At 43.5% G+C, this 69,608-nt stretch overlaps 6 protein-coding genes across 8 annotated transcripts; 1 reads left to right on the top strand and 5 right to left on the bottom strand.

Annotated features, from left to right (window-relative positions):
* Positions 1–3,815: 3,815 nt before the first annotated feature.
* cfl1 (cofilin 1) lies at positions 3,816–10,016 on the bottom strand. Its single transcript, XM_018737467.1, has 4 exons — positions 9,877–10,016; positions 5,462–5,772; positions 4,901–4,977; positions 3,816–4,739 (listed from the first exon to the last, which is right to left on the bottom strand). Exons 1-4 carry the CDS (start codon positions 9,877–9,879, stop codon positions 4,627–4,629), a joined length of 504 nt encoding a protein of 167 aa, XP_018592983.1. The 5' UTR covers positions 9,880–10,016; the 3' UTR covers positions 3,816–4,626.
* A 9,389-nt stretch (positions 10,017–19,405) lies between these two features.
* Positions 19,406–34,168, bottom strand: LOC108925491 (atlastin-3-like). The gene is made up of 14 exons (XM_029257591.1): positions 34,067–34,168; positions 32,035–32,269; positions 31,622–31,756; positions 29,982–30,086; positions 29,475–29,525; positions 29,284–29,340; positions 28,737–28,829; positions 26,879–27,017; positions 26,554–26,681; positions 26,351–26,407; positions 25,789–25,860; positions 23,557–23,748; positions 23,020–23,259; positions 19,406–20,843 (listed from the first exon to the last, which is right to left on the bottom strand). Exons 2-14 carry the CDS (start codon positions 32,242–32,244, stop codon positions 20,781–20,783), a joined length of 1,542 nt encoding a protein of 513 aa, XP_029113424.1. The 5' UTR covers positions 32,245–32,269; positions 34,067–34,168; the 3' UTR covers positions 19,406–20,780.
* A 1,183-nt stretch (positions 34,169–35,351) lies between these two features.
* Positions 35,352–39,797, bottom strand: LOC108925362 (forkhead box protein N2-like). Of its 2 annotated transcripts, none has more exons than XM_018737218.2 (5): positions 39,650–39,797; positions 38,378–39,068; positions 37,990–38,111; positions 36,942–36,997; positions 35,352–36,168 (listed from the first exon to the last, which is right to left on the bottom strand). In XM_018737218.2, the coding sequence occupies exons 2-5, from the start codon at positions 39,014–39,016 to the stop codon at positions 35,819–35,821; spliced, it is 1,167 nt and encodes a 388-aa protein (XP_018592734.2). In that variant the 5' UTR covers positions 39,017–39,068; positions 39,650–39,797; the 3' UTR covers positions 35,352–35,818. The 2 variants fall into 2 exon arrangements, with proteins under 2 accessions (XP_018592734.2, XP_018592732.2); XM_018737216.2 differs by lacking the exon at positions 39,650–39,797 and adding an exon at positions 39,329–39,409.
* A 609-nt stretch (positions 39,798–40,406) lies between these two features.
* On the bottom strand, positions 40,407–47,863 carry yif1a (Yip1 interacting factor homolog A (S. cerevisiae)). Of its 2 annotated transcripts, none has more exons than XM_018736997.1 (9): positions 47,789–47,863; positions 47,498–47,540; positions 44,909–45,141; positions 44,653–44,757; positions 43,348–43,426; positions 43,172–43,229; positions 42,918–43,073; positions 41,639–41,732; positions 40,407–41,206 (listed from the first exon to the last, which is right to left on the bottom strand). In XM_018736997.1, exons 2-9 carry the CDS (start codon positions 47,526–47,528, stop codon positions 41,048–41,050), a joined length of 915 nt encoding a protein of 304 aa, XP_018592513.1. In that variant the 5' UTR covers positions 47,529–47,540; positions 47,789–47,863; the 3' UTR covers positions 40,407–41,047. The 2 variants fall into 2 exon arrangements, with proteins under 2 accessions (XP_018592513.1, XP_018592514.1); XM_018736998.1 differs by having other exon boundaries at positions 47,712–47,793.
* A 6,420-nt stretch (positions 47,864–54,283) lies between these two features.
* fosl1a (FOS like 1, AP-1 transcription factor subunit a) lies at positions 54,284–58,566 on the top strand. Its single transcript, XM_018737172.2, has 4 exons — positions 54,284–54,496; positions 55,306–55,557; positions 56,864–56,971; positions 57,215–58,566. The coding sequence occupies exons 1-4, from the start codon at positions 54,398–54,400 to the stop codon at positions 57,800–57,802; spliced, it is 1,047 nt and encodes a 348-aa protein (XP_018592688.2). The 5' UTR covers positions 54,284–54,397; the 3' UTR covers positions 57,803–58,566.
* A 3,932-nt stretch (positions 58,567–62,498) lies between these two features.
* ccdc85b (coiled-coil domain containing 85B) lies at positions 62,499–65,872 on the bottom strand. The gene has a single exon (XM_018737290.2). It carries the CDS (start codon positions 64,740–64,742, stop codon positions 64,140–64,142), a length of 603 nt encoding a protein of 200 aa, XP_018592806.1. The 5' UTR covers positions 64,743–65,872; the 3' UTR covers positions 62,499–64,139.
* Positions 65,873–69,608: the final 3,736 nt, after the last annotated feature.

The following is a 69,608-nucleotide window of genomic DNA, read 5'->3' as shown; positions in this document are numbered from 1 at the left end:
GACAACACCCGCCTCTGCTCCAGCACCTGATTAACCCCTCCCCCTTTAAAAGACCCTCCTCGGCTCCCATACCTTTGCGGAATCTCGTCAGGGACAACCGCCTTTCCCTGTGACTCCTCGCTCATACGCATCTCCAGTTCTCAGTTCACGTTCTCCAGTTTTGACCCCTATCTTTGTTCCTCGACCACGTCGACGGATCTTCGTTTCAACTCCGATCGCCGTTCGACCGACTCTTTGCTTCGTCTCCTGACCTCACCCATGGATTCCCGCTCTGACCCTGACTGCCGACTGACCGACCCTCTGCCTGTCCCCGATACTGAGAACTCGCCTGATCCTGACTCCGGACGAACGACTCCGCACTTGGGTCTTTCCGTTCCGGTTCTCTCGGCCTGACGTGACAATTGGCGCTTAAATTTTTGCAGCATCAGATATTTCACTTTCAAACCACAACTCTGTAACAGTAAGCAGGACTCGAACCCCAGACCCACCAGGGAGTAGCACTAGACCAAGCCCACTGCACCACCACACCCCCCTCTACAAACAAATAAATTTATAATAAATAAAAGCTGGCAAACACGGTGGTATTGGACTAGTTGACTGCATTTTGTGCTTTGGAGAAAAGGATCTGCCAAATGAATAAATGTAAATGTGAATGTACAAGTGTAGCTCAAGGGCTTTTTTGTGCAGCAAGACTAATAGAAGTGGCTCCTCGACTTACAAACACCAGCAGTGTGTTCATAACTCAGTTTGTAACTTTGTCACCGCTTTTATCACTAAGTCACAAATAAAGTAAATTGAGAAAATTCGATTAAATTCAGTTCAATTCAGTTTACTTTTATATAGAGCGCTCTTCTCAGCGGAGTGGTGCAGTATGCTGGACGATAGACGCAAATGGAAACGATTATAATGAATTTCAAAACTGAGCCAGCTGACGACTGAGGAGAAGAAAACAAATAACCCCCACTCATAATACATATACAAACGTAAGACATACATACAAAACCTCAGAAAGAGCTACAGATAAATTACTGGATGAGAAGCCTGTTGTTAAAATGTAAACTCATTGAAATTTACTGAAAATAAACAGGTAATCTAAACAGATTTTGCTCACAAAAGTGAAAAATTCTGTTTGTGTGTTTTATGACATACATATTATAGGCCTACTGTATGAATGATTGTATTTTATGACTGTACAAATACCAGTTGTCAGGGATTTGGGGAAGTCTGGGAAAAGGAGCTGAATGGAGAGACGGAGGAGGAGATGTGAGAAGAAATGTGAAGGAAAGCAAAAAAATTACTGTCTGTAGCAGAGTAAAGGTTATCCTATATATTCCATATTTCCCAGTCATCAAAGAATATTCAGACCAGATTTCTCTCCCTGTGTCAAAAGAGCAATAAGAACATAGTCAGTGTGACAAATTACCTTTGGTCCTGTGTCAAGCTGCAAAGGTACTGGTGAGAAGTCACCCAGAAAATACAGAAAATTGGACATGGGGGGCATGGTGGTGCAGTGGGTTTGGCTGGGTCCTGCTCTCCGGTGGGTCTGGGGTTTGAGACCCGCTTGGGGTGCCTTGTGATGGACTGGCGTTCCGTCCTGGGTGCATCCCCTCCCCCTCCAGCCTTGTGCTCCGTCTCGCCGAGACCCCGCTTGGGACAAGCGGCTTCGGCCAATGTGTGGAACGGACGTGGACCCAGTTTTTTTCTTGCTTGGTTTATCAAATAATTCTGTAATTAATGATGCTAAAAAAAAGGCTTTACAGCTTGCCCAGCGCAAGCACAAATATCCTTTTGCTGAGGATCTCACGTAAGTTACCTACTGTAGAACAGAGGAGTAATATTAGAGTGCAGGATACGCCCCTACACTGTTTAACTTGTCTGTCATCGTGGTAAAGTGCGGGAACTATTCCTGGTACATACCAGCTCATATCAGCTACACTCATAAGAGGAAATATGACCTCATGTAGCAAGTGGTTCTACATCCGAGATGTACACGTGCCTGATTTCGACCCGAATTTATTCTTTCTGAGCTCTCAGTATATTCATTTATTTATTGTCAATCTGGCAGTTTGTGGTTGCTGAAGTTTGTTTTTTAAGCCCAAAATGAAAAAGTATTCATTTCCAAAAAAAGGAAGCTCCCCACGAGATCCTATTCAGTGCGAATAGCTGGGTGATTCATCGCATGAACATGTCCGACGTTCTGTTAACGTTGAAAGTGGTCAGAAGCTGTTTTCCACACGATCAACAATAAGCTTCGTAATATATTTTATTAAGCTTAATAAAACGGACACACCTCGATGTCCTTACGGGTTAAGTTCCGTAAAACTTGGATTTATCTATAGTGAATAAACCTTCAAGACATCTCATTTGAAAATTTCATAAAACGTAAGCAACGTTAAAATCAAAACTAATTTCAAATTATTGAGAATATCCTGTCTCCGCAAACTCCTGTGAAATACCAGTCGACACGACTCTTGCCATCATCACGTTCGGCGTTTGCCAGCACTCAGGAACAGGACACTTGAGCTGCAAACTGCGGACGGAAGCTGAAGTCAGTCAGTCCCGTGACCACGTTCTCCGTGTGCGTTTCGGATCCAGCGATGGGTTGGATAGTACATAGAGTTCATTGCAAGTCTCTTTGGAGAAAAGCGTCTGCTAGGTGAATAAACGTAAATGTCACTCACCGTCATCCAGGGCTCCTCCAAGTCGGGGTCACGGTGGTCAAGAGCCTATCCCGGAAGTGCGGGACACCCTGGACAGCATGCCAGTCCATTGCAGGCTATTGTTACACACTAATTTAGTCAATTTCCCAGCAACAATTTGTCAAACTGCAAAAAAATATGTTTTCTTGAATGAAACTGCTATGTAAAAGTTATTAGAAGTGTGGTTTTGACAGAATTACCTGCTTTATTATAAGAGCTGTAAGCACTGTGGCCACAACAGAAAGAACTGGAGATGATCGTTTTACTCGGTCTTGGATTTTAAGCGATTTTTCTTCATTTGAAATGTCTTGAGAGCAGAACGAGTCACAAGCATTTAGAGGTGTGCCGTTAATTGCCCTCTGTTGCAACAGCTTCTCCAGCCCATGACTTGTACTATGAAAACAGTAACACAAATAGTGAACTTAATTTAATGCTTTCAAATAGGTTTATAAACCATAGCCGGGGGGGGCAGCTAGGTTCCATATTAAACCACACAGTACAAGATATAGGGAGAAGAAAACTAGAAGATTGAGTTGAAAAAGCAAACCATTGTATCCCACTTAGGATGTGAAATGACAATGTGTTCAAGTCACAGGACAAACTGAGCTTTAAAATCTTGCAGGAGCATGTGGTGCAATAGATGCAGTCCAACTGGATGGGCAGGTTCTAATAAAACACCACTCGCTCACTGTCCTTAACTACCTGTCCTTGTTAGGGTCATGGCAGTTCAGAGCCCACGCCAGAATTACTGGGGTACTCCACGGTGACAATCGACCCTATACACGACTGGCACAGTACCTGCTGCACCATCATGCCGCTGCAACAGCATCAATGGTGCCCAAGAATACCAGCATATGCTAGTAGTTAACCTGTAAATTTGGCTTATCTTACACTTTTACCCAAATAAAAGGCAGTTGCACATTCTGCTAGGAAAATCCTACAATTTAGATCTTGGAAACTTCCAGAGTACAAACCTCTGAAGACTACTGTATCATACCATCTCAAAGTTGGGGGGAAACCCTTGCTTACTGCTTCCACACATAGTGCAAACATTCCAAGCCTGGACAAATGAAGGTGCAGACCTGCAAACAGTTTAAATCACAAGAGGCAAACAAGTGGTAGTTTAGTGCTTTTTTTATTAGAGATCAGGAGACGATACAAAACATCCACCAACCATGCACCCGTTTGCCTTCGACACTCTGTACACAGGCTGCCCACCAACTTCGCTAAGCACACCTCCTTCACTCTTTCTCCACCCTTCAAGGCTTATTAACTGGTTACTGTATTTGCAGGTAGAACTTGGTCTCGTGGTATTTATTCCTTCAATGACTTGGTCTAATTTGGTGCAATATCTGCAAACAAAACCTTGAATCGACAAGTTCTGGAATTTATATTGACAAGTTTGTTAAAACAAACTGAAATGTGTTCCCAAAAAGCCGCAGCTTAAAAGCTTGTGCAAGTTTTGTAAAATTCAGTTGTATTACACCTAGGCTCAATTACGCACTAACGGTAAAGAAAAAGGAAACTAGAAGTTTGGCAAAAAGTAAATTAACAGTATTTTAGCAGGATTGAAGTTTGAATTGTAACGGTTGCCCTTCCATCACTTCAGTCTATTGAAAGCCAGAAAAACACTGTCCTGAATCTTACACCATTTTTTAGTTCTATTTGTTTTAATGATCATCATCCTTCAGTATTCTGTTAAATCATTTTTGTATTTGTTTTGTTCATTGTCTGCATGAACTGGAATGACAGCCTACAATTTTGAAATTTAACTGTCAGACATAACCCCCCCACAAAGATATCCCTCCCATCTATTCCCCCCTTAATTTTTTCCCCCACTCCTCCTCCCACCCATATCGGAATGAACAGCCAAACCCTTCAAATATTTTGTTTTCTGGTAGGGCTCAACCGAAGCCCCGAGGTAAATTTATAGAGGGCTCCCTTCGAGAGAAATCACTGATGAGCCTCCAAGCTTTTCGGCAAGGGTGCGTCGGTCCTTGATGTCCTCTATCCCGTTAACTTGCCACTCGTGCTTAATACCTGAAACACAAAAGGTTATTCAATATTCTTGTGATATTAAAAACCTCAGACGACTACACTGAGTGTCTAGTCCGTATTTTTCAGAAGCCAGCCATTTTTGCATAAATTTGTTATATGTACGACAAAGAAGCACTTTGGAAATGGTGTGTTCTATGGATTACCTGTAAATTTCTTCTTAATGGCATCCTTGGAGCTGGCATAGATCATCTTGCTCTTCAGAGGAGCATTTTCTGGGGCCCTGAAATTGGGGAAAGGGGTTAAACTTCAAATCCTGAGGGTCCCACACAGCCCTTTGGGTACTCTGATTCACACACTTGAGGCAATGGCAGCAACTGAACAGGCGACACCCCACTCTGGTATCACAGGGAACAAATGCACACCTTGGTAAGGGTTCCACACATTTCTCAACCCAAAGAACACCTAAAATATCCTCCCAAACCAACCAAGTCCAGTCTGATTGGTGGTACCAATAGGATTTCATTAACCTTTTATCCTTTCATTGGTAGAAAAAGCCAATGAGTTTCACCCACCAATGCAGCACATTAAATTACCTTCCAACATGGGGAGAGATCCTTTAAAGTACATTTGACTGGTGATTTTTTTAACCCATTTCAACTGTACATAATTTCTCAAGCTACAGCAAGGCCTCCTACTGGGACTGGTCTAACTGGAAGATTAGATGCCTGCACTTTGCCATTCATAGACATTGCTTCCATTCTCACCAGAAGATGAAGACAAGGTCCTCCTTCTTGGTCTCCTTCGTCTCATAGGTAGCATCATACAGAGCGTAGCGGCAATCATCTGGAGGCAGCATCTTGACAAAGTGCAGGTAGGGGTCCTTGACACACTCTCCAACATCACCAATCAGGATCTCACGGCCCTCCTCCAGAATGATGTGCTTGTTGTCTTCGCTCAGACAGAAGAGCACTGCCTTCTTCCTCTTCTTCTTCTCGTCCTCGTTGGCTTGTGCTTTGCGCACCTTCATCTCATTGAAGACCGTAATCACATCATCCGTCACTGTCACACCGGAGGCCTGCAGGGCAACAAGAAGAGTCAGTGCCCACAACTGACAAGCACAGCAGCTGCTGGGAGTGCCCTGTTGAAGCACTACTTCTGGAAACACCTACCATAATCAATGACACCTACAGCATGAAAAAAGATCTTGGTGAAAGCTTGTATTTTCAGTTCTAATATGATTACATGGCCCTTCACTAAGATGCAAAGTCACTTGTTCGTCTTGTTTTGTACCTGTGGGTGGACAAGGTGGGGCCCGGAAAGGGCTCACTGCAACCTGCAAGGAAGGGACGTGACACTCAAGGACAGGTGATAAGGGAAACTGATAGGAGGCACAGAGGAGACTGCGCAGCTCCTTACAGTGCAGGACATAAAATATCAGTAGGGCGGGGCAGCGGCTCAATTCACAGCAGTGCCACGGGAGCGCCGCTGGCACGCCGAGGACAGCTGAGCTTCAAACTGCTGCACGCCAAGTTCTGGATGCGCGAGAGACGGCCTGGCTCAGCTAGTTTCAGAGCCACCTACACTTCATGTAAATTAAAAATTCAGGGAGGGGGGAGAAAAAGGCGCAAGAAATAGCACCGCCTCCAAAAAAAGACAAAAGCAGCAATCTAGATTTTAGTTAGCATGGGGGTGAGGAAGAAGCGGCAGCACGATACAACCTCAAAAGCACCATTCCGAAAAAAGGGTGGTGCCAAGTGCCAGCGACCATTTTTACATTAGTGTTCTGCATTACAGCTCCTCCACCCCTTGCTTGAATAGATCCAGTTTGTGACTCAACAAAACAGCTTTTTCCTATAGCAAACTGTACATAGGAATGTTCAACACATTTCAATCCATACAAAAAGGGCATTATGGGTATTGCTGACACATACAAACACTCAACCAAAAACCCAGGTGCTCCAAGGCCACACTAAAATGCTTTCTGACATCAGTACTCGGTGTATTCCAGAAAAAGCATCTCAGACAGTGCAACTATTATAGAGACCATACTGTGTTGCATTTTGGTGTGACGCTGCTTTACATTCTGCGCTGCTAGAGGGGACAATGGATTTTCTGTGAGAATGCAGACCCTACCCTCACCAACAAGCTACGGGCCCCCGATTCTCATTACCAAAGAGGAATGAGAACCAGACAGACAAAGGCAAAAAGGTTGAGTTGAGGGGGACACAAAGGAGCGAATGTCAAGTATTATATACAGGATCCTCCACACAACTCATGGCTCATCCATTCAAGCCTCTTCGTCACGCACTAATGTAACTATATTGAACCGTGATACCATCCATCACCTCCGAGCATGAAGGTGCGAGCGCAAATTCATTTGAAAGAGGGGGGGGGAGTAGATTACTGGTCTTTCAAGAATGACCCAGTCTGGTTAGCAGTCACCAAACGGTTCAATGCTCCACAGAAAGCCGATACACTCAAGTTGTGTGTAAAGGGTACGGACCCTGCATGCGAGTGACATCTGACGCAAGACACCTGAGGTCACCACTGCACTCGGTCACCAAGCAACCCCTTACAGGACAGGAAATTGTTAGACTAAAGCTGGCAAATCCCAGGGGGGAGGGGGGGCACCCTTATTTTTCCTCTGCAGAAAGAATGTCTGGACATGTTACTACAAACCCAAAGGTCCTTCAAAAACTGCAGTGTTCTTTTGTCCTGTGAACAAACTCAGGTGCAAAAATAAACTGCTATTTCTCAAAACTAAACATCACCGCTGAGAGTTAAACAGAGATCCAGAAAAACAGCGTGTCTACCCATTTTTGGTTATAGAACGGGACCGATTCGGTGGGAATCGGTCACTTTCATCACGTGCCGCTGCTTTCGGCACAAATTCCTAAGCGATCCTAGCGCCAAAAAAACATTTGACAGGAGGGAGAACGAAAAAAAAAAAGAAAAAGCTGAGTTTAAAGTAACATCAGCAGAGAAGAAAGAGGGAACGGGTGAAGGCGTCCCAGCCTCGTACCGGGATATGGAGAGAAATGGAAACATGGAAGGCATAGGGAGCAGAACAGCTACGAAGGCACCGTCGTGGACAGTGTGTCATTGAAAGGACACATTCATAATACTTGTGTATTAACTAAAGGGTTGTGTTGGGCCTCCACTGAGGGCACAGAGCACGGGTTCAAACCAGCCTCTCCTACGAGGGGGGAAAAAAAAAAAGGGGTGAAAATTCCTAATTCAGCGTTGTCCTCTAAACTGTCTTCTATTAAGGATAAACGGTTACATGTGACTGATAAAAAAAAAAAAAAAAGCTTTCGCCTCCATTATCGCTGCAATTATTCCTTCCTCATATGTGCGCGTGAACGAATTAGAGCGCCGACTCCCGCCGAACGCGAGACGTGTCGGGAAGAGGCCGCGCGCCGCCTTACGCAACAGCGCTGTTCTCCCTGAAGTGAAGCCGCCTCAGCGCAGTGCTTACAAATGGCCCGCAGTCATGTATTACAGAGGCGCTCCCTCCGCATAGAAAGGCGCTCCATGTTGGACCCGTCCGTGCAGCGGAACGAGACACAGACATGGCTGTAAGGAGGTGCGCGTTCGGGACTACGACTCGACTTAGCTCTGCTCGCGCCATAGCGCGCGCCCACCACGCGCGCGCGCACACCCGGCTGACCGAACCGGTGCACGCGCAGGCCGGAGCGGGTTCGCTCGGACAGCGGGCGCATATATGAGGCGAAAACGGGCTGCAATTCAGCGCCGCTGGAAAACGGAGGCGTCGCGGACAAAGGACGGCTGGTTCAGAACATGGCTTCTTGAGGGTCTCATCGCCGGCCATTTCGGAGCTGCAGACAAAGCCGCTCGAGACATTTTCGCCGCGCCGAAGAGACCCTGCTACGTTCGGAGCTCCGCGACCCATAAAATGGACGGCAGAGGGAGGACGGGGCGGCCGCGGAGGAGCCGAAGACGCGAAGGGGGGGGAGAGAGAGAGAGAGAGGGAAGCCCGCGGACACAGCAACTAGCAAGGGGGAAAGAAGGAAAAAAAAACAAAAAAAAAAAGGGTCGGTCAAACTGCTCACCCGCCGACTCGAAACCACCACCACCACGCCATTTCCTCTCCCGAAACCGACGCCGGATTTTCACCATTTCGTCACACAAACACACACCTCACCCGCAATATCCCGAAATTGAAAACGTTTTCACTTTACCCCGGTGACACAGTAATACTCAAAAAAAAAAAATAAAACAAGCAAGCTGGAATAAAAGGCGCCCCGAGCTGCCTGTAAAATGTAGGGTGGGGCCACAAACGCAGCGTACACCATGTGCTCCATATATGTAGCCGCAGAGCGTTAAAAGCCGGGCAGCGCAGCAGCGCCTCGCTGGAATAAATCACTACATTTCTAATGAATGTAAAGCCCAACGGCTATTATTGCGCCGCTGACAGTGTTTGTTAGCGCAATAAAGCGGAACGCCGGGGCTGCGTTACCCCGCGTTACCAGTCCGTCGTCAGGATGACCAGACAACAAAGGGGCGATGAATGCGCTTATTACACTGGATTCGCCTCCATTGTGCCGCGAGACCCGAACGCATCGCATTCACTGCCAGCTCCCGCTCGGCCACTGAAGCGACGGCACGACCCTCCAAGCACGTTCACGAACCCAAGGCGCCGCTGGAGCAGCGATTCGAGCGCGATGCGGGACCCGGGTGGAGAGACGCCGGGCCCGCAGCCCCTCACATGGACGGAGGACGGAGAAAAGAAATGGCGCCAGTCCTGTTTTTTCTGCTTTTCTCCCGTTTCCGTTACATCCGACACCAGGCAACGAGACACAGGAACACAAACGATTAAAAAAAATACACACTGATTGAGTAGTAAGCCTCATTCAAATATCGCGAAAAATGGGCAGGATAGAAATAAAAGCTTCGACGATATCAGCTTTAAAAAAAAAAAAAAAAAAAAAAAAAAAAAAAAAGCGTTTCGTCAGCGACTGAGGAGCAACGAGTCGATGAGACAGCGATATTTCTGCACGTTTTCCGCCGGACAAACGAACCTGTACGTAACGAACAGTTAAAATTACAAATCCTTCTCGGAAAGAGTACAAACCCAACGCCCAGACCCCGACTATTATGTATGAACGTAGTATTAGCAATTTAGAAAGGGCGCAGAGGTTTGAGAACGCAAACGTACCATGGCTGTATTCTGTATGTGTGTCGGCGTCTGGAATTGAATGAGCTCCAATGCAGCACTCCCGTCTACACTTGCAGTAGCACACGGACGCGCCCCACAGAGCGCGCTTGATGACGAGTGGAGGGAGCGCGCATCCGGGTAACGTATGCTTGTTTCCACCACAAAAGGTGATGGGAGTTGCGGTTCTTTGTCCACACTGCTGTAGTCAATGAAGGCACGAAATGCCGTTCATTAGCCTGATGGATTCCACCTGAATGTTCCTATGAACCTAGTGGATAAGGACATAATAACGTGAAGGCTGTGGTTCAAAGCCCAAGAGTAACAGCACCAGTTATACCCATGAACAATGAACCCCTCCTGATTGTGCCAGTACAATTCCTTCCATCCATCCATCCATCCATCCATCCATCCTCACTAACTGCTAGTCCCAAGCTGGAACACAAAGCTTCTCCTGGAACCCTAGGATGTTCAGTACAGTATGCTCTGGACATGACCCCAGTCTACTGCAGGCCAAACACACACTTATTCACTTACACATACTGAAAAATGGCCATTTGGAGTCACCAATACACCTGAAATATACTTTTTGAATGCGTGAGGAAACCCACGAAGCACAGAGAGAAACTCGACACAAAACAAGCCTAACGTTGACCCATTTCTCCACCGGTGCCACTTTCTGTGCCAGCATGCTGTTGGAGCAGTAAAACATCCTGCTACATAAACAGGTTAATAGATATTATGTTTTTAAGGTATGAACATGACTTGGAGAGTTTTATTAGGGTTATTGAATTTAATAGCATTTGCAATAAAAAACCAGATATGTTAAATGCATTAAGATGAAGTGTAGTGTACACAGAATTTAGTTTTTGTATTATTTTTGTAGTGACCTGCTGGAGTGACTTTGAGCAAGGTACTTACCCTAATTGGTCCAGTAAAAATTACCCAGCTGTACACACACAGTGTCTGAAACCACTTTTCCTGAGTGGGGTCACGGCAAACTGGAGCCTAACCCGGCAACACAGGGCGCAAGGCTGAGGGGGGAGGGGATACACCCCGGACAGGACGCCAGTCCACCACAAGGCACCCCAAGCAGGACTCGAACCCCAGACCCACCCAAACCCACTGTGCCACCACACCCCCTTACCCAGCTGTATGAATGGATATATCCTTTTCAGTAAGTTAACATTGTAAGTCACTTTGTAGAAAAACATCATATATATATATGTGTGTGTGTGTATATGGAGCCATTTAATAAATTTAAATAGACTGAGTCCCTTAATTAAGGTCAGTGATAGTTCTAAACACAGATCAAACACAAGTAAAATATATTACTATATTACATATTATTATAATTATCATTAAAAAATGTTACAACTATTTAAAAGTCCCCGTCCTGGGTGTGTCCCCTCCCCCTCCGGCCTTACGCCCTGTGTTGCCGGGTAGGCTCCGGTTCCCCGTGACCCCATATGGGACAAGCGGTTCTGAAAGTGTGTGTGTGTGTGTGTGTGTGTATTTAAAAGTCATTGATTTGCTAGTTTTATAACTCCTGGCAAATATTTGTCCCAGTGCTAGGTTCTCAAATGACAAAGAAAGAAAAATGTTACTTTACATTGTAAGTGAGTAGTTGGGCCAGACCAAAATATATACCGAAAATCAGGTAATGGTAATTGCAGTCAGTGGCGTAGGAAAAGTGCACATTGGAGCTGGAGGGGAAAATAATGAACACACCATATGAGCAATGACATTAACTTTGGACTGACTCACAAGGTTGTTAAATAGTTGATTCATATTCGGCCGAATACCAATTACCAGTAAGGAACACAAAACAGGTAACAGACTTCAAATGAGGACAACCAGTTGGTGCAGAATGATTTATTGTTGCAGGGTATACAAAATGTCAAAAATCATGACAGCATATGGAAAACAAGGAAAAGAGCGTTGTAATAAAAAGCAGAGCGGAACAAGAGTGGTACTACTGTATAAACACCAAAATGAACGGGGCAATGGAAACAGGAATGAATACATGTACAAACAATTATGTGAAGAAATCGAATTCAAATGCCTCCTCTAGGAGGATGGTCCTACTCCTTATTTATTCCTTGACATTCATATATTTCATGTGTTTATGATTTCGTCTCTGTCTTATGGAACATGGGGTTACTGGCAGCTCATGATGTGTTTCGTGTAAGTTTTCCACATTTCCAAGAAGGTATATATCAAAAAACACATGGAGAGGTCTTTGGGTGAGCAATGTCACTTATAAAAGCAAATGTCATTTTAAAAATATGCTCAGATTGTCAAGCCTGAACAATGCAGGCTCATCAGAAAAGAGATGTAGAAAGCAAGTTTGTGAGACGTAAGGAAACAAGGAGCAGTCAGTTTTAAACGAGGTTAATACGACGTTCTGGCCGGGAAGAGGTCCCAGTTTCGAACATGTCCGTAAGGAGTCCAGAGTATTTATTCAAGATGATCATCATGCGCTGCATTTTCAGCCCCGTTTAACTGCTAATGACTGTAATGAAGGCACATACTCATTCATGTTGCTCACCAGTTAAAAGAGAAATATACCCACGGGCTGACGACGTCTTAAGTGAAATACAGCTATACTATATAGTCTAGTGAAGGAAACAATCAATCGTGTCTCGCAAACGCCGCGTTAAACGGGAATTCAATATCTTGGCACACGGTAATGATTTGTCCTTGGCATCATAATAAAAAGGTCAGATGAGCCTCCAGCTTTGCGACTAATGCTGACATTTTTATTGTAAATGCCTTTCGGCTCATTTATCGTCACACGTCTGCTGGAATCGAGCGACCGGTTGTGCATCGACACCGTTGTGCCTGAACGCGCCATGTCCTCGTCGTCTTCGTCATCGTCGTCGTCTCTCCGGCCACTCTCGTGCTCGCGCTCGCGCTCACTCTCACCCGAACTCGCTTCCAAATAAGGAAGTGAACGGCGGCGACGGCAGCGCGGCCCGGTGCGCGTGCCCCGCTCCGTCTCGCGCGCACCGGACGGCCCGCGGCGTCGATTCCCATATAAGGCAATGAGAGGCATCGCGAGGCTGAAGCGAAATCCACTGACCGTTGAACAGCAGAGAAGAAAAAGACTGGATGGCGGGGGGAGGGGGTTGAGGGGGGCGGTGGAAGCGCTGGAGCGCTGAGCGGGAAAAGGGGCCAACATGGAAAAATCCGTCCGCGTTTGTGTCTCCGCAGCTATTCCTCATCTCTGATAACCTGCACATCTGGCAGTAATAGGCCCTGTTATCAAGAGACGTATCATAATTATATGTGTCCAATATCTAATTATATATTATGTAATGTGGATTTTTCGGGGGAAAATAAAACACACCGCACATTTCAGCAGGGTGTTCAGACTGCAAGGTGCAAGGATACTTGTAAGGATTGATCTTTAAGGGTTGCCGTACTGCAAAGCATGATGCAGCATGATTGTATACATATATAGTAAATGTGTGTGTGAGTGAGAGAGAGAGAGAGAGAGATACATTATAAGGAGTTATCACGTTGGTTGTTGGATGTTGTCTTTTGTCGAAAAAATGTCCACATTTGCCTTATACAAGCTGTGTGGTTGGCAAACTGTACATTTAAAAAACAAACAATATTTCAACTCATTTCCATCGTTTCAAGTTTATTGTCATAGCTACAAGTACTGTTTACAAGTATCATGAAATTCTTCTTGAACGCTTCTCCACAGACTATGAACAAAACAATAGAAATACTGCGCAAAAACAGAACAATAACAATGACAATGAGTGATGCTAAAAAACAAAACAATAACAATAAATAACGGTAGTCAGCCAGAGAACTCAGAACATGAGAATGCTTAAAGTGACAATGTCTACCAATGTGCCTGGAAGGAGCAGTCTAACTTTAATTACTAAAGGTGGAATATTGCTGAGTGTTGTATCCTCTTACAGCAGTCGGGTAAAAGCTGTTCTTGTACCTGGCAGCGTGGGTTCGAATAGACCTGAGCCGCTTTCCAGACAGCAGAAAAGAGAAAAGTGCCCGTGCGGGGTGACTGTGATCTTCCGTGATGCGCATCGTCTCTCTGAGGCAGCGTGTGGTGTAGGTGTCCTGGACTTCTGGTAACTGTGCCGATGATTTCCTGAGCTGTTTTGACCACCCTCTGTAGGGTTTTCCTGTCCTGTATGGAGCAGCTGCCACACCAGGATGTAATACACCCTGTCAGGATGGACTCCACAGCACACCTGTAGAAAGTGGTGAGGACTGTAGTGGACATCCTGTCCTTCATCAGACTCCTAAGGAAGTGGAGGCGTTGATGGGCCTTTTTGATGGTTTATGCTGTGTGCTCAGTCCATGTGAGTGTGAAATACTGAAATAACTGAAAAAATGATGGGGGTGCAGTGGGTTGGACCGGGTCCTGCTCTCTGGTGGGTCTGGGGTTCAAGTCCCGCTTGGGGTGCCTTGCGGTGAACTGGGTGTGTCTCCTCCCCTTCTGGCCGGCTTATGCCCTGAGTTGCCAGGTAGGCTCCGGCTCCCCGCGACCCCGTATGGGACAAGCGGTTCAGAAAGTGTGTGTGTGTATGTGTGAAAAATTGATTCATTGAAATATACATAAAAAAGGAGGGTATATTTATACCTTGTGTTATTAAGATTTGAGTCATGGTTTTTCAAAGATGCGCTCATTTCCAACTTTTATACTCTTGTTAAATGCTTGTCCTTATCAGGGCCATGGTGGTCTGGAGCCTTTCCCCCGATCCACTGGGTGCAAGGCAAGGAGGCGTACATCTTCCTTACGCATTACAAACAATTCAAGATATGTAGAGACTTCCAGGCCCAACTTTGTTCATCAGATGGGGTGCAAGTGCAATGCAAAAGTAAAAAACAGTGTGAAAGTATCGTCACAAACCATGGACGTGGTGAAGCCTCCAGAATTGCTGAATTTCACGGGGGATGTGGACAGCAAATTGAGGACTTTCAAATATTGGATATCCTTTTACCTGAAAGCAGTTTGAGTCAAGAATGGCTGAGCACCGAGCTGCTTTATTGCTGACGGTAGCGGGAGTACAAGCTATTGACATTTTTAACACATTTTTTCTTCTTTTTCTTTTTTTTATTGTTCTTATGCACAGCATAGGATCAAAAAAGCAAATACAGTATGTACACACATAGAGCTAGGGCTCAAGGTCTAAAGGTTACACTTTATCACAAGTATGATTGTGTAGCAGTTTCCAGTACCTTCCAGAAGGCTGTCCACATATTTCAGATCTCACTGGAGTTGTCATGCAAATCAAATGTCAATTTTTCTAGTGGGAGAGATTTAAACGCTTCTGTCAGCCACATGTTTGCAGAGGGAACTTCTGGTGTTGACCACAGCATTAAAATACATTTCTTTGCCAGATATGTAAGAGCGGATAGCCTGCGTACCACAACATCGTAAAGAAAGGAGTCTGAGTTGTGATTTAACAGGAGAACAGTTGGAGAGAAATCAAATTTTTTGTTAAAGCTTATTTAAATTTTCTTGAGATAAATTAGAAGTTGTGCTTGGAAAGTCTGACAAGTGTTTATCTCTAAAGAAACAAACTGTATAAGCGTTGAACTGTATGTTTTTTCTAGTAGCAGGATTTACTAGAATCCTGTTCAACATTTTGATTTATATCTTACATAAACTTGGGGCTAAAAGCACAGCATCGTAACTACTGGGATTTGCAGGTATCTGTGATTGGAGACCAAGTCTTATTTAGCGTGTACAACGAAATGCGGTGTGGCAGGTTTCTAATGCTTGATGGTGCGGTATGTATTTGCAAATCTGGCAAACAGATGGAGAAACATGCTGGAACCTTTGAGAAGGGTCTGCTAGACACTGAGTCATGGGCGCCTGGAGTGACCGCGGACCGTTTGCGTCCAGTAAAGAAAGCACAGAGCACAACGTCAGCTCCAAAATGGAACAAGGAAAGGATTCTGTAAAACAAAATAGTTGCAAACGATGTGGAATGAAACACCCAGTTAAACAGTGTCCTGCTTGTGGGACAGCATAACTGCTTCCTCTGGACTCAGAGGTCACAGGTTCAAATACCACCTTCTGCTATTGTGCTCTTGAGCAAGGTACTTACCCTAAATTGCCTCATGAATAAATATCCATTTGTATAAATGGGTGAATTACTGCAGGTTGCTTAGCATTGTACTTTGCTTTGGAGAAAAATGTGAGGTAAATGAAAAAATGCAAAAATAGATACAGATGGCAAAGCCAATTAATTTACTTGATGACTGAAGAAAAAGGATTAAGAATGAGCAAATGAGATTTACATTTATTTTACATTTACATTTACATTTACATTTATTCATTTAGCAGACGCTTTTCTCCAAAGCAACGTACATCTCAGAGAAAATACAATGTGTGCATTACATTAGCAGAAAGAGAGAATTAGATGCAGATGCACGATTCTAAAGTACAGTTACAGTAGTTTGCTGAAGGTTTATCTGTTGTTCAACAGTTATGATCTCAAAAGTTGTAGTACATGAACATTTACACTCACATGAACTTAAGAGATCATGGGCAAAGTGAGTCTGGAAGAGATGAGTACTGAGACCCTTTTTAAATGTAGACAGAGATTCAGCAGTTTTGAGTGAGAGGGGAAGGCCGTTCCACCGCATCGGAGCCAGAACCGAGAAACTTTGTGCTTCTGGAGCTTTTGTGCGTGGGACCACCAAGAGGGCAGAGGTGGAGGAGCATAGCAATCTGGTTGTGGTGCACTTCTCACACACACACACACTGGCTGAAGCCGCTTGGCCTGAGCGAGGTTGCGGCAAGCTGGAGCCTAACCCCACAACAGAGGGCGTAAACCAGGAGGGGGAGGGGACACACCCAGGACAGGACTCGAACCCCAGACCCACCAGAGAGTGGGACCCAGCCAAACCCGCTGCACCACCGTACCTCCAGCTGGTGCATTACCAGAGTTTTAAATTTTATCTGGGCAACTATCAACCAATGCAGAGAGACAAGGAGGGGAGATATGTGGGAACACTTTGGCAAGTCAAACACAACTCGTGCAGCAGCATTCTGTATCAGCTGCAGAGGTTTGATGGCAGTAGCAGGAAGGCCGCACAGGAGAGAGTTGCAGTAGTCCAGACGGGATGTCATCATGGCCTGGACAAGTAGTTGAAGCAGAGTCAGTTGTGAGGTAAGGAAGGATCTTGCGGATGTTATGCAGGATGTATCTGCAGTTCCGGGTTGTGGCTTCGTTGTGCTGAGAGAAAGACAGATTTGAGTCAATCATCACTCCCAGACTCTTAGCCGAGGAAGTAGGCAAAATGAGTAAGTTGTCCAGCTTGATTGAGAGATCGTGACAGGAAGACAGGCCAACTGGGAGGTGAAGGATCTCTGTTTTGGAGAGGTTGAGTTGTAAGCGATGATCAGACATCCAGGCAGAAATGTCCGATAGGTAGCCAGCGATGCGTGAGGAAATGTCTTGCTCCAGGTGAAAATGAGAGGAAGAGCTGGATATCGTTGGCGTACCAGTGGTAGCTGATTGGCACTAAATGGGTCACTCTATCAGATAGAGCTGCAGTAATAAAGAAAATACAAAACATTTCATTTTGTAGTAGTGACTAACGGCAAAGATTTACTATTGGAGGATGTGGCCAGTGAAGCCATGGAGCTGGTAGAACATGTCTTTGTGGTGGCACAGATTGGCAGTGAGCAGACTGAAGCAACTGAACATTAGGATAAAAAAAATCCAACGAATATTTGGAGGAAGAGGAGTCTCACCTTTCAAATATAGTTTTTGATGCAAAGATTCTGCTTGCTCACTAGTTTATGTTTTATGAGTAAAGGAAATGTATATGGAGTGTGTAATGGCACGTGGATGTAAGGATAGTTATAAGGATTAATCCTTATGGGATGTCAAATCGCACAGCATGATGCACAAAATTATTATGTAAATAGAATTTATGTGTGGATACACTCATCCCTTGCTTAATAGATTGTATTTGTTCTTTGTAACTGCCCTGTTAGGTGAATTCCTCTTGTGGGACATTATTTTTTGACTAAGAAAATTATTACTAATGGCAAAAAGAATCAGTTTCAGACTGAAAATATCACGTGAACTGAATTGGAAAGTGAAAATAAAACATAACTTTATGCATGACGGTTGGAACATCAACATATTTTATATTTGTAACAAAATCTGTTATGTCTTTAATGTCATACTTTCATTCCTTCATTCATTATCGATAACCACTCTTCCAATGCAGCGCTGCGGTATTTCGAAGCATGCCTCGCAAACATAGGATGTGACAAGGTACAGTGCGCAGAGACATCTTGACAGTTTGGCTCGCAGATGTTAATAATACACAGAAATAAAGTTCCCAAGAACATCGTCTATGTCATTCTACAAAAACACACATACTATGCTATTAAAGGTGCACATGTGTGATGATGGTTGTTCTTTCATAGATGTGCCATTTAATTTTTCAGTTTTTCCAAGAAAATAATTTTTTAAAACTTAAATTTTTATTCCAATGGCCCTGCAAGATCTTTTGAATACCATATGTGGTTGTAGTAGCAAAGAGAGGCCTCTATCTAAAAAGCTTTGTCATCGTTCTAAATCTAAGTCTCCCTTCGGAAAAGAGCTAAGAACAATGAATTTTCTTTTTATTTCATAATATTTTGTTTAATGTTTGTTTTTCTTTTGCTTTATAAATAAATACAGATATTAAAGATTGGACTTGATATTTTGTAACCTAGTATTTTTTTTTTATTGGAACCCTTAATGCTGCTGATAGTGTCAGGACCCCCCATGGAGCATACATTCCAGATCTACGGGACAACACAAGCTATTCACAGAAATTTAATTTATGAAGTATTTAGTGTATAGAAAATTTGTCAAAAATTTGAGTAAATATGCTGTGGCTTGAGTAAGATGAAGGTTGAGAGTATGGATACATGGTTCATGTAACGTGTCTCTATGCGACTCAGTCTCTCTGATAGAGTCACATGGTGCTAATTTTCAAATAAGGTCTCAGTGTATCGGCCAGACTGAATGTTGCGAGTCTGGACTGAATGTGGCAGACTGTATAAATGACAATCTGGTCATTGTTAGGTGTTATGATCAATCACCAGGACACGAAGATATAATAAAGTTAATGGGACGACCATCGTAGTTTCAGGTGGGTCGTGAGTCAAGAATTACCTGTGTTACAGAGTAACTAAAGAGAGGAACCTTGCGGTATGACAACTAATGTTAACGAAGTAATTTTGCCAAACGTGGGCGTCAACTTTTGGGCTCAGGAACACAAACATTTTTGCCACTGAATTGAATGGTATTTACATCTTAAATTTCAGAGAATTCACCTTTCAGGATAAAATAACCTTCGTAAGGTTAGGGAAGAGTATTTAGCAGTTTTAAAAAGAAAGGAAAATATGACTTTAAAATGTGAAAATTGTCAAAAAAAAGACAGGTTTACTTTAAACATTCCTGTTTTATTTGGTTTTAAAGCATTTAACATATTTCAGTAATTACAGTACACAATACAATACAGTACTGCCCAAGCAGTGAAATAAATGAAATATGAGTATATAAATTTAAAGCAAAAATATATTTTATTGCTGGAATGAATAATATTTTGGACATTTAACAGTACAAAAAGGGAAGAAAAGTGCAGAAGGTACGAAGAACAAAGTCGGACACTGGAATATCATGTGCTGCGGGATGCAAAGCACAGAATAACAACACGCAATTAGTTTGTAACATTCCAGTAACACGCAGATACAAAGTCTGTTACGCATAAGGACATTTTATGTTAAATCCTTCTTTCCTCAGTCACCAAGACAACTTTTACAGTCAGTTTGTTCTTCCACAAACTAAATCAACAAAAATTTTCAGTGTGCGCATTACCCGAACAACACAGAGACAGAGATCAAAAATTATACATTAAAGACCTGAAACAAAGCTCACTAAACAACGCCGAGTGGAATGTCTTTGGAAGAGGAATGAAGAGACCTGGAGCAGAGACAACTTCAAATACAGGACAATTCAAAAGGACGCTCTGGGCATCATAATGTATGCACGCTGCAAAAGCCATGAAACCATTTACAGAATCTTGGAAGTGGGAAAGATCTAGGAAAAACTGAGTGCGGGCAGAAAAACAAAAATGAAAAGAATTACTAAGGTGACAAAACAATATTAAGCAAAAAAGAAAAATACATACTGCAAAAGCTGTGATATAATAAATGGCAAAAAAAAAAAAAAACTCTCCAGCACCTGATAATTCCCCTGGGGACTCTTACATAATAAAGATTAAGGCACAATGTGTACAATACCAGGGGACCTTAACATAAATACCCTGAAAAAGCATGTAATATGAAATCCACACAGTGGTCTTACCCGGGGGGGGGGTGTGGGGGGAACCTACAGGCTTCATTATAATTCCATATATTTCTCTGACAGACTGTAAAGATTTGTGTGAATAACGAAAGACGAGACAAAAACCCACCCAGCAGGTGGTCCTCACAACGCTAACAGATACATGTTTGGTGCTTCAAAGTGTAACATTCATCCAAACTTTAACTTTTCGGTAAATAAAAGCACGTGATCTGACGAGCAGGAAAGGCTAAAGGCACGATGTGAATGCATAGTAGTAACGGCATGAATGGCAGGTTCTTTGGTCGGCCTCTGGGTCAGAGCCCTGCAACACACCTTGACCTAATATTTAAAGCTGGATGAAGCTCTGGGATACCATGCTGTTGTGCTGGTGTAATAATATTGTGCTGGTTGTGTTATTGTAACGTACGTAGCGCTTTGTGCCCTGCGAAGGTAACAAAGAGCTGGTTAACGGCATTGTTCTTTATCGGTCTTTGTGTTGTTTGCTGCCGAGGGTCAAGTTATGATCTGTTCTGTTGTTTTATTTATGTTTGGATTGGGAACTTAGCTAGACTTCTTCCCATGGATCACCGCTGGAGTGCGAGACTTGTTCAACACAACCGTTGCCTAAAAGAGAAGAAAAAAAGCAAGATTCAGCATCCACTTATCTATAAATAAACGCAACACCAAACACTGATGTACTTAAAGTTTTAGGTCAAAGATCCAGTAGCACTTCAGCAAAACATACACAGAGTTGACACACAATAGGGGTGTTTCCAGTGTTTACAGTGTTGGAGAGGAATATGAGAAACGTTGCACATTTATGCAATGAATTAGTCAACAATTGCCATTCAGTCAGGGACTGCGGAGAGTAAGTATTATTGTTTATTGAAGCGCTTATGTTATTTCAAAATTAATGCAATTTAAAGTGATCAAAAATTTAAAAAGTTAAAGTATTACTGTTTACTGTTGCCACTGTAGAAATGTGTTAGCTTTGGGTGACTCAGTTAAAAAAAAAAAAAAAGCTGAGTCACCCAAAGCTAACACATTTCTACAGTGCTGTTTGAAAATATGTGAACCTTATAGGGATGGCCATTATTCTTATATAAAATATTTTAAAAAAAAAAACTTATAAAATCTAAAATGTTAACTCCCAAAATAAACGTATAAAATGAATAAATGATTATGATTTACACACCTGCTTCTACTTACCTACCTGGTTTAACCAAAACAACTTGGGGTTCACTTATTTTTGCACCTACACTACTCTGTTTCTACTACACACACAATATCCTCCAAAGCAACATATGGAATTGGTCATTACACACCTGTTATGTCACATGAGAAAGACTGCTTCTCATTACATAACCGTTTTCCAGTAAACTACGGCACACAAGGGGTTCACATACTTTCAAGCAGCACTCTATATTATGAATTGGTGAATGTAATTAAATGGGAGGTTGTGGGAACAGCATATTTTTGTTCTCAGTAATTTTAAAGGAATTAATAAAAACAATAAAAGGATTCCGCTGCGATGTAGTGGAGCCATGTCTGGGGTAGTTGGACTGGCTTGTGCTGTATGTGTCTGGAACACAGTGCACCACTGCAACCCGACACTGCGCAAGTGTTTACTGATAATGGAAGTGTTAGTGTTTTTAAATTTACATTTATCACTAAATTTACATTTATTTATTTACTTAGCAGATGCTTTTCTCCAAAGCGACTTCCAATGAACTCTATGTAGTGTTATGAGCCCACACACCTTATTCACCGCGGTGACTTACACTGCTAAATACACTACTTACACTGGGTCACTCATCCATACATCACTGGAACATACACACTCTCTCTGTCACTCACACGCTGTGGGTGAACCTGCACAACAGGTTGGACTGTGGGAGGAAACACCCAGTGAGCACATGCAGACTCCACACAGACTGAGCGGGGACTGAACGTCCTCTCGCACCACCCAGGAGCTGTGAGACAGCAGCACTACTCGCTGTGCCACCATGCTGCCCTCCGTTGTTTTTTTTATTTATAATAGCTTTCTCTGAGTTTTTTTTGCAGAATATGACACGTTAAAAAGTGGAGGGACATATCCGTTTTTGTGCTTAAAACACTTGTGACAAGGTAAAAACGACTCTGGAGTCATGGACAAATCAATTTTCCAGCAAACTTCCGGTTCCAGCTGTGTTCACAAGTTGCGGGCCCAGTGCATGTAATTTCTCCAGCACTGAGAACGCAGATTTGTTGTTGCGTCCGCTACTCTACCCTCCCCTAACTACTACGTGTTACTCTAATTTACGTACATTACATAAAAACAGTAAACTGTGCTTAAAAGCTGAAGAATTGTTCATAATTTACAACTTCAATTGTGTCATGTCACTCCGCATTAATGATATTTACATTTATTCATTTAGCTGACACTTTTCTCCAAAGCGACTGGCAGTGTTGAGGTTACAATTATTTTCCCATTTATACAGCTGTGTAATTTTACTGGAGCAATTTACGGTAAGTACCTTGCTCAAGGGTACTAAAGCCGGAGGTGAGGCTCGAACCTGCGACCTTTGGGTCCAAAAACAGTAGATCTAACCACTACGCTAACAGCTGCCCCATAGCCATTTAATTCTTCAGGGAAAAACATCTCCCGTGTTCGTTGTTTTGGCATGCACAGCAGTTCCTTAGTCCACATTAGCGTTGATAGGGAGGATGCCGTGTGTTTACTACAGAAACGCACAGCAACAAAGAAGATCACAGATAATATTCACTGTGATTTTTTTTTTTTTTTTTGTTTCTTACTTACCTGCTCCAGTAATACTCCAGCAGCCTGGTCTATTGCACCACCTACTCCGCGGTATTTGCCCGAGTAGCGGATGAAAGCCCAGGTGAGCATCGCAATCATGGCCAGGAAGAGAAGAAAGTCGCATAAGGTAGACGCGCTGGCCAGCCCGATGAAGAGAAGCAGGCCGGATAGCACATACAGGAGGCACACGAGGACGAAGAGCACTGCTGGTGTTCTGAATGCGCTGAAGACGTTCTTGGACTTGGAGCATATTGGGGGGAAAGGTTGAAAACTGTCATCAGACATGAGAAATCTACACAATTTTATATAACAGCTTCAAAAATTGCTCCTGCGTATAATGAGTATAAAACATTTTTATTTCAGAGTAACCACTCAGAAGCACCGAGCAATCCACGTGTAAGTTACACTGTACTACACTGCCTGTAGCAATGTAACAATTACCAGTTTACACTCCCAAAAATGCATAACCTACGCATTTTAATTACATATAATCAGCATTACCAAACCAAAGGGTGTATCTTGATGTACACGCTTTACCTCGTTGTGCTTGCTGAAAGACTGCCACATCTCCTCCAGCTCCGCCTCCAGCTGGGCATAGTAGCGGTCACAAAAGTCCTGACCCCCCATCTTCTTGGTGGAGATGAAGAGATTGAGTGCTTCCCTAAGGATAAAGCAATGCTTCTCCTCTAGGGAGTCCGGTGCGACATAAGGCAGGTCTCCCCCACACGTCTGAGAGAGTGGGAGATAAGGGGGAAATCATTAATTCCACAAAACGTGCACAAAAGACTGAGACATTTAAAAAGTTAAAACATGTCTAAAGCTTTCTTCCGACTAACGTTAATGTGTCAGAAGACACTGCCGTCCTTCGACTGCAGGACACCATAACAAACAGAGTGGGTATCTCAATCACTCCTCTACGGTACATGCTATCTTCAAGTATCAAGACTACATTATAACTCAAGACGAGCACTCTCTATCCCTTTACAGCTTCAGTGATGGCCTCCCTCAAGGTTTTCCAAAAACGATGTGCGCTGAGGGCATGCTTCACAAAAAAGGGATAAATAAACTCAAAATAAGCTCCTACCAACCAGCTTCAGTTATCTTGTTAACTGGAGCTAAATCCTTTTCAGTGTACTTGACTTTGGCTTACTTTGCTAATTCAAGTCAGGTTAAACTGAAATATTTGTATGTACTTGTATGTACACTGATTTCCTCCAGTACTATATGATTCTAATGAAAAATGGAGTGACTGTCCCAGATGCTGACTATTTCTACTGGGAGTGTAATGATGAGCATCTTAAGACCATCACAGCTACAAGCATCATCCCTACGAAAGCGGGACAACAGCTCTTCTGTCACATTGCAGCTAGTGTTATATATATTTTCAATTGTTTTAGCTAACCCGCTAATTGTGCCATTCTTTCTGGAAACAGATTATCTTAACTACCACATGCTTAAGCCGTGAGGATAATTTTTCAATAAAAGTTATACGGCCGATTTTTTTTATCATTCCATTTTTATTTAACTTTATTACCAACATATTCAAATATCGAAAACGGGTGGCTGGGAGATACATTTCTGCACCAAATCAATCAGGTATCAGGACAGCAGGTAGTGCAGTGGTTTGAGCTGCAGCCTTGCCCTGAATAACACCTCCAGCTGTACTACCCTCAAACATGGTACTTACCATAAATTGCAGGCAAAAAAACAAAATTTGTTACTTTAAATTTAATTTTTACTTTGGTAAATTAAACTAGACATCAGTCAATCAATCATCCTAATAAATAATTAATAAATTAAACTTATGATCATATGTTGGGGAGCCACTATTAAAAGTCTCCTACAGAGAGGGCTTCCTGATGGCCAGATATAGTTGAATTTTTCTGAATTACAAAATAAACTGTCTCCATGTTTTACAAACTGATGAATTTTCAAAGATACAAACTTTCACTAATTTTATTTTATTTGAAGCAGCCTTTTCTTCGTCCATACCCTGAAATTCATGACATATTTCCGGCACAGAAAAAAGGTATTTTGGGGTTTAATCTTTTAACGTCTAAAATGCCAGTTAAGCGCCCGATTGCTCCTCATTGCAGTTATGGAGGAAGGTGCATTGGGTGTCTTGAGTCATTGCACTTGTTTCATTTTTATTTATTTTATTTATTAACAAATGCACTTTGTTGTTATGTGCAATCCCGAGCCACCGCTTGTGAGTTTAACAGCAGGGATTAATACAGAACTGTCGTACCCATCCCCAGCTCCTCTCCGAACTGCAGCAAACAGTGTTTTTACACACCCAGCCAGTATATGTTAGTAAAACAGAACCAATCGAAGCAGCAACATGGGACCGTGTTACTACAACTGGTCATCTGCAGTCTTCATAGCTCCTTATGGGATGAGCTGCTCAACAACTGCCATTGAAGAGGAGTTTGTAAAGTGGACATATTTATATTTTCAGTCATTTTTAAATTAGTATTCATTTTAATGTAACCAGAAATTATTTATTACAGCTACATCACAGTTTTCAGAGAATGTAAGAAGGAAATACATTGAGGGGCATCTGTATTAATAAGCATTTATTGAATGAGACTTAATGGTAAAAGTGGAGACTTTAGAGTTCTATAAAAAATTACACGCAGGCTTCTACTCCCAATTGTATTCATAAGCTGAGAAGAAGAGTATATTTCCTGATTATTCCCTTAACTTACACTGCAAAATATCTCTGTGGTCAGAAATACACTCTCTTTCCAATGAGGGATTCAAACTGACCTTCTCCATGTTCCTGTAATAGAGGTCTTTAGCCGCTGCCACCGCCGCCAGGTTGTTTGCCTCTGCTGTAGCCTACGAGAGTTGGACAGTGTTACCACTGGTATGTAAACGGTTGTGGAATTACGACACAAGCCTTGCATACTTAATTTTACAAAAATAAAATATTCCATCCAGTCTGCAACCTAAATCGGCTAAGCAAAATTTTTATTTTCAATAAATAAAAAAATTTAAAAAAAATTTTTTTTTTTTGTTTAACTCCTTTGGACATCATCTTACAGTTTGACTGCAAAATCCTTAGAGTAGTCTTTAGAGTAGTCTTTTTTCACTGAACGCAACTCTCTAAATACCTCCACTGATGACCACATCATTATAATTCTAAATTTAAAAGAAAAAATAATCAAGATTTTTCTTGGAGTAACACAAATACTTAACATAATCTAGTATATCAGTATAACTATGGTGACAAAACACACTGTCCATTTGAACCAATAAAACAATAAGTGTACTGAGTGATCAGACAGGTGTGAGACATGTTAAAAATAAGTTTGCGTTGAGTCTGTACCAGCAGCATGGACTTGGGATGGGGCAGGTCCTCGCCTTGGTAAATCTTGATGTATGCCTACAAGCAAACAAACAAATAAGCAGCCCCATAAAAACAGTATCTCTAAAAAAAAAAAAAAAAAAAAAACCACTTAAAACACTGTAATGCAGGTGTATGTAAAAGGGAACCGCACGATAGGAGGTGTCCAGGCTGTTCCAGCTCACCTTGAAGTACTCTAGAAGTCCTCTGCAGGTGACTTTGTTGCCATTGATCTCTTTCTCAGCCAGGTTGTCTGGCTTGAACAGCGTGGGGATGAGGGTAAGCAGGCCTTCCTTGAACTCCGGGGCCACATCTGACAGCCAGATTATACAGCTCATTAAATTCGGGGTAACAGTGTAACATGAAAGAACGCAAGAGAAAGCTCTCTCAGGTATGGATGAACACCTTGTCAAACAGACACATAGTGCTGATGGGGGAAAAAAGAAAGACATATACAAAAAAATGACAAAAAATATACACAGCCAGGCAGATCGACTGACAGACCCATACCGCTAAGCTGACCCCGGAATGAGGGGCTGGTGGCCACCTTTAACCCTGGGTGTGGCAACAGGAAACAGGAAATGGAGGTGAAGCAAGAATGGATGTGCTCCCTCACCGACTGCAGCTCCTCATGCTGGGCCTCCTTCACCTGCATGACATGGTGCAAACAACCCACTGGCACTCCTCTTGATACACAGCACCACCATACTATGTATGAGCTCCTGACTCTTTACATTAATAGTCAAATACTTTGATTTTCATTAATACTGACAGTTGGGTGTCAACCTACATTTTGATAGCACAGTATTTTGTCATGAATTGTCATCATATGACTTGGTCTATAACCTTGTATGCATTTTTTGTATTGTTACTAAATCTAACACTGTAAATCACCCTGGACAGAGACATCCTTACCAAACAAGTTTTTCTACTGTCATCATTAACCTACAGCACAGTGGCTGAACACATATACCTAAAAATGTTATATTCTACTTATTTATACAGGGGGGTGGACAAAAGAAGAGAAACCACATGAAAATTTTGTTTAACTTTCCAATAATTAAATCTCAAATACAATCACAGCTATAAAGGTGAGTTATCTCATGTTGATCACCAGTTAGCAGCATGTTCCAGCTATGAAAAATCTTTGATATGTCAGTTCACTGCAACAGGGCACCTAATAGACTTCCAAAGGGGTCAAATAATCGGTGTCCGAATTGCAGGTGCAGCAGTCAGAAAAACGGCAGAATTATTAATTTTGTCAAGGGGAAAAGTCTCAAAAATAATGAAATCATATGGCAAACATGGACAACCTGCATCAGCAAAGAGGAACAGCGGTCGCGAGCGGAAGTTCACCGACACCGGAGGACAGACACTTCAAGGGATACTTGCTAAATACCCCAAAAGTACACACTCAAAAATTACCACAGGACTGAATCAGCACCTCTGCGACCCAATTGTAACAAGAACCGTACATTGTGAGCTTCACTAAGCTGGAATTTACAGCAGGCCTGCCACTGAGAAACTGCCCATAACCAAGACCGTCGCACAGAGAGGAGACCCCTGAGAAATGGAAAGGGTGATATGGTCTGCTGAGTCATATTTCACCCTATTCCCTACATCCAGATGGGTTTATGTTTAGAGAAGACCCGAACACATCTTCAACCCACAATGTCTACTGCCAGCTGTTAAACGTGGTGGGAGATCAGTAATCGTGTGGGCAGTCATCCTGTGGGAGTCATTAGCTGCAATGATTGCCCTGCGTGGTTGTATAACGGCCAAAGAATATGAAGGAAATTTACAGGACCAGGTGCACCCTGTGGTGCAAACACAGTTCCCTCATGATATCACCATATTCCACGATAATAATGTCCCCATACACACTGGAAGGAAGTCAAACTCCATCCATGGCCTCTACAGGTACCAGATCTAGACGTGACTGAACCTTCATAGGAAGTTCTTCAGCACAAAGTACATTTGTACCTCCTTAAAATAACTGGAGGCTATTCTTCTTGGTGCAATGTTTCACTACACATCATTCAGGACTTATATGAAAACATTCCAAGAAGGATTAAATTTGTAACAAAGGCAGGGGTTGGTCTTACTCAAATTCAGAAATATAACACATTGTTACACTTATTTCCATTATTTTGTCCACCACCTGTACATGTTCACTGAAACAAATTGAGTGAAAAGATGTAAACCAACATTTCCTGTCTATAACCACTGCTTTCTAGAGCCTTTTTGTAAAGAGATAAAAGCAGTTTGAAGATAAAATAGCATTTCGAAGGCACCAAACAGCACAACCTCCGCTAAAGCAATAACAGCTTACATATACACACATGAAGACACAACAGCACACAGATACCTGCAAGCGTTTGTCCAGGAAGTCACTGCCACCTTTAAATCCATAAGAATATTCATAGGGGAAGCTCCAGTCCCTAATAAGGAACATTAAGGACTACATGTGGCAATAAGAGGAAATAAGAGAGAGAGACATCTATTAGGTAATAACAACAATTAAATACAAAAGACAAAACAAGTCCAAAGGATGTGAATACAAAGTACAGGGCTTATAATCACACTAGGGTAACGTGGCAGGTAGAAATCCTGACATGAGACTGTAGCTGCAAAACGATGATAAATTACACTGCAGATAGAGTAAGACCTGAGGTTTGTCTCGCTGCTTTGCATCCTAATGCAGATGCTGTGGCTTCCAGCTAAGATGACAGACAGGTTATAGGAATAAGCCCTGCTAGTGGTTAACAATGATCTGGTACCTTCCCTGCGGGACTGAGGAAGGAAGGGGGGGGAAAAGAAAAAAAAAAAAAAAAAATCACAGTAAATAAATTCAGAACAACGTTTAGATTAAGTCCTTTATAGGACAGCAGACAAATCTGTCTTGGGACATTCACCTGAAAAGGCTTCAAGAAGATTTCGTCCATGGCAAGACGACCGTACTCTGTGAACAACTGAAGCAAAGCAGAGAAAGAAGCAGGAATGAGAATTTTTCAGAACCAATCTCCCAGTGCTCATTATTCAGCTTAGAGAGTGAAGTTTGTTTGTGGTAAATGTGTAGAACATGTGTACAATGAGAGTGACTAACTTGGAGCTGCTGCAGGTCATCCTCCTGGATATTCTGAGAAAGGTTGTAGATCTAAAAAAAAAAAAATTTTAAAAATTTTTTAAAAAAAATTCACAAAATTTAATGATTTAGAGTGAACAAATACTTTTTTTTTTTTTTTTTTACCTAACTGACAGAGAGTGATACCTTTAACATCAAAAAGGGTTTTTATTAAGAAAGCTAAGAGAAGAAAACAGTAGTAAGACATACAAATGCAGGAGAAATGACAAAAATTCAAGGCGCACACACCTATACTGGAACACAGAAATATGTATGTTATGTATGCATGTTCACACACAGAATAAAAGGATCAAGAACCTCTTATGAGACCAAAAGACAAATGTGCACTGGTAGACAGATGTTAGCATGTCAATAAAGTATAGCTCATCCAGCACTGCTGGACAGAAGGATCCAGACAGAAATGCATGGAAGAGAAGCCCAAGCCAAACGGTGTGTCTGAAGAAGCAGGCAGGGTCTACTGGAGTGTACCTGCATGGAGCTAGTCATGGTGCTGAGGGCAAAGATGGTAGCGCAGTCTTTCACTGTAGACTGGGTGTCGAATGCCCCTTGGGTGTCCATCAGCACCACTGCAACCTGGGTAAAGGGGCGAAAAAAAACACGTGCGTGCGCGCGTGCACACACATACACGCATGAGTCAGTGCAAGCACACTAATCTGCGCCAAACTGACTGGATAAAATGTGATAAGAGACCACAAGTAGAATCTGATCAAAAAATGTGCTGAACCAAACAAAAACAGACAAATGAACACGATTAAATTGCTTCTTGAGTGCAAACTAATCACAAATGTGAAAAAATACATACTACATTACAAATTCACGATTGTTCTTAGGAACCCACTGGCCTATGTTAAGAGTAGTCAATTAGTTTTTGAAAAGCACTTCAAATATCTTCGTTTTAAATTTTTTGGCTGAGCTATCGGGGCCGCATGGTGGCACAACAAACAGTGCTGTTTCCTCACAGCACCTCGGTGGTGTAAGAAGATGAGGTTTTAAGCCCTGCCTGGTTTGTGTGGCGCTTGCATGTGCTCCCAGTGTTTACTGGAACTCCTCTGGGTGCTCTGGTTTCCTCCCAGTCTAAAGACATATGTTTTAGGTGAAGTGATGACTTTAAATTGCCCACCGTGTGCATGTGTGTGAATGTGAGAGAGAGAGAGAGACTGTGTATTAAACTGCTCTGGTGTGTAGAAGAGAGACTGTAGGTAGTGTATTTACTGTATCTACTAGCAGTGTAAGTCATCTTGGGTGAAAACGTGACAGATACTACACAGTGTTCTCAGTAAATTGCATGTATGAATGTGTCATAATTCGCTTTCTGGCCTAACCATTCAATATGGGGGGGGGGTGAGAAAAAAAAAAACAGCTACGGAGTGTAGTGCAGTTTATTTTTGCGCAGACAGTCACAATGAAAAATACACACAGGCAATCTTAAAGATCAACCAGACACGAGTTTTTTTTTTAATTTTTCAAAATGCTACCCCTTCGGTCTCTGGAGCGCCAACATATGTGGGGCTCATTTTTAAAATATGTTTCAGCTCTTGAGTTCCTCAATTGCTGGTATCTCCTTAGGTGTAAAACCGCATTGTCAGAAGACTAAACTTACACTGCTTCAGAGCATCTGTGGTCGAGTCACTAGAGGCAGAAAGATGGCAATTGTAAGCGAACGGCATAGAAACAGTACAACAGAGCACGTTCACGTGCCTTTCGCCGTTGTACTTGTTAGGGAGTCCCGTACAGTGCAGGCACGATCAAGTCAGTAATTTCCTGGCTGCAGTAGTGCTCTCTCTTGGTACGTCTCTGGAGTGTTACTATGCCTTTGTGGTCACCTGAGCGTGCGTGAAGGCCGTGGTCGAACCAGCGCATTCTGGACAGGCTGCCAGATGACGGGAAATGACGACTGCTCTCCGCCCAGTCTGGACCAGCAACCTTGGTCTGGACCATGAATCTGGTCCATGGATTCTAGCTCTGCGTTGTCCGTTGTGCTGCTCACCAGGTAGGTTTTCTCTACGTTGTGCGTTCGTTCAAAACGGTCACAAAACTCAGCGTAGTCTGTGCTGCAACAGCTCTAGGGCTGCGCCACTTTTGTTTACGAGGAACATCGAGCGCAGTACCTCAGTGCCGTCACGTTTCTCCACTAGGAAGACCTCACTCCAGAGCTGGATGCCTGTGGTCTCCGGCTCCGAACCTCCCCTCCAGGAGAAACCGGTGAGGGGCTCATCCTCTGCTCCCAGCCAGTTGCTTTCAGACTGACAAGCAGACAGATAAAAGACTGCATTTACTATACACTCAAGAGCAGAAACCGGGGCTTCAAAAGCCACTTGATCTGGCAGAACTGAAATCAATAGTTACACAGCGCTTTTCACCAACAAAAAGTGTACGTCGGGTAGAGGACGACTTTATGAGCTGTTCTAAAAATCTGAAAGGTGTGCCAATAGCTACTGTTGTAAAGGCACCAAACCCAACTTCATGCTCGTCTTTTCACATAAAGCCAATGGAGGTGATCACATATATTCTGACCACTGACCTTCCTGTACATGTACCGAAGCATGAAGTCCAGGATGAAGCTTTTGCCTTTCCGGAAGGCACCCGCGACAGACAGCACCACCACATGCTTGTCCCGAACCTCCGGCGCGAGCAGGACGCGCTCCAGCGCCTCGGTGTCCAGAGAGAACGAGTGGTCCTCCTTGCTAACAGTCACGATTTGGACCGGACCAGGCTCGCTACCTCTCCCCATTCTTCAGATATCGGTACTGCTGCCTCTGGCGGGGGGAGGGGCAGATTCATTTAAAATGCTGAAATGGTGAAAAACACAATCGTCTCATTATTAGCCAACATTCCCAAGCGTTTGGGGGAAGGAAATTCATTGGACATACAGAGTCATCCCTGGCCATGTGACAATAAGATCACCGATGCTGGACGGGACGGGGTGGGGCAGATGAAGAGCATCCAGATGACTCTACTTTAAAACGGATCGGAGTGAAGGATGCGTACAGCGCACGTACGGACAAATAAAAGCGGGGAGCAATGGTCGTCGAGCCGAGCCGTGCGAGACGCAGCTGAGAGACCGGCGCTCGCGGAAGCCCCGCTCCTTGTCGCCGGTGCTCCCGTTTCCTGAACGAGCCTCTTTGTTACAAGGCATCCAGTCGTCTTTGCCCGCAAGCTGCAAACACACAGAACTGCACTAAACAACCAGAGGGAAAAAACACTTAATATGTGGCTCGCTCTGACGCGGCCGGGGGACACGCCGACGCTTAAAAAGACCCGAGGAGGCCGGACGGCCGTTACAGAAGCACCCCACGTTGACCGAAGATGATGATCAACCGCCATAATGGACAAGACGTACCTGATCTAGATTTAGAAGTCTTATTTAATCTAGAATGCCCAGGAGGGGTGGGCAGCCATTGGCACTTGGGCCCCGACATGTTTTTTTCTCCCTCGACTTTCAGTTGGGAGTTTTTGTTCTTTTCCTCCACGGCCAGTAGGCACACTTATAGCTTTATAAAAGCATTGATAATGTATTATAATATTTCTGTAGTTTGTTTCCTTCCTTGTCTGATGTATTTGTTTCTTTGCTATGTGCCTGTGTTCAAGCGCTCTGTGTCACTGAATTGATCTAAGGGCGAGAATTACGTGTAAGCGCTTCATTGATGCTCCTCTGGTGACACCCTCACGAACAGTAGTACCATGGTACGTATGTCAGCTGCACAGTCATGACAGGAGTGGTGAGACATGTCTGCGAGAGGTGGGGTGCACTGGTATCTGGAAGGAACGTGCCGAGGATGTCTTTCTCGTGAGAAGTAAAACCTTTTTAACAGTAAAGGAACTCGAACAACAAGTGCTGAGCCTGAGGGAAGGCGGTAGTGTCAGCTAACTAGTGTGATTTACCCGTTAGGATATTCTTATTTGTATCAATTCAAGTTAGTAACGTGACCAAACTTCGGCACAACATCGAGAAGGGAGATTCGAAATATGTGCCCCAGACAATGTGACAGCCCACATTTAGAAACTTTAAGGTCAAAACTTCGCAGAGAAAAGCTGGATCCGAGCAGGACTCGACGGTGACGTTTGCGTCGCGCTCGCGCACCCCCCAGGGCGCGCGCCGCTCACGCCTAAGCTCCCGGATAACACAGAACGGATGAGAGATGCAGCGAATAACTTCGCTGTGTACATGATTAGAGCAACCTGGTGTTTCAGTCAGCAAATTCGGCTTCATACCCGCAACGGATGCAGAGAAAAAAGCAAATATAAAAAAAAAAAAAACCAGCTGCTGCTTTTCAATACGATTACCTCAACGATAAGCATGCAACGCCGGACAGATCATAATTAGCAGGCTAACTCAGATGCATCTCATTTTTTTTCACGATCTTCAGTTTGCATAAACTACTCTCCCCCACCCAACGTAACAATTAATTATGTAGCTAAAGTAAAAAACAGCCCCCACCAGTTTTTTTTCACGCGCTCCAACATCACGCGTTAGTTACATCATGTAATACATGCAAACATAAGAATTATATTTTGAGAAAGAATAATTTTTATGCAACACAAATTATTCATACCTCAGGTACCCAACAGCTTGAAGAGGTGGCGAGTTTTTTTCCAGTCAGTGAGTGAAAAAATATCCAAAAACTTCCAGATACTAACTACGTGTGTTGACATACCCTTTCTTGTTGAATTGTGGATATTGTAGTTCGATAACCCTCGCACGTTAACAATACAAACAAATGACTGAACACTATGTCCCACAATGCTTCACGTTAAAAGAAGTGGCTCTCTGGGATCTGAAGTTTCCAGTCGTCACACCAGACGCGGAATTAGTGAGTCAGAGGCGGCATCTATGCGAAGGCTCCAAGTTTGTGGTTCTCCACCCATGCCTGAGGCAGTTCCGTTTAGGTCTGCGTTTAAAAATACCAGGCGACAGTTCAGATCAGCCTTTGTCTGTACATAAAACTCGGACCCTTTTCTAACGAAACATACACTTTCTGGCGATTTACTACTGCCAAGCGTTGTTAAGTGTAGTAAGTTGTCTGCTAATCTAGAGCAACGAGTAACATGGAATTATAACCAGTGTTTCAACATGGTAACCTGTGAGTCATCGTCTGTGGCTTTCGGTGCCAGCTCAACCGACTCCACCCTGTCAGAAGTTCTTGAGCCAACTGAATGCCGGATAAATTCCGTACAAAGTCATCGATCACGTATTTGAAGAGCAAAGATGTCAGGGAGGCCAAGCGTGGTCGTGCGCTGGTGCTCCTAACCAAGCGGAGAGCTGATGCCACGGTCACCACAACATTTTCATTTTCACTTCTGCCAGGGCTTTAAGCAGGAGGCAGAAGCACGCGCGCATCACACTTTTTCCAGAATTTTTCTTTACAAACAAATCAAGTCAGATTTCGTACGTGCAGTTCTCCAGTCTTCTAGTACAACATGAATGGCAACAATGTACAGGACCTTTTTCATCTGTCCCTCCCAGTTCTTTGGTCCTGGTTTTTGAAAGGCGGGAGGGGTCGGTAACTAAACTGGAAAAGGGATAACCAGAGCTAAGATCTTACTGCTTATTTCGATCTGTCATTGGCAGGACACATGCACTTTTGGGAGCTGTCAGTACTCGCGTCGACAGCTCCAGGCCTGGATCAAACACCGCCAACATACTCTGTATAGTAAATATAGACCAAACATACACATCCACACAAGTGCGCACACAACGAAGTGCTGATTTCAAGAACGCAAAGCTGAAACAATATTTCAATAATCTCCAGAACTCTTTATTATCTACAGAAATACAGAAACAAAAATTAGGCTCTTCTTTTCCTACTAAATTGTCCTTAATCCAAAGTTATGCCTGAAAGTACATTTCTATGATTCAGTTAAAATGAACATTCTTTCAACAGTCTGAACTACAAATTAATATATTTCATGAGTAGCGTATAAATCATCTACTAAGAACAAAACATAAAAATTTGAATATTTCTGTCCCCTGAATCGTTTGTGATATTTTCTGGCAGTTGATTTCTCAGTCATGTTCAGATATATGTTCGCACTGCGGAAGACCTCACACGTGGAGCGTCTTGATTGTTAGTAGCAATCTTGTTTATCACGCACCATTCTCACTCTATTTTAAAGCAGTTCACTTTCTCCGACAGTTATATACTTATCTGAGATCAGAAAGAGTACCTTTGGGTAGCGGAAGAGCTATATCACTATGTGTCAGCACATCAATCTGACTATTGCAGGCAGTTTTGGAATCTGTGTAAGTGCTGTTCAGTGTTTTATTTGTCCCATCAGTCATTTATCCCAGTGTCAGTCAAAGAACATTAGTGTCCCCCACCCGCTAAGTCAAGCAGTGACCCAGCTGCCTCTTGGGCCTCAGCATCCAACTGCAGAATCTCCACTGTCTCCAGGTCTAATTCAGTCTCCCCTGGAAGAACAAGGTACTGGTACTGGTGGTACTGATAGTAATGGAACTCGATGTAGCCACTGTCTGTCAGTGGGTCTTTCTCAGCCTCCTCGCTCATCTCCTCGTGAAGTTCTATTGTCTCCATAGTGACAAGCTCTTCTTGGTCAGCGGTCAAAGGGATAGGGGCATCGGAGGACAAGGAGGAGTTGTCCGAGGGCAGGGCAGGTGGGGAGGGTGAGGAGAGGAGGAGGGTTTGGGACAGGGAATCTGTGAAATGGGGAAAAAAATTCAGCAATGAAAGCACATTTGTAACTCGTTGCTTTACTAGGGACTTTATGTATTATTAATGTAAAAAAAAAAAAAAAGAAACAATACATGGACTGGACAAGTTTTACTCTTAATATGCCATTGTACGCGCTGGTTTTCTAGCTCCCTCTCTCTAAAGACGGCCACTTATAGCAGAGGTTACGACTGACACCTGCAGTCAACGTTTGGATAAAGTCTTAAAAAATCTGGGCTTTAGTCCACACTGATCCCGAAAGTTAAACTCAGAAAAATGTTAACACAGAATGATTATCCTCACTGTCAAGGACTGAACAGGAGCTCTGCAATAAAGGTCAAATAGCGAAAGGTATGCCATCTAGTTGCACTGGGTCAGGGTTTCCAGGGTAACAGCTGGCTGTTGCCAGGGGAAAGCTGTACGACCAACACAAAAATGCAACCTGCTGAGAAACAGCAGGAAACGGTGCAAAGGAGGAGGTAGGTTTTTTAAATTGTAATGGAGAAGAGGAAGAGATTTAATAAAATTTGATTCCCTCCAATCCGAAAGGATATATTCCAGATGATACAACTTTAAATACAGAGGTAAGGAGAAAGAATATTAACTATGTATTCCACTGGTAACAGGTCTTGTCTTTTGGTATAGTACTTGAGTAACAGCATCTAGACTTTCCCGTAGTTGTCTTTAAATGGTCAAACCTGAACTCATACCTTACATTTTTATATTTGTGAATGTTTAACAGCAAAGGGAAGAAACTGACCTGAGATTTCCACAGTGTCACACACCACAGCTGGTCCACAGTCTCCTCCCTCCAGGCTGTTTCACAGACACACAAAGTACATTCTAATCACGCTGAAAAGTAAAACAAGTCATTTCTGGGGGTACGAGGACGTGAAAAGTATTTCATGACACAGATTACATCTAGCCAAGCTAAGGCAGCCCAGGATAATTGTTTTTGATATCATTAGAAATTCTCATTTTCTTATTTGTATGTTTGAGATTTAGTCTTAAGATCTCCTTTAAGACACTGATTTTTTTTTATCTAAATTGAATACTTTTGTATAATTAAACAGAAAGTAATACGACGTAAAGTGATTCTAATGTCAGCACTACAGTATTTCAAACAATGGTCCTGACCATGTTCTTTAAAACTTGCAAATGTGTTCATCTAAACAGCATAGCCATTTTAAACCGCCTTTTAAATGTGCTCTTATAATCAGATATGAGTGATTATTACACAGCTCCAAAAAATGTCTAGAAATTAACACTGGTGCCTGGACATGAGGTATCTTGGCTGAACCGACTGGTTAACCAAGATATCCTTAAAAAATGTATTTTCAGGAGTGATGGATCAGATGAAAGGTAAGTTCCTTAACTCCTTCGCAGTGGCTCCAGTACCCTTGGGGAAAAATGGCTTTAAGGTCTTTAGGCTTCCGGCTTACTCTGCGCGCGAGTATTATTCAGTATTAATATTAATAATACCTTCACAGCAGATATCGATATGGAAGAAACACCAAGGTTGTGCATTATTGAAGGAGTTCGGGTGCAAGAGATGTACTGTTGAATTCCTGCACGTTGAACCATATTTATGTACGTGAGGTCAGGTCATTCTCTGAGGAATGCCGCATGAGCTGTTGCTGTTCAGTGGCTTGTAACAGTCACATATTTGGAGGGCGGCGTAGAATCGGATCTGTCCATTTTCTCGTTCGCGTCGCCCGCACTGCTGTCAGCCCCGCACTAGCCGTGCAGTTACGTCGGCCGTGGAGTAAGAGCGCGCGTACGTTAAGCGTAACGGTGTAGTCACTTACAGGAGTGGGCTGCTGTAGAAGCTGTTACTGGGGTTGTGGCAGTGGTGAGTTTTTCTGAGCACCTCCAGTAGCGCAGGTCTGTACTCTGGACACACACACCATAACGATCCTTTTCCAATCTTCTGAAAAACAATCACACATTTTATTTCTTCCCTGCATATTCATGATGGGGGGGAAAAAAAAAAATCAATTTTTATATTAATTAAATCTAACTGGAAAATGGGGGTTTGGAGAAGAGTGATTTGAAAGTATATGTAATACAGCTGAAATATTAGTACGAACACAGGCAACTAAGTCCCTACCTGCATGCCTGGTTACTGTACGTTCCAACAGGCGGTTGGATTCGTTCTCGAGATTACGCGCGCGTTCGTGTGACGGCAGACCTTACCTGGCCCTTCTCCCTGTGTATTCGACGAAAACTTTTGCTCAGGGACAGGTTGTGACGCACTGAGTTTCTCCAGCCACCAGGGGCTGCTCTGTAGTAGGGGAAGTTGCTCACGATCCAGTCGTAAATACCCTTCACGGGGAGCCTCTTCTCCGGGGAATCCTCGATGGCCATGAAAATCAGGCTGCTGAAGGAGTACGGTGGCTTGGATGGGGAAGAGGGTAGGTACGGGCTGGGCGAGGAGTCCTGGTGCGTCAGCTGGGGTAGCGGTGTGGTCCTCGGCAGGGGGAGCAGGGTGAGCAGGTCGCCCCGCTGGTGCAGCCAGCTGAGGCAGGTCAGGTCATCCTGGTCAGATGGAGCAGCCAGGCCGGGGCAGTGCACTTTGGGGGGCGGGGGAGGGTCGGCGGAGGTCGGCGCAGGCCGGGTGTCCTGGGCTGAAGGAGGAAACGAGGCGGGGGAGAAGGGAATGGAGTACGAGGGAGTCAGAGGAGAAAGGGGCGACGAGGCCGGAACAGGACAGGGAGAAGGAGGGGAGAGCGGCCTGATGGGCAGCGAGGAAGAGGCGGCGAGGGCCTCGCACGCGATGCGGGGCGAGTGCAGCGCGGAAGGGGGCAGTGCCAGCGTCTCGGTGTTAGCGTCCATCTCTCTGCCTCCGGGGTCTTGATACGCTCATCCGGCTGTCCTGTGCACCTGTCTGCGAAGCGGCGAGAGAATCAACAATCGCACATCCGCAGAGAGTCACACGCAACAAGTCCGTCATTGACGTGAACGGAAGCAAATTTTCCCGAAGCTTACACCTCGTACAAAGCAGAAAGAAGAAACCCAGCAGCACACTTTACCTGGAACCCCTTCAACTGGTTAATACACCAGATCCAGCTGAAGGCAAAGTGGGAGCATCTTAATAAGTGAAAAATGAAGGCAAAGTGCACAAGTTAGTGCGTTCAAAGTCCTCACCTGTTATGTGCGCTCCACTTTTGTTGGCCTGTTAATAATTGAGCTAGTTATTCGGCAGCTGCACACATCTGCATGGGCAATCCATCGAAAGGTCCGAGAGAGAGAGGAGGTGAAACAAAGGCGCGCATTGCTGCCCTACAATGTGCACAAGGCACAGATCGGAGCTGCAAGGCGCGAAAATGGCGCTACAATATAGAGTTACCCCTTTTGCACTGTTAAGTCACGCACTCTTTGTTCGGGTCCTTCTCAGTTTCACACAGGAGGAGGAAGAGCTTGGTAAAGCGGGTAAAGACACGCTGGGGCCGCGCGCGCGCTCCTTACCTCGGCGGGGGAGAGTCGCGCTCACAAAAAGGCGGACGGTGAACGTACATCTGACGCCCAACCTGCGATGCGAAAAGTTATTTTATTATTGCTATCGGAGCGGAGAGAGTTCTAATCGAATTCTCTTGTCCGTCCGGGTTTCGTTCGTCTCGGCGTTACCTTGGAAACCAGAAGGACGCTTTGAAACCTGCGCGCCGCATGCGCGTGCCCGTTTAAAGGGGAACGACACCGCCGCCCCTGCGCTCCGCTTGTACTCGTCTGGAAAGCTGACACAGGTATGTCTGTTTCGTGCCTTAAATACCTAAAGGTAGTACTCTGGTTAATAAAATAACTAAAATATTATTCACAGAAAAAAATATTCATAGAAAACTGGAGCATATGCTGTATTTTCTCACTGATCAGGAGAAATAACGTTTTGAAAGTTACTTTTAGAGAAGCAACACAACGGAGCCCTTCCCTACAGGGCCAGAACTGGTTGTTGGCCCCCCAGATTTTCTCCCTCTCCTCCCAAGCACAATCCTTCACTTCACAATGTTACTAAAAGAAAGGTATGCTCACCCATAACATGACACTTCCCCCACCCCAGAAAAGCAGTGCGCACGCAGTATCCCGACTGCAAACACTGCACAATTACTGGCACAAAGTAGAAAAACTTTAAAGTGACAATAGAAAACAATTACAAATTGACCACAGACCAAAAACAATTTCAAAATTTTTAGTTTATTTCTACAAAAACCAATAAACTCAAATACTGCTGTTCAGGCTTAAGAGCTGACAAATGGACGAGAGGGGTTAAATGGGCAAGTGATGGAGGAAAAAAGGTCCATCATCCTTTCAGCAAAACATTCACCATTTGAGTGTTGAAGACTGGACCATGTTTCAGTCAGAAGAGCCATTTCTTGTAATCCAGATACACACTGTCAGAAAAGGGATAGAATCAAATATTTTGCAAGCTGGTTCCCTTAAGGAACTTTTGCTGAGGAACCCTTCACATGATCACCATAACCCATCTTCATTGCTCCCAGGCCACCTGTTTCTTTAGTCTGGTGAACACCTGCATGTGGTTTTAAGTAGAGGAGGGGAAAACCAGGTGTTCTCTTAGCATTCCCCAACAAACTACTGGGATATTTATAAAAGAATGTGTCACTGAAACAGCACATTTCTGTCTTGGAACATGTTAAAACCAAAATGACTTTACCAAAAAACAACTTTAATCCACCGGACAATAAATTACAACTCCATCTCTATAAGCAGTTTTTCCTTTGTGATGGAACCACCATTTGACAGGTCACAATGACTATGTTTTTAAATAAATCATGCAGTGAGAGTCAATGTATGGATTAAAGTTTTTAACTGGATGAGTCCATTTCCCAACAATCCCCAGTCCTGCTGTCTAGGTCACCTGACCAGGTGGGAGGTGAGCCAATAAATGATGAGTGGCTGAAAAGCAGCAGTTGCTACTGTGATGTACAGTCGCATGCGGGGTTTAGCAGCAGCACCAGCACCCATGGAGTCTGAAGAGAGAGAAGAAAGGATCTTCATCCGAAGAGAGCGGACCTAAAAAGACAATGGAAACGTTTTTCCTTGAGCGAGTGAGGATGACAGGCAACTTACTAATAGTAGTAGTACAGGTAACAGTGCTTTAGAGACCCTGAAAAGGCCAGAAAACATCTGCCCATTTTCTCAGGCCACTCTAATTCATTTAACTATTTTCATGGGCTTTTGTTCAAGAACAAGTAGTCCTTCAAAAGGTACTAATTAACTTTAACCAAAGACCAACACTTTCTCATAGTTGTACAATCCAAAAACTGGATTTCTGAATAATTTATAGTGCAATTAATATAATAGAACAGTCAGAACACAAACAGTTGGCAGAAGTTACATGTGCATATGTTCAAGTGCACTTGAAATTGCAGGTGATTGTCCCACGCAAGCAATGAATACTTTATAATAGTTCCACCACACTGAACTGTCTCTTTAAAAACTTACAATGAAAAACATGAGAGCACAGGAGGACCAGGCCAAAGCCACAAAATACCCATCACTGCCGAACAAGAGGCCACAAAGCACTGTGAAAATCATCCTGAGAAGAGGGGGGAGAAGAAGAAAAAAAAAAAGTGAACATTTTTATCACCATTGCAGACTGCCAATACCCCAAAATTGCACACAAATGTTGCAAAATAACATCCCAAAGTGAGAAATGTACAATTTGGAGAAAATTAGTTTTGAACATTTCCATCTTTGCTTGATTGTATTTTATTCCAGCTAGAGTCACTCCAAGTTCTCAATTACATGATAGTGCTTTTATTCAGCTGTGCATACATCCCAAGATATGCTTATCTGAGTTTCAAGAAAACAACTTTACAAGTTTAGTAACCTTACTGCAGCTTAACGGGCATTTCTTCGGATTTACGAGACCAAATTTGGATTTTACAAGCTTGCCAAGAGCAGTGCGGTGTGTCATTTACATTTATTCATTCGGCAGATGCTTTTCCCCAAAGAAAAGTTTATTTGGCTGACAACTTTAGCCAAGGTGACTCACAATGCTTGATGCACCGTATGAAACTCTGCAATCTTTCACACATTTATACAACTGAGCAATGCCCCCACACACACAGAATAAGAGCTATTTAGAGTCACTGGTCTGCCTGAAAAATGTCTTTGAACTGGGGGAGGAACTCCACTCAAACATGTGGAGAATATGAAAACCCAACCCAGACTGAGAAGGGATCAAACCCACAGTCAATCGTGCAGCGCAGACACTGAGACATGTCGTCAACTTGTTTGGTGACTGTCAGTTCATTTGTATTGTTTTCAATTTAATTATTATGCCCATTTTAAAGAAATTTACTATTTTAGCATAAATGGGTGTCTTGAGGCTCAGGAACAAGAATTTTATCATTGCAAGTAACAGTAATTATATCTGAGTTATGAAAATTCATCTTGCAGAAGGTTTTTCAGGAACACAATACCTTTGTAAAGGGGGGGAACATTGTACTCTGTTTTCTCTTAAAACCCAAAACCTTTGAACTCCATAATGTGAATTATGGAAGTGTAAAAACAGGTAAGATTTCCAGCTGTTGAGATTCATAATTTGGGATTTTGCCAGAAAATGCAAACACAGTATGACCCTGCAGGCACCCAGTGGTTCTGGAACAGGCTTTTATATGGCAGAAAATTGTGGTCAACATGGGCACAACCAGCAGATCACACAGCTCAGCCTCCAACTGTAAATGCCCGGGGCCAAAAATAAACACAAACAGCTCACCCCACATATTTGTATCCACTGTAGGCAACAAGGTCAAAAGTTGAAAGGTCAGAGTGCACAGTGAGCAGATAGAGACCCAGCAGCATAACTAGGACTTCAATCACAACCCAGACCAGAGCGGTGCTAGCACACAACCCGAGGACTTCTGGGCTAAACCTAAAGAAAAAAAGTAATGAACAAAGAATTCATTATTTCAGCAAGATCAAGTGTGAACATGAAAATGGAAAGATACTGAACCTCACAGTGTAACTGACCTCTTCTGTATCCCTAAAGCCATTCCTGCCAGCAGGATATATGTGATGAAGGCCATGGCTATTAAAAAAAAAAAAATAAAAAAAAAAAAAGGTGAGAATGGTCAAAGCCTAGTGACAAAACCAATAAGCCAAAGCTTCTAGTACAATCGATTTCAAGCTAAATGTTGACCACTCACTGGGTATGTAGAGGTCAGGTGCATTGACATCATGCCTTGGTGTGAGTGGACTGTCTCTGTGGTAACGCACCTCCCAGTCCTGAGCACATCATAGTACAGTAAGAATAGACATAACATCGATAAATAACAGCAGCAAAATTCAAGTCAACCTGCTTATTACGATATCCACTGGTGAAAAAAGTTCACATTGGTACTATAACTTTGAATGAAAATCATTCAAAATGATCCATAAATGAAAAATAATATGCAATAATGCAATGTGGGGATTAAGTGTTACTTTGATGTCTGTTCCAGAATTGTGGTGGCAATTTGAAGCACCATTTTAGAGCCCTGCCTGTAAGGCGCTTAAGTGGCCTCCGTGTGAATTGCACAGCTTGGAAATCTAGCTTCCTGAAATCCAGATAAAGGTCAGAAAGGTTCAGGAATTATATGCTGTAATGGCAGATAATTAAAATGAGTCTCATCCCTTTTTTCCCCCAAATTTTAGATGAAGCCAGGTACAGAATTCTTGTGCTACTTAGGGACGGAACACTTAGGGCAGCTTTACACCCATGGACAAAGGCATACAGCTTCTCCAAGGAGTATGCTGCCAGCCACCCACATATTTTTACTCAGTGAGCTGCACGCTTCGTCCGGTGAAATGAGATGCTCTGAGGAAAGAAGTATTCGTCCGATCACAAATGCAGCCCCATGTGTTCCCGGGCTTCTGTAGGTGTGAGGGGGAGGCTTCTGAGGTATGCAGGGTGTACAGTAATCTGCTGATACACCACTGGAGAGGAGGGCTTTTAATTGCACATTTTTGTCTGGAATGTTCCCCCCCCCCCGAAATTCTGAGCAATCTATTCATGAAAGATGTTTACATCTCAGTTAATGCGACAGCTACAAAAGCAGGAAAACTATTCATATTTCGCTCAACCCTTTGTTGCTATGCTAGATACACTACAGTAAGCTAGTTACCAACTACCCACACAGCAGTGCAATTTAAAACATTCACTCACATACACACAGTAAGCTGAAATGCATTTCTTTGCATGGTGGGAGAAAAGCAGACACCTGGAGGAAACCCACAAGGGCACAGAAACTCCACACACACACACACAAAGCTGGATGTGATCTCATAGGCCAGGAGCTGTGAGGCACTGGCAGTACTCATGGTGACACTGTGTGACAAGCTGCACATATTAATCTGCTGAATCGCGATAAAGCCAGCTTTATTAAAATGTGACTAGACTGTTTATGCCACAGCAGCGCTCACGACACGACTGCCATTTTCTCCGTAATTAATTCAAACTGATGCTTGATTACCTGATGGGTATAAGGAAACATGAGAAGCAGCAGCTTCTTCATGACGTATTTGGTGTCAACGGCGAAGAAGTACTTCAATTTGTTCACAGACATGAACCGGGTAATCTAAAAGTCAAACAGAAACAATACAGTCACTTCTTTCCAGGAAAAATTTTCATTTGCATAACCTATTCATTTCTGTTGCAGAATTATTCCCCCATCTCTTCATCCTGCTCCTCTACAATGATACATAATGATAAATGAGCCTTACACCCACCTCCTTGTTGACCATGTCTTTCCCTTGGGATGCGAGTGACGAACCGTACATTACAGCAGCACTGGCCATAGGGTCCGTGAACAGGTTGTTCACTCCTCCTCCGCTCGTCATTCCACCCATATTGTATTCTGAGCTATAGTAGCCCTGGGGTCCCAGGGGTTGTCCAGATGAGCTGGTGTCCTCAAACAGCAAAGGGTCACCAGAAGGGGGTGGTGCACGAGCCCGTGGCTTTGCTAGATGGAAAAGCAGGAGTAGAGGCATTGAAAACAGTTGTGTTCGGTCTTAAAATCTCATCTTATGCAATACACTTGTTACCATTTAAGAATTAGTCAGAGGTCCTTTGGAATAATTCATGCGAGTTTGACTCTTATGGAGAAGAACCTTATACACAATTCCAACTTGTAAGGCCTGGGTCCCTTGAGCTGGAAAGAGGAGACGGTTGCAACTCAGACCCTAACATCACTATATTAAATAATGTGTAACCAACAACTACTACGAACCAGTTTGTGAGACTCAAGTATAATCAAGATCCAACACCATGCAGTGTGCTCCTTAAATAGCACTGGAAAAAATACATGTGAATGTTCGCCATGTAAACTGTTCATGCTTCAACTGTATACAAATCTGCAGTGTGTACAAAAGCTCTGACTAATACAGTCAGGTCTCCTATTAGAAGCTGACATTCACATTTTTCATTTAGGAGACACTTTTCTCCAAAGCAACATATACCTCAGAGAAAAATACAATGAGTACATTACATTAACATATATACAGAAACTTTTATTAAATAATGTCCAATACAATAAAAAGAACAATGACGCAGGAGTTCCAGACATTCATTCATTCATTCAGACTAACGTACTGCACTGTTATCTAACACTACTGGACAAATGTGATTTACAATGTTAATCTACTGTACAGTAGTGTACCAATTTGCACAGTAGGGAAATTTATACTGAAGTAACACAGGCCAAGTACTTTGGTCAAGGTTTCAACAGCAGGAGGTAGGATTTTAATCCTGAAATTTCAAAGTGCAAGACAGTCCTGAACACTAAACTATCTGCTGCTCATATACAGTCATCTCCCAAGGTATGCCCAATCGAGTTATGAGAATTTACCTTACCAGGAATTTCATTTAATACCCTTTCTTTGGCTTATGAGGCTTTACTTTTTATGAGTTTCAAATCGTGTAGTGAATAGAAATTCATTTGCATTGTTTTCACTGATTTCTTTTGTCTATACTGTTTTTTTTTTTTTTTTAAATCAAAGGTTGAATTAATGCATAAAAATTGAGTACCATATGTATATTTTGCTTGTAAGATTTTTTTTTTTTTTTTTTTAAAAAAAAAAAAAAAAAAGCATGCCAGTATGCAACATCTACAGATGTGCTGAACGAGTGCGGGCAGAAAGCAGTACTATATTATAGAGCAGCTGATGAAGAGAAACTGCCTGCTGTTAGGACAACTAATGTTATCTTTTAAAGCAACTGTGCCTATTTTAATAAGAGTCGGTGACATTTTTGCATAAACGGGTAACAGTTTTTGGGCTCAGGAATGCATGAAAAAAATTTTAACCATTAGGACTGATAACTTTTGTCATTGATGAACAAGAATTTGCTTTCCACGGACATAGCGCTTTCGGGGAATGCGCTCCTATTACAGTAGGGTTGCACATCACCCACATACAGAATGGTATCGTCACATGGGAACTCCAGCACATGCTGGTTAACTTAGTTTCTCATGGAAGAAAAAAAAAAAAAAAAAAAAAAGGAGCATTACAAGAAAGCGGGACACCTGATGGTGTAGGGTTAGAGCGGCTGCCTTCGGACCCAAAGGTCGCAGGTTCGATCCTCACCTGCTGTAGTACCCTTGAGCAAGGTCCTTACCCTAAAATTGCTCCAGTAACAAAACCCAGCTGTATAAATGGGTAAAAATAATTGCAAGTACCTTAACATTCACGTTGTAAGTTGCTTAGTTTGGAACAAGTATCAGCTAAATTAATCAATGTAAGGAAATTACCTCTGAGGAATAAGTAAAGCAGGTGAGCAGTTTTCTTTATAATATTATCATTTATTGTTTACACTTTGAGAAAACACAGTGTCATGTATTTAAATAAAACGGGAATATCCACTGGATTAACCAAGAAAAAAAAACTTAAAGGTACAGTTACAGTACTTGGCTTAGCCTTCTTAAATAATATTTATTTAGGTGTGTTCATTTTTCATTTAGCACATACTACTTTTCGCCAAAGCGATGTTACATCTCACAGAAAATACGTGTACAGTAAATTAGCACAAGACTTCGATGAAGACGTGGCTGAGTACAGAGTGAGCGAGTTAGTTTGTTTCTTTCATTTTTTTTTGTCACAAAATTTGTGGCAAACTAAGCCTTAGGATAAGTGCGTCGAAAGTGCCGAAGCCAATCGAAACAGTCAGGGATTTCTCAACACCAACCGTATGGCAACAATATGTCTCCAAACTACACGTATATTTCTTATTATATTATAGCTATCCTGCTGTATCAGCAAACGGAACAACATCACATCATCAATCAAGCTCACACAGTTGCCGTGTGTGTTATTAATACTCACTCGCTCGGTAGCCGCCGTGTGGGAGGTCCATCGTCGTATCCTGCTGTAAAAAATAAAAAAAAACAATACAACACTTTTAAAAACCTCTTAGTTACTCACAACTTGTACGTGTGCAAAACTACCTCAGACGACGCGCGACCGCGTAAGTGAACAGGCAGGCACTCTGCATTTATATTTAACGACGTGTATAATTTTATACTATCAAAAAACATACTAAGCAGTCATTCAAGTGTCCACGATGAAGCTCCCTTATTCATAACTGCGTAGGTTATATTAACTAGTAAAACTCACAAATGCATACAGCTTCCAGCGCAGTCCCTGACACCACAGGATTGGTAGTGTTTTTGCCTGCGTGGCAGCGTGGCATAGTTCCCGAATTCTATTGGCCAAAAATGACTTCCTCGTCATTCTATATTTTACTATCATTGGCTGCAGGGTCGATCAATCGCAGACGAAATTTTGACTGGTTTATGCTAATTAAGGCCGACTGATAATTTGATTGGTTGAAGTGTGTTGCGCAATCATCCTAATATAACGTAGATGCGATGTAAAGGGCACTGAGTTTTTTTAGATGTATGTGGTTATGACACATACGCATACATACTCATAAAAAGTTATGACACAACAAACATTGTGATGTCTAACAAAACTGTGTCATACTGGGTCATCGAGACAGGCAAAAGTGAATACGCATCTATGAGAAGAGAAAAAAAGCTTTTAGGTTAGTTCACGTAAACAAACAAAGTCTTGATTAGATTTTAACATTTCTCTACCGTGTTTCATATTCCAAATCAAGACAACAGTCTTATTTAAAAACACATTTACATTCTGCAATCATACTACATACTATGTCATACTATCATTAAAACTTAACAAAGTTAAACTAATCCAATGTGGATAGGAAACTCGTTACGACGTAAGGGCGAAATAATTTTCATTTTTAAAATTGCAATTCTGAAATTTGTTTGTGGACATTACTTTTAGTTTAGATTAAAATTCACACGCTGCAACAACACAGTTCCATCCATCCTTGCCTTTTCAGTAAGGATTCACCTGACGAAGGTCATAGTGGCAATAGACTAAGTAGAGCAGACCATACTTGTCTTCCGAATACCAAGTCTCCAGCCCCTCCTGAGAGATCCCTGGGCCTTCCTAGGCAGGTGGGAGATGTAATCTGTTTTATCGAGTCCTTGTATAGTTTGTTCCGGTGCAGTTTGCCTAAGAATACCTCCCACATAATGTGACCAGGGGCATTATAACTAGATTCTCAAACCCAAACTGGCTGCTCTTGAACTGAAGTCACAGACATGCTTTGAGGGGCCTCCTTGATTGCTGAACTTCTCACCATGTCAAGGAATGTAAGCCTTGCCCTTCAGGGGAATCTTATTTACACCATTTGTACCAGTGATGATCTCTCAGTCAATACTCAAGGCTTATGAGCATAAGCGAGGATGGAGATGTAAACTGAGTTATGCACAGAGCTGTATAAAGAGTTCTGTTCAGTATTCTGTATATTGCACCTGTTGCACCAGACTTTTGGTGAATTTCACACTCCTCTCTGTCCTCACCCAGGAAGAAAACCCTGAAGCAATTCAACTTCCTCAGCTAGGACAATTGCTCCCACCATCAGAAACAACCTTACCCCATAGTGGCGGCAAGCTATTACCACAGATTTGAAGGTGCTGACCTTAATTTTGACTGTGTCACTGAGGGTGTGTCCTGAGACCCACACCAGTGCACAACACTTCACAGTTTCTAAATTTCTGTTCTCTATATATTTCAGAGACTGCTTTAACTAAATCATAGTTGAGCTAGTCAGAGGTAAAATAAATACATGAAAGACATGAATGTAATAACTGATATACTTCCAGTTATATGAGAAAACACTGGATCAGTTACTATGCTACGTAAAATTTGATTTTCCAAGAGCTATTTTAATTTGACAAAATATCCCATTGATTAAAATATCAATATTATAGTATTTTGTGGTGGAGTTATATTGGCATAGGCAAATATATTTAGTTCAGGATTCCTATGTTAAGCCACACCAGATCAACTTCCTTTCTTATGTAATCTTTAAATCAAACTTTGAGAGCATTAAAGTAGATGATCCAGTTTTGGAGCAAAATGACACTGAATCTAATTACCCCAAGGAAGTGAGGTGAGAGGTGGGGCATTGGGTACATTTCTAGTGAATGTTTCATTTCCCTTGAATTCAACCCGATCCAACCAGTTTGAGAGAGCAACACAGAGCCAGAGTCAGATTGGGGGGGAGAGAGAATTGACTGAGATAATAAAAATTAAATGTTCTCTACTTGCAGCATGTATACTTGCAGTAAATGCCAGAGGTGTGGCATTGCTCCCTTAAAGTACTCAAGAGTCTTGCTCTATCTGAACTTGATGGTAGTAAGGAGCTCCTGTACATGTCTGAACATGTTTAAGGTGAAACTTCTGAGGAGTATTGCATCACAATCATATTGTGAATTGTTCACCTGTAACCTTCTTATCTTCATTTCCCTCTAATGGATGAGCAGTAGACAAGCTCAGATGTTTAGTTTACAAATTTTTATACTTCTTGGTAAGTATAAAGGAAGTGACAATGGCAGAGGTACAAGTGTGACGCGTAAGAAAAAAATCCAAGACTTTCACTCCTGGTAGATGACTCACACAGCTACATTGGCATGACATGTATATTTGTTTAACTCATCCTCTCCTTCACCTCCCAGCTGGCCTATATTCCTGTCAAGAACTCTCTATCAAACTGGATAACGCACTCATTTTGCTTACCTCCTGTGGCTAAGAGCATGGGAGTTTTGATTGACTCAAGTCTGTATTTCTCTCAACACATGGATGCCGCGACTTGGTCCTTCCGATACAACCTGCATAACATCTGCAGGATCCGTCTTTATCTCATAACAAACTCTTGTCCAGGCCATGATGATATTCTACCTGCATTACTCCAATTCTCTCCTGTCCGACCTTCAGCTTCTGCCATCAGATCTCTCCAGTTAATACTTAATGTTACTGCTGAGTTGTGTTTGACCTGCCAAAGCCTTCCTATGTATCTCCTCTCCCTGTTTCTCTGCACTGGCTTCCAGTAACTGAATGGATCAAATTCAAGATGCTGGTCATGGCCTACAAAGCTATCGATGGATCTGTTCCCTGATATCGACAAGACCTGATCAGTCGCTACACCCCAACCAGACTGCTACCCTCCTCCACCTTTGCCCACTTGGAAGTCCCATGCACAAAAGGTCCAAAATCGAAAACACAAAGATTTTTGGTTTTGGCTCTAGTGTGATGGAATGACCTCTCTCTCACTCAGAACTGCTGAATCTTTCTCTCTACATTTAAGAAGGGTCTCAAAAACTCACCTCTTTGGGACTCACTTCTCCTCTGATTTCCTAAGTGCATGATTAATGTGTAAATGTTTACATACGTAATAGTTGAAAGATGGGCAAACCTTTATGCAGCTACTAATGTGATGTACGCTGGTTTACATGGTGGTATGTGAAAAATTAACTGTACACTATAGAATCACATGTCTGCATCCAAATCTGTCCCTCTGTTGATGTAATGCACTTACTGTATTTTTATCTGAGATGTACATTGCTTTGGAGAAAAGTGTCTGCAAAATGAACAAATATAAATATAACGTAAATGTTTAGAAAGTCCCTTGAGAATGCTTGTATTACCATTCGGCTGTGAGATAACATTCAAAATAAAATCAAATCAAATCATATAATCAAAATGCACTGACAATGCTAACATTTATGCATATTGATGTTAATAATGTGTAGATATGTAAAGAGTTAAATAACACAAGAGAAGAAACCTAGCTAAAATCTGTATTTAAGTGTTAGTTTTGAATTTTGTATCTGCCCAGAGAGTTTAATTTTTTCCAACCAGGCTTTGGATGGTGGCTTTTACTGTGTACATTTTCTTTTAACACTTTGCCTATTTATGTTGTTTGCTTAACTGAAAATGTGTGTAAGAAGCACAATGACACCAACTAGCTTTATGCTTGTGAGTCAACGGTTTCTTAAGTTTTGTCAGAAGTATGTATAATCTGTTGCCCTTATTTTCTGAACATACCACCCATGTCGGAATTTTTATGTGTTTATTTGGCAGCGTTTGCTCCTGGAGACACATTAAGGACAATGACAGCAAAATTGGAATCAGCCTCATTCGTCCCATCCAAAAAATGAGCCCCTTATTGCTCATGTTAGAATGACTAAACAAGTCAGTGTTTCACATATTGGAGGGCAGCAGTACTCTAAATAGTGGATTTGCATTATATTCACAGCTTTCTCAAAACATATGAGTACCATATATGTGTGTGTGTGTGTGTATATATATATATATATATACACACACACACACACACACACACAATCTGAAACTGCTTGTCCCAAGTGGGGATGTGGCGAGCCGGAGCCCAACCCGGCAACACAGGGCGTAAGGCTAGAGGGAGAGGGAACACACCCAAGACTGGACAGCAGTCCGTCACAAAGCACCCCAATAGAAAATAGTAATATTTTCATACTTTTTATATACCCTTTCCCCTTCGTTTTAGTAGTTATGATGAGGCAATTATGTCCAAATTTTCTCATTTTTCTGCCAAATACATCAGTATCTCCTTTAGTGCTACTTAGTAAAAGAAATTTTTAAAAATTTTATATTTGTTATCCATAAAATAGACTCCTTTCTGAGTTTATCTCCTATATAAAGGTATAACTACGTTAGTGCTTTGTTTTATGCTGCGCATGCGCAGTTTTTAAGCTCCAGCGCGCGAACGACAGCTCAAGTATGTGCACGAGCGAGAGCAGAGTCGTGCGGGACACAGAACCCGAACCAAAGACATCGAGCTCAAACCGGACCCGCAGTAAACCTCTCCACCTCTAACCATCTCTTTCCTTCCCAGCGCTTGTAAACAAAAAAATAAATTAATACATTAAAGAAATAAAAGAACGCCGTTCCTTGGGCGTCTGCAGCGATTTACAACGAACACTGTGTGTATGTTGGGTTACTAGCCCACACACCTTATTCAGCAAGATAATTTACACTGCTAGATACACTATGTCACTCATCCATATCAGTGGAACACACTCTTTCTGCCACTCACACACTTTGGGGGGAACCTGAACAGCATGTCTTTGGACTGTGGAAGGAAACCGGAGCACAATCACGCAGACACGGGGAGAACATGCAAACTCCACACAGACTGAGCGGGGATCGAACCCACGGTCTCGCACACCTTCTTAGTATTGTAAGATAGCAGCGCTAGTACTCGCAGTCCCACCGTGCCGCCGAAGCGGCTACTACGATGAGCAGCAGGTTCTCAGAGCGCATCGCAGCATCACAGCAGTGCGGATGAGTCAAAGCCCTGCTGGGAAACGCGCGTTTATTTAGAGCCCATAATTACGCGCAGTCCAGTCCTACAGCTGTCCGTTATAATCTCGTATTTCCACTTAGTTGGAGCAGCTACCGTATGATCGGAAGGTCACTGTACGGACTATTGTGTCCGTTTTGCTGATACGCACAGGGGGGGATTTTATATGATTCTGGCGCCAGTTTCATTTTTGTATGCATATTACTTTCTATTTTGTTGCTGCGATTTAACAGTTTCTAAAAACCTATAACTTCTATAAATACAACATTATACGCGTGTTTTCTGTCTGTTCTTCACTATAATTACTCCCTTTTTCTTCCATTGTCTTATCGTCGTCTCTCCGTCGTTATAACAGATTCAAATGTTGGCACCGGACGGAGAAACGGAATGCAGATGGTTGGTGGGAATAATTCAGCGCTTCCAGTGTAATTTTTACCCCATGAATCATCGCCTGGTTACCCCAGCGAGCGATGCCGGGCGGTTACACTGTGGTTTCACCATAAAGGTGCCCTTCAGCCTCACTCATTCGGACAGTATAATTACATAAAACATAATGTAAATATGCATGTTTACGAACTACATTGAGCTATTTAACGGAAATATTGAAGTGTATTTCAGTAAATTCCCTATATGATGACTTTCACCGACTATGGATCTTAGTTATTCGCTTGTTCGAGGGCGTGTCGACATTTTAACTCAAAGTTAACTGACGTTTTTCTTTGAGACTACGTACAATGATTTACTCGTGTGTACAGCTTGGCATTCTTACTGCGTCTCTTCAAAAAGTAATCACCTCGATCAACGGTCATACAGGAGTGGGATTTGACCCAGTTACCTTCAGATTTGAAGAAAACAGGCCTAAGACACTAAGGTGTGCCCTTGTAAATATAGTTCGTCGTATTTCCACACAGTTTTAATTCAATCGCACAAGAGGCTGGCTGGACAAAAAGCAAAATACGAAGGACCCCAGGTGAGATGGAAGGAACAGAAGGCTGAAAGCGACGAAGCCAGGTAATGGGCGGGGACAGGAATCCCGCACTCGCCGAACCGGAACATCTCCATATATGGTCTTATGCGTCATCCACACGTGCCGGCGAGAATCGAGAGAGTTCATTTTCTTCCAGTTCAGAGGGGGATGCGGAAGTGTTTTCGGCACGGATTTAGTTTATTTACCGTTTTATCATAATTCCTGAAAGTCAGCATCAAAACCAAAAAACTATGTAAGTATTCGCCTCGTTATAATTCTTTGAAGTTGTCTGAGGTTTTGTTGAAATGGTGGAATACATTTGCAGTACAGTTTCTTCCCCCCTTTATTGAGGCATTTGGATGAACCCACGCCCGACCGGGACAAATTGGGTTTCCCCAGAGTTGAGCGCTTCAGTGTTGAACTTATTCAGGACGCAGTGACTGTCACTCGAAATATTTCTAGGGGGCTTTTTCTCCGGGCAGGACGGGTATTATTTGAACAAGCAGAGACAGTCGTTTGTGGGACTGACGTTCACTACAGCATGTATCGCAGTTACGGGAACGCGAACGAGCCGGGCGAGCAGTGCTTCTCCAGCTCGGGCTCCTTGAACCCGAGCGCCTCCAGCGCGGACGAGCGGCAGGTACCGCTTTTTCATTCATTCATTCATTCATTCATTCATTCATTCTGGGTCGATATTACAACTACTTGTCACATTATTAATTTCATTCACAGAGTCTCTTTTACACGACCGAAAATAAAAAGTGATTTGTGCTGGAGATCGAAATGCACACAGCAGGCGAAATATCAATCAAGTATTTAATTAGTTACATATTGTCGTCGTTTGTGCATTTGGCAGTCAAGAATTTATTTAATAAATTATTATGTGTATTTACAGAGTGATGTGGAAGTGTCATAGCTCGTACTATACTAATATAGTTTTCACTGCTTTTGATACAGTTACACTGCTGTGTGTGTTAATGAAAATTAGTATTTATTAACATCGTGGACAGCAGGAAGAATAATTTGCATCAATGGCCGTTACTGACCGGTAATTTTAGCGATCATGGACAAGTTTTTCAGTGTGTCTCAGTTTTTCGTATCACCAAAAAATGGGTGGACTGATGGGTTTCAGTTTCCTGTTCTTTGTTGGTTCTTGAGGATTTATGTAATCTCAAAAATGGTCATACATAATGATTGTAGTGTAATTCTGTACCCCCTTACTACAGCCTACAAATAAATGACACATCAACCCTTCCTAATAAAGGAAGCAGTGATTTTTTTTTTTTTTTTTTTTTTTTTTTTTCCGCTAAATACTACACTACCCTTATTATTGTCAATAAATTTGGGTCAAATGCTTATCTGAACTCATTAAACTGAAACTCGATATCGGGTACGTTTCATTCCGACTTTCTATAAAGTGAATCCTGCTTTTTCTGTGATTCTTTGCAGAAGTTCCCTGTGACAGGTGCTGGTCAGTTTGTCCCCAGCCTTAACACCATCACCTCCAGCCATGACCTCCAGTGGCTTGTCCAGCCTTCCCTGATGCCTCCACCAGGCCTTCCTAGAGCACCTCGGCCCCCTCTGCCCGTTGAACCGGGACTGGTCTCACATCCCCGCCACCCGTCTCAAACGCATCTGCTTCGGCCAGGGGTCATAAGGGCCATCGGGGGGCCACCGACAAGGCGAAGGAATGATGAATTTGTGAGTTTCATGTTGATACGAATGTCTCTCTGTACACGTGTGACCATTTGATGACTGTCTCTTAGTCTCGTGGTTAATGCAGTGTGAATATGGTGGCAGTAGAGGAATCGTGCCAACAAATCTTCCTTGGTCATAAATTTTCAGCGATTGAATGGGTGGTAGCAGACATAACTGAGACTGAGTGAGACGTCTGAGTCAGTGTCAGCTGTATGTGTAACATCCTGTAGTATAACTCGTTTGTGCATGATATACAACACGACTGCCAGTTCGACTGCAGCAGGAAGGGAGGGTCCTAAACATGGGCATTTGAAAACGTGGTAGAGGCAAGCACATGTTGCTGAGTTGTCCGCGGGAGGCGGGGCATTTCAACACAGTCACATGATGGGGAAACCTGTGAGATGAAGTTATTGAGGGTTTTTTATTGTGAGGACACGAGTGGCTTTTGCTTACTGAGAGATGGCTCTAAAATGATGTTTTTCGTTTTGTTTGTATATGAATATGGCCGACTGAAAACGATAACCAGGCTTAAAACCCAAATTCACTGAGAACTGGACCAGACCTTACAACTGAAAAGGGGGTGGGGGGGGGCAAGCATATGTAACGAAAGTTAAACTATAAATTTTACATCTTGCAGGCTTTTCTTAAGATCTTTCAGTCCTTCGGGGCAACAAAAACTTTAATTTCTCCCATTTCCCAGATATGTTCACTATCACGTATAAGCTAATGTCGGTGGAATCTTTTCGACTGGACCATTAGTGGCGAAAGCAAGGGAAAGACAGGCTCGCGCAGAAAAGTGAAAACGCATCTAAGTCTTGCGGTACCAGGAGAGGTTTCACGTCCTCCGGGCTCATCATTCAAGGTGTGAGCTCAGGGGTGAAAATGATGGAACAGGAAGCAGTGCTCTTCAGTGACTCACCAGGACTTGTCATGACTCACACCTGAGTCACTGGAGTCTGCGTGTGAGTCAGTCCCTAAAGGCGGGAGAAAAGAATAGACAGCATAATAATTTCAGAATGAAATAAGGGGGACGGGGAACAAAAGAAGATTGCATCTCATTAAAGAGAAAGCAAAAAACAAGACCATATGTCGCTCCCTGTCCGAAGTGCAATGCGAGGACATGTCCACAAGGTGGCACTGCTGTCCTCTCGACTATAAAGCAGAACACCTGCATGGAAAAGCTAGCTTATTTTAGGTGGATTCAAACCACTAGGCGCCTCCGTCTGAAATGTATCGAGTCGTTCGTTCGCAGCAGAATATCTCACGATAACATTACGTCTCTTTTCTCTTTCTTTCCTTCTTCGCCCAGCTGTCCCCAGAAGAGATGGAGAGGAGGAGGATTCGGAGGGAGCGGAACAAAATGGCTGCTGCCAAGTGCCGGAACCGCAGGCGCGAGCTGACAGATTCTCTTCAGAATGTGAGCTCTCTCTCAACTGACTGGCTCACTGGCGGTTATTAATGAGCGCGCATGTATGAAGGCGGAATAAGATAAAGATTAACCGCATTAATCGCTTTACCGGTTACTTGGGGAAACTTATCGGAAAGAGGATTAGCGTAAAAAGCCCTCTAGTCGAGAACACGCTGCAGCCTCGGCGAATTTGTGCCTTCGTCTCGTGCGGAAGCTCCGCTGAAGACGTGTCGTCCCTCTTTTTCTCCCCAGGAGACGGACCAGCTGGAAAGCGACAAGGCCAACTTGCAGAAGGAGATTGCGGAGCTGCAGAAGGAGAAGGAGAAGCTGGAGCTGGTCTTGGAGGCCCACCGGCCCATTTGCAAGATCGAAGACTCGGATTCGGACTCCGACCCGGACTCGGAACTGCCTTCCCTCGGAGCCGTCAAAATGGAGCCCAGGGATTTGGACTCCCCCGGAACGTCCGCGAAGTGTCAGAAGAGGCCGGAGAAGCCCAAGCCCAAAATATTCCTCCCATCCCCAGTCTCCAACTTGCCTTCCTCCTCTGCGTCCGTGGTTGCAGCTGATTCCGAATCTTTGCACACCCCCGTCCTCATCTCCACACCCTCTCTCACCCCCTTAAGTGCCAGTCTGGTCTTCACATACCCATCCGCCCCTCTGGATACAAACACAGCCTCTTCCTCCCACCATCTTGCCCTTCCCGGCTCCTCCTCCTCCTCCTCCGTGTCCCAGCACTCCCAGAACCCGCGTCCCTGCAGCGTAGCGCACCGACGCAGCAGCAGCAGCGGGGACCAGTCGTCAGACCACTCCCTCAACTCTCCGACCATCCTCACCCTGTGAATGCTGGACGCCCTCCGATGGCGCCGGAAGACTAACGGAAGGCTGTTGCGGGGATGACCGCGACAGTGACGATAATGCCCAGTGCCGCTATCAAGAAATTATTACTGGGGTCTGCAAATAGTATTTATTCATCCTTTATACTTTACACTATCTGACAATTATATCCAATTTATAGTCAATGAGCAAAATGGGAGCAGTGTGGCACCCTGTAGAAACGATGAATAATCAATAACGATGCATGTTTATCCTTCCTGACTTTTGCAGCCCCTTAACTATAGTTACTGGACTTTATAAAGTGAAGCTTTTTCTTACACCTCCGTGTAAATCTTAGCACTACATTGCATGGTACAGAATCTTAGAGGTCAGTTTGAAAGCTATCGAAGATGAATGTTAGGTCAACGACAGCTGTTGGACAGCGTGTGTGTGTAAGCTAGCTCACTCTGTCTGACCTGCCAGCTGCTGAGTTGGGACAGAGAATATTGGATATGAAATCATCAAATAATGTGAAAGATGAACAGAGGCCCAAATTTACATATTTGAGGAGAGTTTGCTCTCTTAATTAATTAAAATAAAAGCGCAACAGAACGGACATAAGACTATTCTTGGTTGTCATTTCTTGCGAGGCCTTGTTTAGCGTACAAGTTCCCAAATTCATGTGTCTAGCACTAAAAAATCGTGACTAAATAGTAATAACGTACAAACATTTAATAGCAGAAGTTCTATTCAAATACTATACATTTAAAATAAAAAAAAAAAATCTAAGGCAGGGCCTTTTTTTTTTATAAAGAACAATTTATTTTTCTATAATTTATTTTTCAGGAGTGGGAATTTGTGAAAATGATATTTTTGAGATTAACATTGTACGCTGTATGGCATTTCTAAAAATAAATGGACTCGGTGACTGAATTTCTGCATTTTTCCAGCTTTTTGTGTGTGCACGAAACAGTAAGTGTGCATGTTAATAAATCGTTTATTGATTTGGGGTCTTTTAGTGGGATTGACACTATTTCCAGGTTAGTCATGCTCTTAGTCACGGTGATGGCGCTTCTTAGGAGGAAGGGAGGAGTCTGCTTGTCGCTTCCTGAAAGGACGTCCTGAGTACACAAAGCAAAGTTCAGAGAGCACCACATGTACTGAATATGTATACCCAAAGAGTAGATCTGGATACCTATATATAATCCGCTTTTTTTGCCATTTTTAACGTGAAAATTAAAACGACACGCGCCGTAAACTTACACACCGTACCATGTGAGCGTTAACATTTTGTGCGCGTGTGTGATGTGCCTTTTATCCCCAGTTCAATAATTACACAGTACTATGATGCACAATATCATACACAATAATACACGATATAAGAATGACGATAGTATATTGCACTTACTGTATGTGTAAATTTAAACTTTAAGTTGCTTTGGAGAAGTGTTGATACACTGTATGTACATTATTCTCTGACCTTCCACATACAAATATATATACACATACATACATGCACACACCAGTCCGCAACAACGTTAAAACCACCTGCCTAATATCGCGTAGGTCCCCCTCGTGCCGCCAAAACACCTCTGTCCCGTCGAGGCATGGACTCCACAAGACCTCTGAAGGTGTTCTGTGGTATCTGGCACCAAGAGGTTAGCAACAGATCTTTTAAGTCCTTTATGTTTTGAGGTGGGGCCTCCATGTATCAGATTTGTTTTTCCAGCACATCCCATAGATGCTCGATCAGACTGAGATCTGCGGAATTTGGAGGCTAAGTCAACGCCTTGAACTCTTTGTCATGTTCCTCAAACCATTCCTGAGAAATTTTTGATGTGTGGCAGGGTGCATTATCCTGCTGAAAAAGGCTACTGCCATCAGGGAATACCGTTGCCATGAAGGGGTATACATAATCTGCAACAATCTTTAGGTAGATCGTATGTGTCAAAGTAACATCCACATGAATGCCAGGACCTAAGGTTTCCCAGGGTATCATTGTCCAGAGCATCACACTACCTCCGCCAGCTTGCCTTCCTCCCATCGTACACCCTGCTACCATCTAGTCCCCAGGTAAACAACACACATGCACCCAACTGTCCAGATGATCTAAAAGAAAACATGATTCATCAGACCAGGCAGCCTTCTTCCATTGCTCCATGGTCCAGTTCTGATGCTCACATGTCCATTGTAGGCGCTTTCGGCAGTGGACAAGGATCAGCATGGTCTGTGGCTACGCAGCCCCTATGCAGCAAGCTGCGATGCACTGTGTGTTCTGACACCTTTCTGTTATGGCCAGCATTAAGGTTCTCAGCAATTTGTCCTCCAGTAGCTCTACTGTGGGTAATCGGACCAGATGGGCTAGCCTTCGCTCCCCACGCGCATCACTGAGCCTTGGGTGCTCATGACCCTGTTGCCGGTTCACCGGTTGTCCTTCCTTGGACCACTTTTTGGTAGGTACTCACCACTGCATACCAGGAACACCCCACAAGACCTGCCGTTTCGGAAATTCTCTGACCCAGTCATCTAGCCATCACCATTTGGCCCTTGTCAGAGTCGCTCAGATCCTTATGTTTGCCCATTTTTCCTGCTTCCAACACATGATATTCAAGAACTGACTGTTCACTTGCTACCTAATATATCCCACCTCTTGACAGATGCTATTGTAATGAGATAATCAATATTATTCACCTCACCTGTCAGTGGTTTTAATGTTGCGGCTGATCAGCGTACATACAAACATATATATGTAGCGTTGACAGAAGTACGCGAACCCTATAGGGATGGTCATTTTTCTTGTAAAAAATGTTAAAATAAGCTTATAAATTGAATAAATGATTATAGTTTACACACCTGATTCTACTTGGTTTAACCAATAGAACTTGAGGTTCACTTATTTTTGTACATGCACTTTTTTCATTTTCCTACTACGCACGTGATTTTCTCTAGATAACATATGGAACTGGTCATTACACACCTATTACGTCACATGAGAAAGACTGTCTCTTATTAAATAACCATTTTGTGGTAAAAACTAAGGGACATAAGGGCTTCACATATTTCCAAGCAGCACCGTACATGGAAGCTCTACACATATAGCGCATTGTGTGAAAGTTTTAGGCACTTGGTTGGGGGAAAAACTGTAAAGTGAGAATGCTTCCAAAAATAATGCTCTTAAATTATAAACTTCCTACGAAGTTTAGTAACCATCCATCGCCAACAACCAGTTGTCCTGAGCGGGGTCATGGCGGGTTTGGCCAGGTCCCGCTTTCTGGCGGGTCTGGGGTTCCAGTCCTGCCTGGGGTGCCTTGTGATGGACTGGCGTCCCGTCCTGGGTGTGTCCCCTCCCCCTCCAGCCTTACACCCTGTGTTGCCGGGTTAGGCTCTGGTTTGCTGCGACCCTGCTTGGGATAAGTGGTTTCAGACAGCGTGTGTGTGTACTTTCTTTCTTTAATGACATACAGAACTCTTACTGTAATACTGTAACTTTTTTACAAAAGAAATGCTTGGAAATCTAAAATATGCTCTTTCCCATTGACACTAATGCAGAAGACATTCAATAACTGTCTAAAACAAATATTTTTGTGAAACATCTAAGTGCCTAAGACTTTTGCACAGTGCTGTACGGTCAAAGATCCTGTGCACACAGTTCAATACTTATCTCATATCATAACGCATCAAACAAGCTAGAGCTGAACATCTCCACCGAAACAGCGCTGATTTTCATCTAACAGTCCGAGGACACCCTTTACCGCGTTACAGTGCAGCACATGGCACATTTCCTTCTGAAGAGAACAGAAGAAAATGGGACAAGGGCTTGCTGGGAAGAGACGTGGGAAGGAAGGAGAAGCAGACATTAGAACGCCAGACTAACGTGACGTGTTTCCAAGGGGATGACGGAAGAGGGGAGACCGGGCAAAACGCGTCCCGAACGTACAGATGAACGACCCTCAAATCCCAACTTCAGCTGTCAGGGTTGGAGCGAAAGCAAGCCTGTGACCTGGATATCGATTTTGGGTGTGACTCTCTTCTTGTACTTCAACTGTACAGGTCGGAGAGTCTTAGAAAGCATTCTGCTGAATAAACAGATATGTCAGGTATTAGCCATGCAAGACTCATAGGACAAGAGCAAGAATAGGAGCTATGTATAGAGAAGGAAAAAGAGGACAGCTATTGAGGACAAGGGAGAATTGGAAGTTCAGTGTTGGTGGACATGAGTGAAGAAATGTTAAGCAGCACGGTAAGGCAGCGTAGTTAAAAACAAGAGATAGATCAGGGTGAGATTAGAGACGGGGTGAAATGGAGGAAAGGACAGGGAGTGGAAGCGGGACGGTGTGAAATGAGCTGGGTGGGTGGACCGTACCTTCATATTATCACACTTAAGACTCAATATATGATACTTTAGGCTTAAAGTTCACAACACACCAGAACATGGTGAATAGTAACTCAGTAGCCTTCTGAGCCCCAGCCGTTCATTTTTGTCCTCTCTAGAAGACATGTGTTTTTAGGTGTATCTGCCGAAGTGTACATGGTACAGTCCCGGGTCCTATGTTGTTAAGCCATGTGGCATATTTGAGGGTGGGGTTCTACAATTTCCTAGAAACCTTAGAAATCCATCCAAAAACCTCTTGTGCCGGGTCTCGGGGGAGTGTGTTTTTGTGTGAACGTGCGTACGATCGTGCGCCCAGTCAAGACACAAAGAACCTCTGACAACGTTGTGTGACTCTGTCACTGTATTTATAGCTCACCCGCATTTCATAATCATTGCCCATCGAGAGAAGCCAGGGATACAGCCATTGAAGACTAGCCATTCAAAGAGAACAGTTTCTAAAACACAAATCAAAACGATTCAAATAATACTGATGGAGGTGGTAATATTGCGAAAGTGTGAACACAACACCAAGTGATAAAAGTTTCCCAATGATAAGCAAGGTGAGTATACAGAAATAAGTACAGCAAAGGTAATATCAACAGTAACAATGCAATTCTAATGATAGTTATAAAGTGTTAATACTGCAATTAAAAGTCTAAGCGTATGAGCACATGTTAAATTAAATGCCACTGCAAATGTCACCCTTGTCAGGTCTCCAGTGTGTTTGTGCAGAATACTGCTCCAGTTCCGTTTCATAACTACAAAGCATGGTACAGCACGGTCATGTGCCATATTGCACTATATAAAGCATTGTATAGAACTTTAATACTAGGACTAGGAAAGCACATCTGAGCCTCGTCCTCTGGGTGCAGGGTAGATATGACAGTACGGCCCATGCCGACTTCGCTCCGTTTCGATTGGTTCGCTACAGTACGTAATGCATTCCAGTTTACTATGCAACACTCAAGTCCGGTATAAAAGTGAAGAACTAAGACGTGTCCTGGAAAAACCTGATAATCCCCAATTTTGTTTGTTTTTTCCTCTCCTTTAAATCCCTCTGGCCTCATATGGCCCAACATACGAGACTAAGGATAAAACGACAGGCACGCATTCTGCATAAAATTCAATTTCTCTTTCACGGATCAAATTGTCAGCGTCAAGCGAGCTGTAATCTGGGTTATAATTTGCTGAATGAGTTATAATTCATTATTCCGGGACAAACAACTCTTGATGAGGTCTGTACGTTCCCTCTGTGAGATTTTCTTCTTGTTTTCCCAGAACAATCCACTTCAGTGCTTTTTGACTCTGAGCAGTTGTAAACATGCCCAGTCTGGCTCAGGCTGATTTAAAACATTTAATCCAGTAAGACTCTGGAATCTGACCTGGTCTAATACATTGCAGGATGGTTCAGTGAAATCTAGTCAGTCCAAGACAGTCCAGGGCAAGAGATTAAACCTGGCCCAGTTCAGTAGTTTGGTTTAAATCCCCTCTAATCTGTTTCCCACTTACTATACATCCCTTTTGCACACTTTTATACAATCCCATTAAAAGACACCCCACCCCAGCTTCAATATATTAAATCAGCAATTCCTAACTGGAAAAAAAAAAAAAAAAAAAAATTGGGATTAGCATTATTTAAAAAGGAATCTGTAATCCAGCGCATATCTACTAACCCCAAAGAGAACCATCATTTTCTTCTTTAGCCTTCTTTAGCCTTGTATAACATCCAGTTGTTGCTCTTTATTTCTTACCATTCTCCTTGATAAAAGTGATGCAGTCCTATTATCTTACATAGTTCCAAAAAGCCCAAAGAAACAAACTTCTTCGGGTTATCCTTTGTGTCATTTCACTTCCGCACTACAGTGTAAAATCATTGCTGATGGGAGGTAGGCCTAGATGCTCCTCATTTTGTGTCGTCGTCTCCTTGCGTCGAATAGTAATTTTGGCCTTCGTTTCCATTTCTGCACAAGGACATAGGAAGTCAACCTCTCTTCAGTCATCCGGTGAGCAAACCAGGTGGAGCTGATCCGGACTTCCAACGCTCCCGGTGCTCGAACTGCCGTCACCCATATCCCGGGCAACCATGCACGGCAAATTCAGCTCAGTTGACCCTCCGGGGCTGGAATCACTCCTGCTGACGCACTCCTCCTCCAGCACTAAGCAAAGTTCCTTGAGGTCCAAATTTTCTTTCACTAGACCATCCTGAAGTCGCTCCAGGTCAGAGAGCTTCTTTAAATACCCACCCAGGTCCTCGCGCATCACTTTGGCGGCGTGATGGCCGAAAAGCTGCCACTCTCTGGCCAGCTTCTTCACCTTAAGCCGGTCGTCATCCAAAAAGCAACACAAGTCTCGGAGTTCTTGGTTTTCCTCCTGGAGACGCTGGTTGATGACTTTAAGCTCTCGAATTTCCAGAAGGTGCCCCTGCAGCTGCTTGTTCACCTCTTTGATGAGCCGACCTCGCTGTATCAGGGCCGATATCTTGTCGGACTCTTCTTTCCTAAGTCGAGCCACGAGCTCTTCTTTAGAAGAAGCCAGCAAGTCCTCGTCGGACATCTTGGACAGCTCGCGGCTGTACATCTCACCGTCGCTCCCCATCGGAGACGTCTGCGAATTCGCTGCCCGGACCCGGTGAACGCGCCCAAAGAGCTCCGGCGGCTCGCTAACCTACGGAGGCGCAGGTGAGGGCGAGGGACGGGTGACGACGACCGGGCGGCCGGTATCACGGTAGAAGGAAGTGTTTCGGGACCGAAGCGCAACGCCGAAGAGGGTCTGACCATGAGACGCAATTTATCACGGCTGTGCGAGGGGCCCGAGCGCCCGGTTGTCATCAATCCTCTTTGTGCCTCTTGGCTTCTCCTCCTTCTCCTCCTCAGCCTTGTGGTCAAAGTAAAAAGCGGGCTCCTCGGGGCGCCCCGGACAAGGCAGCACTTCCCAAGGGTGGTTTAAGTAGCAGGCCCTGCTCGAGGAAGAACGGGGCCACAGTCACCGCGAAAGGGACAACGGCCCGGAGGTGTCACCGTGTGTCATTCCCGTCGTTCTGCTCCGGGCCGCGCGCGCAGGATGTCCCTCCCGACGCGTCACGCGGAGATGCGATCTTCGCCGCTTTGACTCGGCAACGCCGAATTATTTCGGGAGCGGCCGAGCGGATCCGCTCCCTCTCCTCTCCCGCCGCCGCCGGTGCTCACGATGATGTCCGCTGCGCCGCCGCTCCTCACTCGAGCACCATGACGCCGGCGGAGCGATGCCGATGCGATGCACCGCGCGTGCGTGCGTGCGTGCGTGTCGTGTGTCTCCGACAGACAGACAGACGGAGAGGAGCCCCGCGTAGTTCCCGCCGAACGAACGGAACGGCCTCTGCTGATACCTCCGATACGCGGAACAAGCGAATGAAATAATAAATACGTGGAGATGAAAATGTAGGACACAGGGCTCAGTCGCTCTCGCCCCCTGTGTGTGTGTGTGTGTGTGTGTGTGTGTGTGAGAGAGAGACAGTGTGTGTATCCCGCAAACGCAGGCAGGAAAACAATGATGTCCGCAGGGTCCTACACTGTACTCCACTACGCTCCGTTCCGCTCCGCCCCGCTCCGCCCGCACTGTTTCTACACCCGCGTAAAGGCGCCGTTAGTCGCTTCTCCACCGCGAAACGTTATTTCTCTCGGCCGAGTGTCCAGTGAAGCGAGTGAAGCGCTGCTGGTAATGTCGTCCTCTCCCTCTGCTGTGTGTGGCCCCCCCCTGCTCTGTCCCCCTGCCCCTCCTGTCTGCCTTCCTGTACCACAGTAACACTGTGGGCTGTACCACTGTAACTCTGCCTACTGTAACTCTCTGGATTGTACCACTCCATCACTGTAAGATATAAAACTTACACTGTGCACTGTAATACAGTACTGTGCTAATACTGTAATGCTGGATTGTACCACTTTAACACTGTAACACTGTGGATTGTACCTCTCCATCACTGTAACATTTTGGATTATAACACTGTAACAGTGTGGATAGTAACACTGTAACAGTGTAGATTGTACCACTCCATCGCTGTAACACCATGGATTGTACCACCCCATCACTGTAACACTGTGGATTACACCACTCCATCACTGTAACACTATGGATGGTACCAGTGTAACACTGTGGATTGTACCACCCCATCACTGTAACACTATGGAGTACCCCACTCCATCACTCTAACACTGTGGGTTGTAAGTCTGTAACACTGTGGATTGTACCACCCCATCACTGTAACACTGTGGATTACACCACTCCATCACTGTAACACTATGGATGGTACCAGTGTAACACTGTGGATTGTACCACCCCATCACTGTAACACTATGGAGTACCCCACTCCATCACTCTAACACTGTGGGTTGTAAGTCTGTAACACTGTGGATTGTACCACCCCATCACTGTAACACTGTGGATTACACCACTCCATCACTGTAACACTATGGATGGTACCAGTGTAACACTGTGGATTGTACCACCCCATCACTGTAACACTATGGAGTACCCCACTCCATCACTCTAACACTGTGGGTTGTAAGTCTGTAACACTGTGGATTGTACCACCCCATCACTGTAACACGATGGATTAGTACCACTGTAATAGTGTGGATTGTACCACTCCATCACTGTAACACTATGGATTGTACCACTCCATTGCTGTAACACTGTGCAGTGTAATAGTGGACACTGCAGTGTTGTAACACTGTAACGTGGGACTGTACCACTCTAACACTGTAACTGTAAAACTGAAGACTGTACTACTCTAACTGCTTCCAGGATAAGCTCTGGACCACTGCAACCCTTCTTTGGAAAAGCATGTGCTGTAAAAATGTATGATGTATTGTAACAGTATGTTTCTGTCACTGTGTGTTGTGATGCTGTGTCCAAACACTCTGTATTCCATCAGTGTGTATTGGACAAGGCTGGATTGCGTGTAGCAAAGTAGTGTACTACACAGGCAAAGAAAAGATCAAATATAAAGGGTATTTATATCATCAAATTGTATTACACACACACACATTTTCTGAACCGCTTGTCCCATACGGGGTTGCGGGGAACCGGAGCCCACCCGGCAACACAGGGCGTAAGGCCGGAAGGGGAGGGGACACGTTACTACACATTTCTACACATTAGGGGGGTGCAGTAGTCAGTGGCTTTGACCGGGTCCTACCCTCCGGTGGGTCTGGGGTTCGAGTCCCGCTTGGGGTGCCTTACGATGGACTAGTGTCCTGTCCCCCTTCCAGCCTTACACCCTGTGTTGCTGGGTAAGGCTCTGGCTCCCTGCAACCCTATATGGGACAAGCGGTTCAGACAATGTGTGTGTATACACACTTTATATTTAATGGCTTCTTTGCCTATATATAAAACACACACATACGCACGCTGTCTGAAACCGCATCTCCCGAGTGGGGTCGTGGTGAACTGGAGCCTAACCCAGCAACACAGGGCACACGGCTGAGGGGGGGAGGGGACACACCCTAGACAAGATGCCAGTCCGCCGCAAGGCACCCCAAGCAGGACCTGCCGCACAGCAAATCCCTGCCAGACTCACTGGGCCCCTCTATATAAAACATATAATGTTAAAAAAAACAAAAATAATGCAACCTTATATTTCTTAAATACACACTTTCCCAGTCATCAGAATATGAGTAGTTATGCAAGCAGACAGTAAAGCTGAGCACACACTCACTGACACCCCCACCCACCCACACACACACACACACACACACACATGCACACAGAAGCGGAAAGTTCTGACAATGAACTATTCTCCTACTTAAGCTGAGGTATTTGGCCACATCCTTCCGCCCACTACTCTGACTCCATTGTCAGAGCGGGATCATAACAAAGGAGGGTGTTAGCCAGCGGAGTTACTGTAAAAGAAGGGGATGGAGGTATGTGGGGGTACAAAATTTGAGAACTGAAAGGTTAGTGAATGAGGGAGGAGGAAGAACACAGGAAAAGACAAGATCATTTTTTAGCATATTGCCCTTTGTCTGCATTTGCGGGACTAGTTACTGTGGGGGTTGGGGGTCTACAGCTCCTGACGTCACTTTGTCGCATAGTCACAGAACTTAAAATGATACCTTATGAAGAATCCTCATGCTTTCAAACCGAGTGCAGACTATCAACGACACATAAATCAGTTTTTATTCGTTTTTAGCATCAAAAAAGTTAGGGAGGATTGGCGAAAACTGGCCAGAATGTAAACTGACAACACTTTTGGTTAGGCCTATTGCTGTACACTGATTTTTTTTTTTTTGAATAGGAGCCCATGCTGCTATTTAAATTGACTTGTACTTGTTTAGTAGACACTTTTCTCCAAATCAACATACCTCTCGGAGAAAACAAAAGTGCACTTCACCGACAGAGAGAGATGGACGCAGACACACAATTCTGAAAGTACCATAACTTTGTCTGATCGGTAGCTGCAAATAGATTTGGCAGAGTACTACATTTTAAAACATTAACAGTGGTGTTACACGAGTAGCAGTGTATACATTTGGGAGGAAACACAACGGTATTTGTGACAGATTCTACAAATTTATGAAGTCAGTCGATGTGGAGCAAAGTTATTCGTGAAAAAGATGTATCTTGAGACCATCCTTGAATGTTGAGAGGGATTCAGCAGTTCTGACTGAGGGGGGGAGATCGTTCCAGCACATCGGAGCTACAACAAAACCTTTGGGCTTGTAATTTCGGACCTCTTGTCTATAGGACCGCCAACGGGCAAAGGTGTGGGAGCGTAGCTGTCTGTTTGGGGTGCTGTGAACTAGGTATCGGGGAGCAGAGCCATTGATGGTTTTGTTCGCCGGACCCAGTGAGTTGAACTAGACATGGACAGCAACAGGAAGCCAATGAGAGGAGAAATAAATCCGTACTTAGAGGCAATAAAAACTTAGAGGGCCGCATTTAAACCTGACTAAAATCCATTCTCACCATTAAACATGACCAGTAAATACTGAAATGTAGAAAGCGGAAAAAAAAGACTGGATCGTACAAGCGGTTTTGGATAATGAATGAGAGAACACTGGGGGACATGTCTGTCTGGTCCTCCTTGTTAATAATATGTTATACTATGTTTACAGAATCGGAAATTTCGAGCGAAACCAAATAAAAGAAAAGTTGCCCCCATTATGATTCTCCGCGCCGTATTTGTCCTGCATTGACTTCGAAAACCCCACACATTCAATGTTGATTAATCCGCCGCTCCGGCAACCGAACCGCTAAATTGGAATTCAGTTCCTTGCAAAGGCCTAGAAAAGTTATTCCGGACACCAAACTTTGTGCTCATATCTACGAAATCTAAGAAGTCTAAGAGAATACCAGTCACGCCTCGCACGTCCTAGATATGTTCTGAGAAATTGGACGTTGTACGATTTTGACGTTGTTCGAACAACCCTTTTGTTGTTGTTGTATGGGTACGGTAAGTTCAGTCAGTACCTGTACAGTAGATTA

The sequence above is a fragment of the Scleropages formosus genome, chromosome 13, assembly GCF_900964775.1.
Source record: "Scleropages formosus chromosome 13, fSclFor1.1, whole genome shotgun sequence".
Taxonomy (NCBI): domain Eukaryota; kingdom Metazoa; phylum Chordata; class Actinopteri; order Osteoglossiformes; family Osteoglossidae; genus Scleropages; species Scleropages formosus.
The sequence above is the reverse complement of the archived record's forward strand: the minus strand, read 5'-3'. Positions and strand labels throughout refer to the sequence as shown.

Excerpts from the sequence above, each read along its gene's own strand:
- LOC108925362 (XM_018737218.2), bottom strand. The coding sequence starts at position 39,016 with ATGGACGCTAACACCGAGACGCTGGCACTGCCCCCTTCCGCGCTGCAC. Across the intron at positions 36,998-37,989 it reads TTCTACAGCAGCCCACTCCT|CCTGGAGGGAGGAGACTGTG; the intron begins GTAAGTGACTAC and ends TCTGTGAAACAG. Across the intron at positions 36,169-36,941 it reads TGACACTGTGGAAATCTCAG|ATTCCCTGTCCCAAACCCTC; the intron begins GTCAGTTTCTTC and ends CCCATTTCACAG.
- ccdc85b (XM_018737290.2), bottom strand. The coding sequence starts at position 64,742 with ATGGGGAGCGACGGTGAGATGTACAGCCGCGAGCTGTCCAAGATGTCC.
- LOC108925491 (XM_029257591.1), bottom strand. The coding sequence starts at position 32,244 with ATGGGGAGAGGTAGCGAGCCTGGTCCGGTCCAAATCGTGACTGTTAGC. Across the intron at positions 26,408-26,553 it reads GACTTCTAGAGTACTTCAAG|GCATACATCAAGATTTACCA; the intron begins GTGAGCTGGAAC and ends GTTTGCTTGTAG. Across the intron at positions 23,749-25,788 it reads ATTACAGGAACATGGAGAAG|ACGTGTGGGGGAGACCTGCC; the intron begins GTCAGTTTGAAT and ends CCACTCTCTCAG.
- fosl1a (XM_018737172.2), top strand. The coding sequence starts at position 54,398 with ATGTATCGCAGTTACGGGAACGCGAACGAGCCGGGCGAGCAGTGCTTC. Across the intron at positions 54,497-55,305 it reads CCAGCGCGGACGAGCGGCAG|AAGTTCCCTGTGACAGGTGC; the intron begins GTACCGCTTTTT and ends GATTCTTTGCAG. Across the intron at positions 56,972-57,214 it reads TGACAGATTCTCTTCAGAAT|GAGACGGACCAGCTGGAAAG; the intron begins GTGAGCTCTCTC and ends TTTTCTCCCCAG.
- cfl1 (XM_018737467.1), bottom strand. Across the intron at positions 4,978-5,461 it reads GACCTTGTCTTCATCTTCTG|GGCCCCAGAAAATGCTCCTC; the intron begins GTGAGAATGGAA and ends CCCCAATTTCAG. Across the intron at positions 4,740-4,900 it reads CATTAAGAAGAAATTTACAG|GTATTAAGCACGAGTGGCAA; the intron begins GTAATCCATAGA and ends TTTGTGTTTCAG.
- yif1a (XM_018736997.1), bottom strand. The coding sequence starts at position 47,528 with ATGGACCTCCCACACGGCGGCTACCGAGCGA. Across the intron at positions 45,142-47,497 it reads ACACGGCGGCTACCGAGCGA|CAAAGCCACGGGCTCGTGCA; the intron begins GTGAGTATTAAT and ends TTTTCCATCTAG. Across the intron at positions 41,207-41,638 it reads GTGCTCTCATGTTTTTCATT|GTCCGCTCTCTTCGGATGAA; the intron begins GTAAGTTTTTAA and ends TTGTCTTTTTAG.